Genomic DNA, 72,089 nt, shown 5'->3' on the forward strand with positions numbered 1-72,089 from the left:
CATGACACAACAGCTAGCTCCTGATTAGGAAAAAAACCTTCAGCACTGGTTAGCCAATCATCTGAAAAACAGGGACGAATTTTTATGCGAGTTGAATTTCAGCTGATCTGCTTCTCTGAAATAAGGGTTTCCTCTCAAGCAAAATAATTCAGAAGACTCTGCAAAACTGCAAAAAATTCCAAAGTCTTTCTGAACATACTATGTTTTTGCTTTTGATTTTTTTTAATCAGTAAGCTGGCAAATTCCATTTAATATTTTCAAAATTATCATAAATGTAAAACATTCCTTTTGCTGAACTATGTATGGCTGTTGATTATTTGGAGCGTTGGTTCACCCTCAAATACTACATTAGATTCTTTTGTGGATACTGCTGCATGAAAATCATATAACAGTGTACAACTACTCTAAGTCACGTTTGTATGGGATAAATAAAATTAAATGTTTTTTTGACCAGATACCTGTCTCAGTGATATTCATCAATTCAATAACAGGGCTAATATTTCCCCTATTTGCAAGAAAGACTGAAATTCACAGAAATAAAACAAAACAAAACCAAAGCAACAACAACAAAACAACAAAAAACCCACACACATTAAAAATGTGACATTTTGTATTTTTGTTAATATATTCAACATTGAATTACCACAGCTAAAGTGTCTTGAAAAACACAAAGGAATTTTTTAATGCAAATCTATACTGCAAAAACACACCCATGATTAAACACTGAAGATCTCCATTTGTTCCCACTTGAAGAGAACACAGAAAATTAACGGGAATGCTAAGATCACATCTAGCAAGCAAAAAACCCCAGGCCCACAAATAGACGGTTTCTGCTATTAAAAGCCAAACTCTGTTGTGTTACAATTGACATAATTTTTACATTGTTTCAACTATGTAAGGGCTGGGGAAGTGACATTCCATTAATTCACAACCTGTGTCTCATATAAAAAGTTACAAAGGAGTTTCTCCACAATGCACTGCAAATTGTGTCACTAATACTCATCTAGAGGCAAAGCTTATTTCCCATTTGGAGAGCAATTCAGAACTTCTGCTGCCTCAGATCTAGACCCCTCCGTACTAAGGAAGGACAATAGTGTCAAAATGTGTAAATGTCATTATGTGGCCACATCTCTTGCTAGTAGCTGAGGTAAAAAGGCATGTAGTAAAATCACTTGTAAAATCACAAAATTCTTACTTACCAGTGTGATTAAGGATTGGGGTGAGGAGTGTGTGGGGCAAGATGGAAGAAGTAGGACCAAATGATTTACCAAGCTGAACAAACTTTCTTATTCAAATCACAAGAAACCTTCAGTCCCACCCTTTTGTGAAGAAAAGCCTCACTTTATCCAAACTGCAACAGAGTAGGGCTTTAGTTTTTAGTTAAAGAGTGCTAACCTGGTGAAAATTTTATTGGATTTTAACCTATATGAAAATGATCCCTGTTGCCTTTTATCTGAATGTTTATGTCTGAAAGCAGCAACAGCAAAGAACTCTACTATATTTTTTGAAGGAAGTATCTATAACCAAAATGGTAATAGAAGAACACATAGGAGTACATTTTAGTTCTCCTTTACTATTTAGAGGCTACCTAAACAGTTCAGTCTTTGGAACAAATTTCCATAGTAAATATATAAATGCTTTGTATTTCAGGAGAGCAAATTTAAGCCGCAAAAGTTTGTCAAAATAGTTCATCAAGCATGCTGACAAAAATTTACTTATTTCTGCATTTATGAGTGTCCTTAGACAAACAATTTAAGGTAAGCAAAATCAAAAAAAAAAGAGGTGGCACAGAAGGGTGGATAGCCAGTGAGACAAGAAGCATGAACCTTAGTAAGTTATCAAAAGATATTGAAGACACACCTTATTCCAGCCCTACTCTCTCCTAAAAAAAACAATGATGATGACAGAGTATTTGGAATAAATTAGTAGATTGCTATAAAGCAACAGAGAAAATTTAAGTTTAAAGTGCTATCTCTTCATATTGTTCTGAGCAGGGTCTGACACCACTGCTTTTGGATGTGTAGAACAGAAAAGACAAACTCCTCCTTTGTCCTTTTTCCTTTGTGCCCCAAATAAGATTCAGTGTGAAAGCAGAGGAGATAGGATGGTTCTACTGAAAACAAAAAAAAAATATGCACATGCAAGCTGTCTATTCATTGAAAACTTGGGATAGAGATGTCCTGCTGCTGAGGAGGATGTCCTCAATTCATAGGGGAAAAATTATACAACAGGTTTTTCATTTGTACTAGATAAACACTGTCAGAAATTGAGCACAGAACAGATGAGTTTCTAGGTACCACTGAAGTGAGTACACTACAATAAATACAGCAGTTCCTGGCCCTCTAGCTCAAAGTATATTATATACATATATATGTAAAATAAATATACATATAATAAGAATGCAGTCAGTTTAAAACACACATTGACTATCTGAATTTAAACTTTTACTTAGAGGTAGGTGGTGTGAATTCATGTGAGCAAACTTCATTTGCTTATGACTTTTCTCCTTCCTTTGCTAAACCTTCCTCTCTGTGTCTCACAGGCAGTCTGGTATTTCACAGAACTACTTATCTGACCTCGGCCACCTTCCTCTCTTTTTAAAATTTTAGTTTCTTTAGTGGTGTATTCACTTTCACAGCCTGTTTTTTTTACCTGGTGTCTTCCAGCATCAAAATGCAATCTACTCTCCAGCATGTCAATAATAGAATCAGAGACTGCTGCAGCTATGCACACAGGAATCTTGTTTCAGACAATACATTGGTAATTATGGGAAAGACATTTATTAGTTTTTCCATTCAATTGTGTAACAGCAGGAATGAAAAGTATTATGCTAATTACTTTTTTATTCCTGTCAAAACAGGGATATAAAGATTTGGGATAAGTATTTGCATTTTTCCTACAAATTTATTTTAAAATGTTTGCATTTTCATTTTAATTTAGAAGCAATATTTGATAAGCACAACACTGTCAAACTGTTAAAGGATACTTACAGCTGAGAACACATTTACTTTCTAGCAAAATTTTTTTGCTGCTGCTTAACGTATTTATTAATTCTTGTTCAGAAAAATATTATTCTTAAGATTGCTTGAGATGAGGGGTTCATATATTTTGTTGGAAACAAATTTCTGAGGCTATGGCTAATAACAGAAGTACATACAATTTTCAGGCAATAAGTAGTCATGTACTATAGGCTTATGGTTTTTAATGCTGCATTTCTCAATGAGTTGTAATAAAAGTATATTTTTTTTTCAAATACAAAAATCTATAGAAACTCTAAAATACTTATACAGATATATTTAAAACCACAACTCTGTTTGAAAAGCTTTTGTATTACACCTTATCAAAAATAACTTTAGAACTAGACTAATACTCTTTTAAATATCTGAAGAGTAACTATGGTGCTGTTAGAACTTTTCTATGCTTGCCAGTGCAGGCATCTGTCACATGAATTTCCCCTTGCTACCCAACAAATGGCCTGAACTTAATTCAGGAGGGAACATCCAAGCTGTCAAGCCACACAGAAGCTATTTATGATCACCAAGAAAATAAACAGACATATGCAGAAGGGTTTACATATTTTCCCAGTGAAAGCAGAGTAATGTCAAAAGCTTAAATATTAAAGAAATTTTTGCTCTTTGCATGTAACCATAGTAAGGAACATTTCACCATCTTTCAGTGAAAACAGTAACATGGTTAGAAAAAAAAATTCACTTCCTCATATTTATAGTAATCCATAGATAGATTCTGACACTAGCAGAGGTGATTTTTGACTAGATTCGAGTCAGAAGCAAATTATAATTTTTAGGGCTATCTAGCAAAAAACATATTAAAGCACAGTCATCACCTCTGGCAACTCAGGGAAGTTTGCAGTTCAGTTTTTTTATGTGTCAGAAGGATATCATAATAAAAATAACATAATACAATTTACCAGATTTATCAAGTAGCTTCTATCGCAAAGCAATTACAGAAAAATATGCAGGACTCTAAGCAAAGAAGGAAACCAGGAAAAAAAACAAAACAAAACCCAACAAACAAAAAAAGCCCAACAAAACCCACAAAACCACGAAAAACCCAAACCAACCAAGCAACCAAAATCAACAAAAAACACCCACCAAAAAACCCACAAAATCCCATAAAACAATAAACAAAATCCGCCCACCTCCCCCCAACCCCAAAAAACCAAAGAAACAAAAAAAACCACATGGAAAATAGAAGACAATCATAACAATAAAATGCAAGATTTAAGATTTCAATTTGTTAAGTGAGAATCCAAATCTATGAAGCCTACACAAGTAAAAGTGTAGAGACTTGTTTAAAGCTCCAAATTAGAATCTAAAATTTGAGCCCATACTAAGGAGCATCTCTATAAACAAACTATCCTGTGTCTGTAATACATAATCATGGGTTATTTCAGGTTTGGAAGGTGCCTATTTTGAAATAATAGTTTGAATACTCTAATAATTCTTGCAAATAATGGATAACAATTTCTATTATTAAATTTTTCTCTTCCAATTTCAGTGAATTCCCCATTTGACTCACTTTGATAAACAACTAAGTAGTAACCCACCGCTGATTTAAAAATTAGTTTTCTGTATTTCTGTGTCCTTTGTGTAAACAAAAGATAGGACCAACTAATGCTATGCGCTTTTCTAAGCATTCATAAGAGGTAAAATTCATTTTAAAATGTAATGAATTTCTCTTTTGATGTACAACATTTTGGGAACTGAAAAACACTATTTCTCTAAGAATTTAAAGTATTAATCAGCCATAAGACAAGGAAACTGTACAGGTTAAGGGCACCCTGTTGAATGCTACAGAAATCATCATTCCAGAGAAGGAATTAAATGAAGCAATTGTAGAAGCCATCATTATTAAGGAAATGGACAAATACTGATCATGTGTTTGCATTTACTACAAGAAGAGTAACACTGCTTAAGATTGACTAATGGAGTTAGTATTGTGAACCTGCTTTCTTATGAAGTATTTCTCACCTCTTTAAATGCTCAGACTTGACGATAAGAAATTTTCATATGCTGGATGCAAAATTATATAACCACCAGAAATACCTGGACACAATTTGATGATCTGAAAAAGCATTAGGCACTCTTTTGTCTTTCAGTATAGGGAAACCTTATTGAAAGCATTAGGTACTCTTTTGTCTTTCAGTATAGGGAAACCTTGTTGATCTGCAAAAATAAGGTCTTCTTGTTCTATGAAAGCATGCTGGCACGTTGTGAGATCTTTTGTATTTTTATACAACTGATTGTATTGCAGACAGAGAAGATAGTAAGTAATTACAAAATTCTGTAACAAGTTTCTAATAAATAATATTATGGCAAATAAAATTAAGTTTTGAAATGACATCCTAAAAGTCTGCTTCCAGATTAATGCAAGTAGAAAAAAAGAAAAGGAATTAAGTCAGTCACTGGTCAATTTAAAACCAACTGTAACTTTCCAGGAAAAAAAAAGTTCCAATAAAAATTTCTTCAATCAAGCAAAAACTGTCAAATCAACAAATAAAACCAGGAAACAAAAAGAAGCACTTCAAAATAATTGTGCATTACTACTTGTTATTGTGTTCTACAATGAACATTTGAGCTCAGAAAAATAAATATTTAGATAGAGATGACAAACAAAAAAAACCCCAACATTGAAATAAAAGCAATACTAGCTTTAGTGTTGGGAGAAATGACAGAATGACGACTATAAAATAAAGGATAAAAATCAACCCTATTTATCCCTTCAGGCCAAGAACACACTGACACTTTGATTATATATGTAGTGCTAACAGTATTTAATTGCAATGCTTATAACCACCAACCTTTCCCAATTATATTATTCTTAATTTGTGATACTCACAGCTAAGGAGCAAAAGATGACAATTAAGAGTAAGTTCTACCATATATTAGGTTCTGAGATGATACCAATCTGTTAATCCTATCCAGGGTTAAAAAAAAAAGAAAAAGAACACACACACAAAAAAAAGAGGTGTGGTGGACAGAAATATCTGAGAATTTAATTTCTCTAGTGAAATTCTCGCTGTCTTTATGTTAATGGAGGAATTAGACCTAACTTCACTTACTTCTATTACACTAATCAATGAAGTGTAGCGTGGTCAGCAGTGGTAACACTCTCCTATTGTGACTGTTCCCTCTGTGTAACAATGATAAATTCAAGTGTCTGTTTCTCTAGAAAAGCAAAACAACCCTTCCCTGTGTTCCAAATAAAATGCCAAAAAAAACCCCTCCAAATCAAAAATCCCCTTGAAATGTTTCAACTCATATCAACTACTATGAACTAGAACTACTATCACAGAAATGTGTATCTGAGGTTAACTGCTTCCTGGTAAATCTGGCAGTTTGACACACTAACCTGAATGTAAATTACACAATACCTTGAAGCATCTGATGCTGGAAATATTTGTCAGAACCATGGATATGATTAAATATTTCATTTGATCTATAGATTAGTACAACCATTAAAATACATTAAGTAAAATATATTTACTTGCTTTGAGAACTGCTGGTTGGGAAAGAACTTTGGGATGTATACATTCTGATTGAAAATGATAGGCCACCTTCAACATCAATGTAATGGCAAAAGGCACCAGTCTTTTTTAAAAAAGTTGAACTTTTTTAATGCTTTGAGGACTGTAGAAAGATGGAGGGCTAAGCAAATTCTGCTAAGGTTAGAGAAGCACCTATACCTGTTCTGGCTACAAAGAGGTATTATGACCTTCTTAACTTTATTAGAAGTGAATTATGAGTGCACTATCCTTTTTGATTAAAGATGACAATCTTATCAACAACCATAGAGCACTGGCAGAAAGGATTAACCAGTCAGTTCCAAGCAGTATCCCTTGCAATGAACTGGAAGAGTTCTTCACACTCTTCTAGTTAATTAAAGGCTTAGAGCTGGACTTCTCAAAGACTCATCTTCATAGTCACTTCAGGAAGTGCATAATATTTAGCAGAAGTGTGAAAGAAGCTTCAGGTGGCTGTATGGGAAATGTGAAATACAAGAAAGTTCATGGGAAAGCCACTACTTCTGCTCGAATTCCAGCCAAGTGGACCTTTCATAAGAAAAAAGAGAGTCATTTTGATGTTGTTCTTTTACACACCATATGTCTTTGAGAGGGTACTGGCAGTTCCTTCAGTCTTTCAGGTTCTCATGAAAAGATTTTTCTTGTAAGGTCGTGTCCTCATTATAACATCTAATTTTTGGACAATTGTTTCCAGAGAAGTGTAAAGTTTAAGAATACAGGCAAGTTAACTTTCTTCACTACATGAAAGTCAGAATTCTCTTTAGGCAAAAAGCTTCAGATGGATCCTACCACTTGTCCTTATGGAAAACTGTGCAAAGGAATTAACTGCAAGACCTTGAATCTCAGCTATCCTTGTTGCAGAGGAGAGATCATAAAGACTGTTTTCACAGATAAATGCAGAAGACAGCATTCAAAAGATTCAAAAGGCTGTCACATAAGAAGATAAAGGACATGAATTGTTCGTTTCTGACAATAGGCCAACTATTAGTAGCCTAGCATGATTTGCAGGGATTTCTGATGTGAAAACTGAGTGATGGAAGATCCTGCAGAGTGAGAGTTGCAAAGCATTTTCCCTTGTGGGAGCTAGGGGGTTACTGAACTTCAGTTTCAGCATTTATATTCATAGAATCATCAAATGCTTTGGTTTGGAAAGGACCTTTAAAGGTCATCTATTCTACCCATCCTGCTACCTCATTTTTAACTAGCTCACCTTGCTCAGAGCCCTGTCCAGCCTGACCTCTGTGCAGCCATCTCTTTGGGCAACATGTTCCAGTGTTTCACTACCCTCATTGTGAAACAATCCCTTCCTTGTATATCATCTAAATCTACCCTTTCAGTCTAAAACCATCACCCCTTGTCCTAGCGCAAAAGGTCTTGCTAAAAAGATTGTCCCTATCCTTCTTACAGGCCCCCTTTAAGTACTGAAAGACCATAAAAAGGTCTACCTAGAGCCTTTTTGGCCTTGAGGCTGGGCAACCTTAACACTCAGCCTTTCTTCACAGGAGAAGTGCTTCTGCCCTCTGAGCATCTTTGCCATTCTTCTCCAGATCTGCTCTAGCAGGTTCAAATCTTTCTTGTGTTGAGGATTCCAGAGCTGGACACAATATTCCAGATGGCATTTCACCAGAGCAGAGTGGGGAAATCACCTCTCTCAACCTGCTAGCCGTATTTCTTTAGGTGTAATCCAGGATATGGTTGGCCTTCTGCGCTGCAAGCACACATTCCTGGCTCCTGTCTAGCTTTTTATCCACCAGTACCCCCAACTCCTTCTCTGCAAGGCTGCTCTCAATCCCTTCATCCCCTAGCCTCTACTGATACCAGGGATTGCCCCAGCCCGGGAGCAGGACCTTGCACTTGGCCATGATGAACCTCACAAGGTTCACATTGGGCCACACGGTACAATAATCTCGAAATTCAGTGGAGATTGTATTTGTACTGCAGTGTATGTTGTGAGAAGTCTCTGAGAGAGAGAGCTAGAAGTAGTATGTCCAGATATTGGACTGCATAGCTGTGGGGTACAGTACACAAAGTCTGTTTGTCAGATATATTAGGCTTCCACAGGTGGTGCAATTTTAATAGGAAAACTGAAAACCTGAAGAACACCTGAAAAAGGGAATATAATGGTGTTTGCTGTAAGAGACTAGAAGGTAAAGTTCTCCAGTGTACTTTTATACATTTTTTTAAATTGAAGCCAGGGTTTGCAGTACTGATAGTGTAGATGCCAGCAGACACATGCCACTAACCCTTAGTTACTGAACACAGGGACTCTTGATTGCTTTGTCTGAGCAGAATTTATATCAGAAGAGCTATAGTCCATAAATACAACTATTAAAGGAAAACGATTCTTGGAGGAAACATAACAGAAGACTTTCAGATAGAGAATTTGCTGAACTCAGACCTGCTAGGCATTAAATAGGTGTTTAACATTAAAGAAGAGATTTTTTTAATGCAGAATAGCATGTTCTGAGGAAGTATCTTCTCAGCAAAATTACCATCAACTATTTACCTAAAGTGTCCTAAAGACTAGCGTACTTTAAAGCAGGACAAAATTCATGGTGGCTCCTGAAAACGGATAGCTTGAGCTCTGAAAAAAATAGTAACTTTTCTTTCTATAATTAGCAAACTCATTTCCAATGTGGAATTGTAATGAATAGAATTGAAATGGAAAACTACTTTATAAAAACATCGATTTGTTTATAGCCCCTGAAATAAATAGATAATTTACTTCTTCCTGTAGCAGGAGCTAACTGTAGAAAATGAAAGAAAAAGCATGTATTTTCACCTGCCTTAGTCTATCTATTCTTTCAGATACAGCCCCACAAGTAGCTGGGCTTTACAAAATAACCCACAGAGGGCCTATGAGATATCAATATTTCTATCTTCAGATTAATGGTCTTACCCATAAAGGATAAAGAAGTAGACAGTATCCATTAACAACTGAGATGATTCCAAGGAAAGCTTATGGAAGACTCATTACTTCTTTTCTGTTCCTGCAAGAATTGGTAGATTTTCTGTATTTGAGACCTGAGCTCCACGAGTTTCTCAGCACTGACAGTCTGCTCTCCTGTAAGATGCACAGTCAGAGGGAAAAATATAGGGAAGGAGTCCCTCAACTCTACTTCTACATCAGATTTGGTCATGTGATTTAACAGCGGATGAACAATTAACATCCTCATAAGCACCTAAGGAGTCTGAAAGAGGATGCTAGGCTACTCAGTTAATCAGCACTGCTCAATTTTTAGACCATGCATACCGACATTAAAATTATAAATATGCATGCATGCATGGGGAATGTAAGTTGCACACAGTGGGACTGTCTTCTGAAATTTCCACTGGGGGAATTTCGTGGTCTCAGAAGAACGATAAGGATGTACTGCTACTAAAGGAAGTGGTGCTGTGCTACTTCTTTTAAAGTGCCAGTAACTTAACTGAGGAGTTTTTGTGGCTTTTGAAATGGCTTAGATGCCAACATCTCTTCCATGTCCTGTTCTAAAGACGGCATGACAGAATTAAGAGAATGGGACAAGAGACACCATTAGTTTCTCTGATTCCTTCAAAGAAACTGGAGCAGGTTTGGCGGGCAAGGTTTCAAAGAGTCAAGCAGCATCAAAGGGATGTGTATGAAGCTAGGAACTCAGTTTGGTTTAAAAGCACACATAGGAAAAGAAATGTGCAAGACTCAGAGAGGAAAGCAAGTAGTTAATGCAGAATCTTGAATGTGCTACAAAGAAACAGTGGACTGCAGCAGACTTCAAGAACATCAAGAAGAAAAGCTCTGATCTGGCCGAGTACTGAAAGGAATTAGGATGAAACTGGAGTTCTGTTCACTATGTGGACAGTGTGCAAAGTGGCATGACTTCGAAGTGTTCCCTGATGTATGCAGCCTATATAAAACCTGCATGATTCAAATAGGATATTGCTAGCTGGAGTCCCAGTATAAGCAAACAAAAAGACTGTAAAATTATAGGTAATTTGTCATCATGGTTGTTTTTTTCAACAGAGCTATTTCTACTGTTTAACTAATAGCATTTTTAAAAACATCCTTCCAAATGTCTGATATTCTTCAAGATTTCTTCTATTTCCTACACATACAATAACAGTTTGTCATAATAAAACTTAGCAAATCATGATTGTAAGTTAAATTGTAAAGACTGAACAGATTTTCTTCACAACATTATGCATTATTATCTGTGTGGTTTTGGAAGTGATGACTTTTTAAGACCACATTTCAAAACAAATAAAAACTGCTGAGAAATGAGCTAACCTTTTCAAAATTAACTAAAACAATGCTCCTCTTGAATAGCCTGAAATACATAAATAAATAAATAAGGACTATGTACAGCATTTAAACTACAGATATTGAAGTGCTATAACTGGTTTGTGGTGTAGTATATAAACAGATTGTAGGAAGGCAAGTGTTTGTAATGACTTATATGTTCTTAATTACAGTTTCATAAAATAACTTTTGAAATCTATACAAAAGTAAATGATGTACTACATTCAGAAGTACTAATAAAGTTCCTGCAGAGAAATAAAAGATTATTCTAAATTTAAGGCACACATGGGACTGGGCTTAAACAGATGTGTGTTGCAATATGCATCTGGTATTTTGGAGCAAAAACTGATGAGCAGAGTTGAGAAAAACATGATGAAGTTAACACAAAACACAAGACCAATGACAACAGCACAACAAGGAATTCATTATATCCTTTCTTTTGCCTCAAGCTGAGTGCTGAAAGTGCTGATTACAAAACAGAATACCAACCCATGTATATGTTAGCAAGAAAAGGGAGTATGTATCGTTTGTCTTTTTCAGTAAAACTTATCCTTATTAATACATAGTGAAAGCACAGTGAAGCTAAGTGACTTCCTCAAGGTCACAAGCAACTTTGCAAGAAAAAAAACGCAAGCAAGATAGCACTACTTCAAAGGAAAGTGGTAAACAACATGATACAGAGCACTGCAGAGCCTTAGTGTCAAATAATTCTATTTACCACTAAAATATGAATTAATAAGGGATTAAAAGAGGTACTTTACTTTTATTTGAAATTATATTAAAGTCACATTTAAAGAGATTTAAGTAGTTTAGAAGGTACAAATTCAGAGCTGTTCTTTGATTAGAGTTATGTAGAAAGTATTAGAAAATTAGAGAAAAATAGTAAATGAAATGCAGAAACATTACAATTAGCACTGAAAGATATGGAATGTCTCTGAAAAATAAAAATAAAAAAATAGTTTAAAAGAAATGTGATATACAAATTGTGCTTACAGCTACCTGAAAAATGAGTATTTTTGGTCTGGTGGACATTAGTATCTTGTGAAAGTAATTATTCTACTATATTTGGACTTTATACCTATTTAGGCACCATTACTAAGAGATGCAAAGTTTGTAGCAGGGTGATTCCACTTTTTTCATTGTTAAACCTTTTTAGATTCTATTGTCATTGACTATCTGAACTGCAGTAATGGGAAAATCACTGAATTCCTTGCTATTTAAAAAACTCCTGTACTGCATAGCAGAAGTACAGTAATAAAGCATATATACTTACTGACCTTAATTTAACAGAATTCAGCATGGTGCATGTGTATTAGTTCCTACAGCACAAAGCAAAACCCAACTTCTTGGTTGTGATGGTTTGAAACTGTCTTTTTAATTTTTCCTTGCAAAGTTCAGAACAGAGAAAGTGAAAGAATGTAAATAAGTCACTATTGGGTGTAAGAAAGCAAAATAACGATTGTTCTAAACACTTCCATTGGATAGATAGAAATGTTTAAGAACTATTACCCAAAACAAAGTAGGCATTCGGCACATTCTGCGTTCGGCAGTGGGGGCAGTTGCTGGGCTGTCTGGCTGCTGTTTCTTCTTCTCTTCTGGCTGAAGATAACACACTGACCTTGGCAGCTAAGTTAACAACTTTCTGCTTAACTAACTGTGCTTCTCTGTCCAGGGGGGTCTGGGGGGGAAGCTCCTGGGAGAGGGAGGCCCCTTTGGGAGGGTCCCCTTGGGGGGAAGCAAAGGGAGATCGGTTGTGCTTTTTCTGTTGATTGTATATATTTGTGAATGTTGTGAATTTTGTATATTTGTACATATTCATTGCATTTCATTGTAGATTTTAGACTCTGCTTGTAAATACAGCTTTTCATTTGCTTCCAGACTGGGCTAGCCTGGTTATTGTTGGTGGGGGGGGAATTTCAGCTCACACCGACACACTTTTTATTTTTGGCGCTCCAACTCGGGGCTCGATTGCTTGTTTGATTTATTTCTGCTCAGATTAGGAAGCAAAATGAAGCTGTTTTGGATTTTGAGTAATTTTATTTCCTCTGTTATCAGTGTGATTGTTTACAGATGGGCTGTTTCCTGCATGATAGACAAGATTGTGAGATATGTGGCATATAAGTCATTTCTTTGGGTTAAGAACAAGTTACTGAATGTTGGTGAATTCTGTTATGGTCTTATTGGGCTAAGAAGCTATGGTAACTCAACTATGGATCTGCTAGCAGACACATATGAGTTTGTTACTCCTCTTACAACTACAGAGGGTCTTTGTGACCAGTGGTACCCTAGATATCTTGTACTAGCCTTAATTTAAATTTGTTGCTTCTTGGAATAATCATATGGCTACTGATAGCACTGTGTCAAGAAAGACATAAGGCTACTTGCTCTTCCAACTCTGCTGTGAATGTGAAAACCAAGCCAGTAAATTTGGTGGCCACTGTAACCAGAAAACGTAAAGGAGCTGCAGGACGAGATGCAGATGCTGCAGGAGATGGTGCAGATGGAGATGAGGGTCCTTCTACTCAGGGTCCCTCTGTTAAGAAAGATCCTTCTGATGAGGAAGAGAGGGTTAGCCTTAAAACTCTGGTAGACCTCTTGAGACCCCACATGGATGATGGAAATGTAGGTCAGGATGTAGACCCTAGTAGATTAGCAACTGCTGGCAGTGCCTCTGAACTCAAAGAAATTCAACGGAGGATTAAAATAGGATTATGGGGACAGCGACCTCAGGATGATGATGATGATGATGATGAGGATGACATACAGTCAGCTAATGCACCCAGACAGGAAATTAGACATGTGAGGAAGGATTACATCAGAGGAGATAATGAGCCAGTCCTGTCTTGGCTAGCCAGGTGTTTTGATATGGGAGCCCCAGCATTGGTGGTAGGTGACAAGTCGGCCTCTCAGTTGGGGATGCTCTCAAAGGATACAGGCATAGACAGGCACCTAGGCAAGTGCATTGGTAAAGTTTCTCTGTGGGCACGCCTCCTACTGGCAGTCTCGCTGAGGTACCCCAGCAGAGATGATTTACCATGGAACCCTAAGCCTTGGACCACAATAGCTGAGGGAATCAAGCGTCTGAGAGAGTTTGCTGTGAGAGAAGTAATGTATGGAGATCATAAGACTCTGAATCCTGATGAAATTCCTGTTGGAACAGGCCTTGCCAAAAAGCTCATTAAGCTTGCTCCTCCTAATTATGCTACTATTCTGGCAAGCAGGATTGTGGCAAGAAATTATGGTGGAGCACCTCCTACTGTTGGCCATTTCACTGACCAAATGAGGCAATTGGAGGATAGTCTTGCACGTACTTCTTTGGTTTCAGCCATTGAAACTCTGTCTGGAGAGATAAAGAATTGCATGAAAGAGCTGAAGGAGGAACTTAAAACCTCCATATCCAACTTGATGAAGGGGGATGATTCTGATTCCTCTTCCTCCAGATGGATACAAGTTTCAGCTGTTAGGAACAGACGTGCTCCAAGAAGGCCATTCCAAAATAGGTCAAACCAAAACAGACAGCAGAGGCAATCACGTGGCAGTATCTGGATAACTCTGCGTGATCAGTTTGGTGAGAACATGAACAGATGGGATGGTCAACCAACTTCTGATCTTTTCAAGAGGTTACGGGAGCTGCAGAGGGGCAGATCCCGAGGTAGCAATACCAGGAGGGTAGCTGTCGCTTCCTCAGTTTCCCAGAACAACTCTGATAGCTCCAACAGTGATCCTAATTCTGGTGCTGGACATTGTGCCGGCTGTACATGTGGAGGTAATCCCCACCATTAGGGGTGCCCTGCCTTCCGCCAGGGGGAGGTAAGGGATAATGGAGATAACAGAATCTATTGGGATGTGTACATCCAGTGGCCTGGCACTTCAAAATTTCAGAAGTACAGGGCCTTGGTTGACACAGGAGCTCAGTGCACCATAATACCATCAAATTATCAAGGGGGAGAATCTATAACTATTCAGGGAGTCACTGGTGGATCTCAAGAGTTGTTTAAGATAGAGGTTGATATAAGTTTAACTGGGAAGCAGTGGAAGAAACATACTATTGTAACAGGTCCTAATGCACCTTGTATTTTGGGAATTGACTTTCTGAGAGAAGGGCGTTTTAAAGACCCTAAGGGTTACAAATGGGCTTTTGGAATAGCAACTGTAGAAATTGATGGAGGAAAATTGAAGTTGTCCATTAGACCTGAGCTTTCAGATGAATCTGCAGTTGTGGGACAACATGAGATAGAGGATGTAAAGCTGCCGGTTGCTTCTCAAACTGTGCATCACAGACAATACAGAACCAACCGTGACTCTTTGGTGCCCATTCAAAACTTGATTCGTCAGTTGGAGAGTCAGAAGGTCATCAGCAAAACTCATTCACCTTTCAACAGTCCAATCTGGCCTGTGAGAAAGCAGAATGGAGAGTGGCGTCTGACAGTTGATTTCCGTGCCTTGAATGAAGTAACTCCACCCATGAGTGCAGCTGTGCCAGACATGATGGAACTCCAATATGAGCTGGAATCCAAGCAGGCCAAATGGTATGCTACCATAGACATTGCTAATGCTTTCTTCTCTATTCCCATAGCAGAGGAATGCAGGCCTCAGTTTGCTTTCACCTGGAGAGGCATTCAGTACACATTCAATCGTTTGCCCCAGGGGTGGATTCACAGTTCAACCATCTGCCATGCAGTGATCCATGATGCTTTGGAGAAAGGTGGAGCTCCAGAACACATTCAGTTCATCGATGACATCATCGTCTGGGGTGAGACTGCTGAAGAAGTCTTCGAGAAAGGTAACAAAATCCTTGACATTCTCTTGCAAGCTGGTTTCGCTATCAAGCGAGACAAGGTGAAAGGACCTGCCAGAGAAATCCAGTTTCTGGGAGTGCGGTGGCAAGATGGTCGCCGTCACATCCCAATGGATGTGATAAACAGAGTCTCCACCATGGCAAATCCCATCAACAAGAAAGAAACTCTGCGTTTCTTAGGCATAGTGGGATTTTGGAGACTGCACATTCCTGGATACAGTCAGATTGTGAAACCTCTATATGATGTGACTCGAAAGAGAAACAGTTTCCAATGGGGTCCTGAGCAACAAGCAGCCTTTGACCAGATCAAGCGAGAGGTAGTCCAAGCGATGGGTCTGGGACCTGTCCGAACTGGTCCAGACATTAAGAACATTCTGTACACGGCCGCGAGTGACAATGGTCCAACCTGGTGCTTATGGCAAAGAGCTCCAGGGGAGACACGAGGACGTCCTCTTGGTTTCTGGGGTCGTGGCTACAGAGGCTCAGAGGCAAACTACACTCCAACAGAGAAAGAGATTTTAGCTGCTTATGAAGGAGTGAAAGCTGCTTCTGAAGTGATCGGAACTGAGTCACAACTTCTTCTAGCTCCTAGATTGCCAGTTCTGAATTGGATGTTCAAAGGCAAAGGTTCTTCACCACATCATGCAACGGATGCTACCTGGTCTAAGTGGATGGCTCTGATAACACAGCGAGCTCGAATGGGAAATCTCGAAAGGCCTGGTTTGGTGGAGGTGATCACAAACTGGCCAGAAGGCACAAGCTGTGCAAAACCTCCAGAGGAGAGAGTAACTCGCGCTGAGGAAGCTCCTCCTTACAGTGATCTGTCTGATGATGAAAAGAGATATGCTTTGTTCACAGACGGTTCCTGTCGTCTGGTTGGGAACAAGCGGAGATGGAAATCTGCAGTGTGGAGCCCAACGCGCAGAGTTGCAGAAGCGAGAGATGGAGAAGGAGAATCCAGTCAATTTGCAGAGGTAAAAGCTGTCCAGCTAGCTCTTAACATAGCTGAACGTGAGAGATGGCCAAAGCTTTATCTCTACACCGACTCGTGGATGGTAGCCAATGCCTTGTGGGGTTGGCTGAAAGACTGGAAGAAGAATGGCTGGCAGAGGAAAGGAAAGCCAATCTGGGCTGCAAATCTGTGGCAAGACATTGCTGCTCGCATTGAGAGAATCCCAGTGAAAGTGAGACACATCGATGCTCACATTCCTAAGAGCAAAGCTACAGAGGAACAACAACACAACCATCAGGCAGATCTAGCTGCAAGAGTTTCCCAGGTGGACACAAACTCTGATCCTGATCCTGATCTTGACTGGAAACACCGAGGTGAGCTGTTCTTAGCTCGGTGGGCCCATGACTCATCAGGACATCAAGGCAGAGATGCAACCTACCGATGGGCTCATGACAGATCCATTGACATTTCCCTGGATGCTATCACACAAGTCATCCATGACTGTGACATTTGTGCTGCTATTAAGCAGGCAAAGCGGATCAAGCCCTTGTGGTACGGTGACCGATGGTCTAAGTACAAGTATGGTGAAGCCTGGCAGATTGACTACATCACTCTACCTCGTTCTCCATCTGGTAAGCAGTATGTGCTGACTATGGTAGAGGCAAGCACTGGATGGCTGGAAACTTATCCAGTTCCTCATGCAACTGCACGTAACACCATTCTTGGTCTGGAAAGACAAATCCTGTGGAGACATGGAACTCCAGAGAGGATTGAGTCGGACAACGGAACTCATTTCAAGAACAATCTTGTAAAAAACTGGGCCAAAGAGCACGGCATCGAGTGGATATTCCACATTCCCTACTATGCACCAGCTGCAGGGAAGATCGAACGCTACAACGGTTTGCTGAAAACCACTCTCAAAGCCATGGGGGGTGGATCTTTGAAAAACTGGGAGAAACATTTAGCACAAGCAACCTGGTTGGTGAATAGTAGAGGTTCAGTGAATCGAGCTGGACCTGCCCAATCAGATTTGTTGCGAAAGGAAGAAGGTGATAGAGTTCCTGTTATCAGAGAAAAGAATCTGTTAGGCAAAACTGTTTGGGTATTTTCTCCTTCAGGAGAGGCCAAACCTGTCCGAGGGGTGGTTTCTGCTGAAGGTCCTGGTCACACCTATTGGGTGATGCAAGAAAATGGTGAAATTCAGTGTATTCCACAAAGAAATCTAACTTTGGCTGAGAGAGGTTAAATTCAGAGTGTTGCGCAGATACAGCATCGCGCCCAAGAGGAGAGTTCATGAGATCTACGGTGCACGAACCCTGAGAGCCCTGAGTCACCTGAGAGTCCCTGTTCCTTTCTTCGCTCCATCTGCGAGGAAACAAACTGTTTGCTGTTTTTCCTGTGATTTGACTCTTTTGAATCATCTACATCTGAGATAGCCAGAATGGACTATGGTCTTTATTCACCTATTGTTGTAGATATTATTTTAGATTAGATAAATGATAGTAGCAGCCAATGGAATTGTTTAGAAGGGGTGGACTGTGATGGTTTGAAACTGTCTTTTTAATTTTTCCTTGCAAAGTTCATAACAGAGAAAGTGAAAGAATGTAAATAAGTCACTATTGGGTGTAAGAAAGCAAAATAACGATTGTTCTAAACACTTCCATTGGATAGATAGAAATGTTTAAGAACTATTACCCAAAACAAAGTAGGCACTCTGCACATTCTGCGTTCGGCAGTGGGGGCAGTTGCTGGGCTGTCTGGCTGCTGTTTCTTCTTCTCTTCTGGCTGAAGATAACACACTGACCTTGGCAGCTAAGTTAACAACTTTCTGCTTAACTAACTGTGCTTCTCTGTCCAGGGGGGTCTGGGGGGGAAGCTCCTGGGAGAGGGAGGCCCCTTTGGGAGGGTCCCCTTGGGGGGAAGCAAAGGGAGATCGGTTGTGCTTTTTCTGTTGATTGTATATATTTGTGAATGTTGTGAATTTTGTATATTTGTACATATTTATTGCATTTCATTGTAGATTTTAGACTCTGCTTGTAAATACAGCTTTTCATTTGCTTCCAGACTGGGCTAGCCTGGTTATTGTTGGTGGGGGGGGAATTTCAGCTCACACCGACACATTGGTTCTTCAAACAATGTTTGTTATAATTCTGCAGCAGCTCCATTAAAAGTCTATTTGCAAGCCCCTTCTGTGTCAGTATACAATCTAAACCCTAACAGCAGTAACTGTAGAAATACTCCTCCTCATTGACATCACAGACTTTATCTCCTTAATAGTCTTTAGTGCCCTGAAGTCAGGAGACAACGGAACCACTTAGTGTCCAGCCCACTTTTATCTTATGTAATTAACTACAGGGTTTGGGGCACACAGCATTTTTCCCACCTGAGGCAGAAAACTTTAAGTAGGATGGACTTAAATGGCTGAGTTTAACTTAAATATCATAATCAGAAGATTTGAAAGAAGTTGGTATTACTACTACAGAAAGATACATTGGCAAGGGATGGACATGGTTCCTCTATGACAGCAACAAACATGGATGTGGCACTTGAAGCCATGGTTTAGTTAGTCATGACGTGCTGGGTGATAGGTTGGACTTGATAATCTCTGAGGTCTTTTCCAACCTTGTTGATTCTATGAAACAGACCAGTGGCTCTGCTTGTGGAAATCTGTAAGGAAGTAGAAATACATATGATGTCTCAGGATTAACCAAATATTCACATCTATGATTTTTAGCATGTCATATATTAATGAATTATAGTTCCCATTCTTGTGATATGAAAATTATGTTTGGACCCATCACAGAATCACCTGGTGGGAAAACACCTTAAGATCATCAAGTCCAACTATAACCTAACATCTCCTTGTAGACAACTGTTAGACCATGTTCCTGAGCTCCTCATCCATATATCTCTTAAACATCTCCAGGGATCCATCCAGATAATCAGACAAGTGCTTCTTTTGTGAAAGAATGCTTTTTCCTTTGGTAATGGCTAAGTAAATTACACCTTTCTATGTAAGTTTAATGCGGTTAATATTGTTTGTTCGTTTTACTCATACAGTTTCCAAGGAAAGACAGCCTGAACTGTGACTTATAGTCCATTGGTAAAAGACAGTGTATAAACTCCATAAACAGTTTTTAGTGGGGTTTTTTTTGTTTGTTTTTGGTTTTCAGTGAACATTCATATGAGAAGAGTTATTTTTTTCTATAACATTGCAGAAGTATTTAGGTAGAAAAGTGAGTTCTTCTCCACACTCATTAATTACTGAAAGTACATGAAGCTTGGACCTTCTGCACACAGATCAGAAAAAAAGAAGTACTTCCCTTTCCCGTTCACTTTTGCAGGTAGATTGGCTAAATTAAATAATTCAAAACCACGTAACTGTGGACAATAACACAAATTTGATTTCCTATTTGTTTTAAAACTCAAACATTCATTAGGATGGCACTAGTACAATATCAACCTTTTATTTCTAATTAGAAGGTTGTATTATCCCTGTTGTCTTTAGTACAAGGCACAGTGGGTAAATTTCATTTTCATTGAAAAAAAGAGTTGCATGAAGAACTGCTATTCTAAGGGCTAAAAGAACTGCTTATTCACAGTTGTTATTAGTATTTCTGTCTTACATGCCCATTTGAAAAAAAAAACAACTCTGCATGAAAGGCTCACAAATTAGAGACAGAGAACAGCTACATTTCAAACATTTTCTCTTTGATCCCTCTGGTAAATCAGGAAGAGTTTGCTGCTATCTCAAGAAAATGAGGGTACCTCCTTCTTTTAATATTCCAGGGACCACTTTTTGGGGAAGATATGGATCTAAAATGTGAACAATATATGTGTCCCAACTGGACAAAAGAATAATCTTCATTCCACTACATAAAGAAATTACATTCATCCAAGGATATTCTGCTGCCTAAATATTGGAGAAACCTCTTGTAACCATTCTCTTCACATTTCTGCTGGCCAAGCAACAAGAACAGTAAAAATGGGTATTAAGTGAAATTTTATTTTTCTGGAAACTGAATGATTTAGGTAATTATATATACTTACTGCACTTTATAGCACAATATTCCTAAAATCACTCATGGAACATAAATCACATATAGCATAAAGAAAACTGAGTCTTGCAAAGACCATATAATTTACAATGGAAATAATCAATTGTGAAAGCCTGAATTACTTCTCTTCATTCATAAGGACAGAGCCCTAATTATTCTTTCTTTTCCAAACCAAAGGTCAGTTGAGATTTTGATCAGTTTAGAATCACCCTTTAGATGCAGATTCTTTGGATTTCACACTCTAGAACCTTTAGTATCACCAAATATGATTTAGATGTACTTAAAGGGTTTGGGATTTTTTACCCTTAATAATAAAAAACCCTGTGATTCTATACACAAGATTATGGTCAAACTATAAATGCGACAACGATACAGTTACTGTGTGCTTCACCTCTCCCTCCCTGCTCTTTATCCAGTAATACAGTACAAAATCAAAGAAGATCATTTTGTATCTGAAAGCAGCAGCAATGTCCAGCTGAGTCAAAAGAAAGCTCCACTGGGCTGGTTGGCGGGTGGAGAAAGACTGCATGTAGGTTGTCTCCACACTGAGTCAAATTTTGTTCTGGCACAAAAGAGTTGAAAAATCCAAAGACGTTTTATCTTTCCTTTGTTCACCCTGAGAGCCTACAGTTTTCTGCTAAATACACTACAGTCTGTTCCTTGCTATAAATAATATAAATGCTTTAAAAAAATAATTAAATTAGGCTAGAAGACCACAAGAGAGCAGAAGAAAAAGAATAAACTATAGTATTTGGAAAAGTTTGAAAATAACTTACTGAGTTATTTGTGCTTACATCCCTGTTGCAAAATAAATAATTTATAGATGCAAATACAGAAGGATGTATCATTTAGTTTTCAGTCATGGAGTAACTTTTTAACAGCAAGTGGAAAGCATCACCTGGTAACTAGGTAAAAGGAGGACAAATGAATAAACACGCATAGAAAAGTATCATTATAAGGGTGACTTAAAGCACACCTCAAATTATTTCTGCTGCAAATTACTTTGGAACATAAATTAATGCACCTTATCACACAAAATGTACTGGTTATTTTATTATTTGAAAGTGCATATGTCTTCTAAAAAGTAATTTCCTAAATCTTTATTGTGTACTGGGACAGATCACTGCTTCAGAAAATCCAGTCCATCAGAAGCACAGAATTGCCTTCTTCTTATTTCTGTCAGGGTCAGAAACTGTCAGTGCTTTTGAAATGAAGTAAGTAAAGCCAAAAGAAAAAAAGTGAAGAAAGAAGAATAAGCAGGGAAGGCAGAGAAATCAAGACACATTTTTCTAAACAGCATGGCAAGCTATCTTCTGAGTTATAAGATACAATATATTATATATGCCCAATGGAAATGTCTATGCACTTATATACTCTGAATATTGATCATTATTCTCTCCTCTCTTCCTCAGGTGTACAAGTATCAGACCTAAGCTCTACAGCAAAGCTGTTGCAGTTTGAATATAGTCTGAATATAGCTGAGTATAGTCACACCTGAAGATCTGAATGTCAGGGATAAACATTAGTTTTCAGTGTTTGGCCTAATTTTACCCTGTTTTGAACTCTGTCAGACACTTTAACATCTGCATTGAGTTCTAAAAAATTACTAAAATATTATTATCTTATAAAACAGAGAAATTGCATTTTCAAATTACACTACCTTACAAATAACATATGAGAATTTTCCAGCTATGCTTTAGATAATATTATCTGCTTATTCACAGTTGTTAAGAATACTGAGGAACTGTAATTTTGTCATCAAGGAAAGTTCACACATTTTGAAAGGTGATCATTGTATAAATTATGCGTCACAAGCATCACTAAGTGACTGCTGTGAATTTTAGTAGCAATTGAACATGGCTCTGCTGTCCCAAAGGGTAAAAATACAATGTGCAAGTCCTCACACACAGTGAATACCATTAGCACATAAGGCCGTTTTGCCAGGTGCAAGTGAAGTGCCAGAGTATTCCGAGATCGGAGAAAATTGAGTATCTCTAACCCCAGCTAATAGCAACTGAAATTTCTGTATGGCCTGTGACAGCTAAGGATAGATTAAGCCCCACTCCTATGGACTGACATTTCCTGAGGGGCTGCAGTGGCATGGACTGCAGCTCAGGAAACATTAGGATTTCTTTAGCTTATGTTAGGTAACCGGCAGAGGTCTGTAGGCCATGTTGAAGAAGGATGTACCCCAACATGTACCTCATTGTTTTGAAAAGTATTCCTATAAAAGAAAATAATGCTTTTTTTAACCACACTGTGAGACTGTGAAATACCATTTAAGTAGAAGAGGTTGAAAGTATGATCTATAACATTTAATGAATGTTTCTAAAGACAATTTCTCTGGATAATTCAAAAATATCATGGCAACTTAGTCAAAATCCTGCTGGAATACTAGAAAATGAGTTTGTCAGTAGATAACAAAGTACTTTCAAAATATAATAATGTTATTATTCATAGAATGGTTTGGGTTGGAAGGGACTTCAAAGATCATCCAATTCTAAACCCCCTATTGGCAGGGATATCGTCCAGTACATTAGGTTGTTCAAACCACATCCAACTTGGCCTTGAATATTTCTAAGGATGGGACAGCCACAGTCTCTCTGGGCAACCTGTTCTAGCCTCTCACCACCTCCACAATACAATTTTTTCTAATATCTTTCAGTTTAAAACCATTACCCCTTGTCCTATCCCTGCATGCCCTTGTGAAAAGTCCCTCTCCACCTTTCTTGGAGGTCCCCTTTAAGTATTGGAAGGCTGCTCTAAGATCTCCCTGGAGCCTTGTCTTCTCCTGAACAATTTCAACTCTCTCAGTCTGTGCTCATAGGGGAGGTGCTCTAGCCCCCTGATCGTCTTCATGGCCCTCCACTGGACCTGCTCAGGCAAGGTCTTTCTTACAGGGTTGTGGGGGGGGCAGGTTGGGAAGAGCTGAACAAGTGTGGTCTCACAAGCCTGGACGAGAATGGGAGAATCACCTCCCTCGACCTTTTGGCTGCACTTCTCTTGATGTGGCCCAGCCTGTGACTAGCTTTCTGGTCTGCAAGCACACATTTGATGACTCATACTTGGACCAAGTCCTTCTATACAGGGCTGCTCTCAATCCATGCATTGCCCAGTCTGTATTTGTACTTCACAGAACACAGAAAACTCATGTTTGGAAAAGTTCTCAAAGATCATTCCCTTCAACCCTTGACCCTCAACTTGGGATTGTCATTATATTTTATTGTAATATAATAACTATTATATTATTATATTTGGTGTGTTCCCTTTCAGGGAAAAGAAAATGGCTTGATTTCAGAAGTATTTCGACCAGTTTTATGACTCCATATATATTATGAAATATTTAACCCAATATTTAATCTAAGTTTTTTCATTAGGTTGAAGCATAGTGGAAAATATCCTTTTATAGCTTCTGGAAACATAAGTTCTGCAACGTTTCTGAAAGAATACCTTAGTTTATGATTCCATAGCTGAAGAGAAGAGCAAGACAGGGATGTGATTTGCGTGTTCCAACATGGGGAGTTTTAATCTTCTAATTCATTACACAAAATGTTTTTTTCAAACCACTATTTATGTCAGTTATGTACACTATTCAAAGTGTTTTTAATCTATTTCTCAAATGTTTTTAAGCATATACATACCTATTCTTTGAAATGACATTAGTTTATATATATAGTGTTTAAACTGTAATGGTAAGTAATCATACCGAAAAATTGTGTGTGGCTACACACTTCCCCAAAGATGCCATTAAAATTATGAGGAAGCACTGTAAAATATTGAAGACAACTTCACAATAGCTATCAGAATAGGCCGGCATAGCTGAAATGTTACAGCATTTAGTTAGTTTATTACAAAGTTAAAAGAAAAATCCTTCAAGTCCAATCAACCGTGAGAGAAGGTACTCTTAACACAGGCCTTGCTGTTGAAAGTACACTGTGCTTGAATGGTTGCCTTTTACTTGCTCCATTTTTCAGCTTCAAATTAGTAAGCAGAAGCAAATGACAGACCAAACATGAATTGCACCAAAATAAAATGTGATACATAAGCAAGCACAGAATAGCTGCCTTGCAGCAGTATGGTATGCCAATGAGGGACATCAGGGGCTCGAGTTTCGGCTCAGAGAGACTTTCCACAAATGACACTGGCCCACCTGCTGTATGTAATTTTACAGCAATTCCGCAAGCATTTGAATACAATGGAATGCTCATCATCTCATGCAAAATGCATGTCAGAAGTCTCTCTAGTTAAATTGCATATTACCATGAGTAGGAATAAGGTAGGTGGTTTTTTTCCACAGTTTGCATAAAAATAAAACAGATAAAAATCTTTCACTTAAGTTACTTGTTTATTTTGTAAGATTTCTGAACATTAGAGCATAAAATGGAAATATGGGAAAATGAAGTCTGTAAGTAGCTTTTTTTCAGCCCATGCAATCTTATTCAGGTTTCAGATTATCAGGTTATTGTATATGCCACAATAAAACATGACAAAGAAAGTTTAAGGAAAACCTTATAAACGCGTAACCAAAACCATCCCTGTTTTACCCTGTGCACATCAAGGGAACATCATATCAGGGACGTGTAGGGCCAAAAATTATTGAACTTAAGACAAGGTGCATTCCTAGAAGATGAAGCCACAACTAAGAGATTGTCTTCCTCTTATGGTCAGGTTTTACAGTATGTAGTCTATTTAATAAATCTTAAAACTTTCTCATATCAGATAAATTGAAAGTGAGGACAGTAATACTGTTAAAAGCATTGGAAATTACCAAAAATTGAATCTTAAGTCATAGTGGAAATCTGCAGAAGGTATAATAAAAGAAATTCCTTCTATTTCCCCAAATACACACTAGGTGAACACAGACGTTCATAATTCAGGAAAACATGCTTCCACTATGGTGTCATGAATGGAGGGGAAACCAACTTTCACTAAACAAGTATTACTACCATATGAAAACTACTTGAGAGAAAAGCTTACAATTTATGAGGAAGGAGTATGTATCCTATAAGAGAAATATATTAAAAAAAAAAATCTCAGTGTTGTTTCACTGATTCTTTCAGAGCCAAGTGCAGATTTCTGTCAGATGCAGAGCAGCAGAGTGTACAACCCTGAGCCATAAGCAGCTACTACTGCTGTAAACTGAAATCAAAGCAGGTGCTCTGGTTTACAACATTTGAGAACAAAAAGATAGTGTCACAAGATTAAAAGTTCTCCCTTTCTATATTACCACTGTATATATAATTATAGCTGCATATCACACAGTGATTGCTTAATGGGTGAAAATATTTTCATACCATTCCTGATAGAGGAAAGAATCTCCTCTCAGTTTTGAAGTGCAAACATATCAATGCTGAATTTTCTGTTTGGGAAGTAGCAGGGATCCCAGACAGTTCTTTCCACACTGCACCCTCCTCATTCCTATAATACCAAAAGCAACCTACTAGGAAAACTACTGTTGAACTTTACTGTTACCTTCTATAGTCTATTCCTATGCTCTATTTTTAAAAAATAGTAATGAGAAAATCACCATCTAACTCTCTGTGAGAAACAGACACTAATATTTCTTTCAGACAGTTTTAGACTCATCCCTTTAGCTGTGTGGAACAGATTTTTTTTTATTTTCTCATACACGATTTTACTTTACAGTACAGACTTCACCACTTTGGTATTTAAAAACAACAGAACATAATTGGATTACTGAGAATTTGGAAGTGCTTTCACATCACACACTTTACATGCAGTTTTAATAACCATTTGTTATTACTCTTCTGTAATTCGGAAATCCATATCATTGTTCATATTGCAAAAATTCACAGCTAATCACATTATAGTACCAAAGGAACAATTATAGTATGTGAATGTGTATAAAGATTAATATACATATCCTAATAAATCTCAGCTGACCCATTAATGGGCCCAAAGGAGGCCTCATATCCTCAGTATATAAATGGCACATTTCTTTCCCCCTCCACTCCTTTCCTCATTTCGTTTTATATGTACAAACTGCCATAAAAAGGAAAATTAAGCCATACAAATACACTCTCAAACATCAAGAGGCTAATCAAAAGCACAAACTATTTTCTTTTCTTATTATACTACAAGAATCATGCTAATATTTGACATGCATGTACAATGAGTTTATTTATTATTTATTTTACTTGTCCTTTTGAGAATAATGATTCCAAAGTGGTGGACAGATGTCCATACCACATGTGCTCTGCAATGAATAGCTGCTACAAGTGAGTTAAGGGAGGAAATGTCAGTTTTAATTGTAAATTATATTGGCTTTTTCTTGGTTTAGGGCACACCTTTAGTTGTGAAAGAAAAAAGACACAAATGATCCTTTTTGTTATGTAAGATATGCTTTACAATATTGCTATACAGTGACAACTCCTTGTCCTCCTGTCACATCCTGTCCCTCAGACCATGCTGCAGAAAAGCAATTTTCTGCCTCAAAAGCACTCTATTTTTTAAAAGTTTGTCTCTGGGCAATTTTCAGGTCTACTAGAGCTTCGCAACTGTATACAGATGAGAAAGATCCAAAATAGGGCAATTTATTTGATTCCTCCTCTTCAAAACATTTAGCTGAGATTGCATATCCAACAGAGAAACCCCAACAAGAATATTCAGAGCTGACCTGCAGTGACACACATCTCTTTTTTCACTAAAATTTGCATTAAACATCTTCTCCAGACTCCTCAGATAGTCTAGATTTGACTTTTGTTTAATATGACCTTTAACATAAATATTTCCCAGGACATTAACAGCTAATTTTTTTTTAAAGGAGATCGTAAGAACTAGTTAGTTAAATAAAACACACAGGGTTTTTCACAGGAAGAATAGTTTCTTCAGATTAAAAAAAAAAAAAAAAAGAAAAGATGTGCATTCATTTGAATCTAGTTTCTCCCTTGTTAGAGAGTAAAGAACCATTTGGATGGGAAAATATATCTTCCCAGTGTTCATCTCCTGGTAACTTAGCATTTATCAATGCCTGAAGCTAGTTTGACCTCAGTATTCTCCTGGCACAGTTCTGCCCTAACACAGTAAAGGGGTCTTGCAACAGAGCAAAGGCCTTGCCTTTATAACCATCCACACCTGGAAAATTACTTTACCTGCATGAAAGTCTTTAAGGAATAAGGATAGCTTCAGGATTTGGACCTAAGTTTGCTATGAATGTAATGTTCACTAATGTACCATATGAGTTAAAAAAGCCTTTATAACACTGTTGAAACTGTTCAAGAATCTAGGTGAATTTTCAAATCTGAAAACAAATAAACCATAGGCCCCATAGGGTCTAAAACCATGTTTCAATTTGGTATATTCGATTTTAAAATTTCTGAATGAGACTGATATCTCGTTTAGCCCTAAAGACCTACATTCATCACTCTTATTTCTCTATTGTCTTTTTCAATTGAATGCTGTCCCTGAAATCCCATGTAACAAGAGTACATACAACTTTGACTGGGATGTTTGAATAGCAGTGAGACAGCTACTTAGTTACCTGAAAGTACTGGTGCATGAATAGCCAGTCCTTCTTGAATACTGTCACTCAAAAGATTATTGACATCTCTTCAGAACCCTCTCATTTACTTCTTTCACATACTTAAGCTTAGATTGCCCCATAGTTTAAAATAGGAAGTAGTATCACTATTTATATTGTAATGTTTTCTTGTATTCAAACAAATCATATTATGAAAATTATGTTTCATTTTGAAAAGCGATAAATTTCATTCACGATTTTCATGTGTATATATTTTTTCCATTTCTGTTTGCAGTGTGCTAAAATTAATTTTATGACACATTGAATGGACTGTGTATGTGTTATACATTTACCAGCATTTTTGTGATTTTCATATGAATTTTTTTATTCCTCAGAATCATCTATGAATTTGAGTTCTGAACATTTTGCATGAACAATTCCTGACAGTTAATTAGACTCGTGCATGAGTTGTTGGGATGATTTAGCTAAATAATCACAGTAAAATCTCAACATCAGGAATTCTCTTTTACAGATTTTCAAAGTTACAAACCTTGGGCAGAGGGGAATAATTTTATTGTCTATTTGAACAAACAAAAGATCAGATCAGAGACTGAGTCACAAATGTAGTTCACAAAAATTTGATTTTTAAATAAGAAAACATTTGTGGAAAATTGTCTTAAAGAGTTGTCTCTTACTTGCAATGGCAGGGTGAGGATACCAGTTACTTCTTAGGTCTTTTGGAATGTCTACACATTTTAGTGCTGCCTAACGCTAAAATTCCTCTCTCTGTTCTATTTCTCTCCACTCAGTAATTTTTCAGCTGGGTGATTGTCAAGTGTTAAGTCAGAAAAAAGGAGAGTCTTAGAGATAACTAAGATCCTATGGTTTTCAGGGAGGGAAATCCAAATTAATATCCTCAGAGCCAGGAAGGGGGATGGAATTCAGGCATTCTGAAAGGAGATATATGGGCACTCAGCATTCATGGAACAGCAGACTAAGCACAGCTCTTTTGCCTCTCAGCCAGAGTGTAATAGAAGACACAAGGAATAGGGAAATTGCTGTTGCAGTTGATACTGGTGATCTTATGATACAAATAAAACAAGATTTCCAAAGGAAAGCTGGCTTTACTAGCTATAGCTCTTGAGGAGTTGTGTTTCTGCTAGTTGGCTGTTTGTGTCACTTTTTTATTTAAAACCCAAGAGTGTTCATCAGAATCATCAGATTCCTAAGAGTTTAGGTATAAGAAAATTAAATAAAACTGAAGAAAAAATCCTTAGAAATATAAAGTAATATGTATATTCATGTATTGCAAAGTCCTTTACTTAGAGAAGTGCACATTTAAGACTAATGATAGTTTATACTTCTGGAAGCTAATGTATTGTGCACAACCAAGCTGCAAAGAAGTGTTCTCATAAAGACTTTGTATGTAGTTCAGAGCTATGAGCTTCAAAGGAGTAAACCTGCCTTTAAAGCTCTCTGTGTTAAAGATTACACTGAATTTTTCCATAAACTCCTAAAAAATAGTTCACAGAATCACAGAATGTTAGGGGCTGGAAGGGACCTCGAAAGATCACTTAGTCCAACCCCCCAGCCAGAGCAGGATCACCTATACCAGGTCACACAGGAACTCATCCAAGTGGGTCTTGAGTATCTCCAGAGATGGAGACTCCACAACCCTCCTGGGCAACCCATTCCTGTGTCACCCTCAGAGTCAAGTAATTCTTCCTCCTGTTTCCATGGAACTTTCTATGCCTCAAATTCCACCCATTGTCCCTTGTCCTGTCACTGGGCATTGCTGAGAAGAGCCTGGCTCCATCCTCTTACACTCACCCTTTACATATTTAAAAACATGAGTGAGGTCACCCCTTAATCTCCTCTTCTCCAAGCTGAAGAGCCCCAGTTCCCTCAGCCTCCTAAGGAAGATGTTCCACTCCCTTAATCATTTCCGTGACTCTGCGCTGGACTCTTTCAAGCAGTTCCCTGTCCTTCTTGAACTGAGGGGCCCAGAACTGGACACAATATTCCAGATGTGGCCTCAGCAGGGCAGAGCAGAGAGGGAGGAGAACCTCTCTTGACCTACCAACCACAGCCCTTCTAATACAACCCAAGATATCATTGGCCTTCTTGGCCACATGAACACATTGCTGGCCCATGGTCAACCTTCCATCCACCTGGACTCCCTGATCCCTAGCCCCTTCACTGCTCTCCAGCAGGTCAGTCCCCAACCTATACTGATGCATGGGGTTCTTCTTTCCCAGGTGCAACACTTTACACTTGTGCTTGTTGAACTTCATTAAATTTCTCCCTGCCCAGCCCTCCAGCCTGTCCAAGTCCCACTGAATGGCAGCACAACCCTCTGGTGTGTCAGCCACTCCACCCTGTTTTGTGTCATCAGCAAACTTGCTGACAGTGCACTCAGTGCCCTCATCCAGGTCGTTGATGAATATATTGAACAGCACTGGTCCCAGTACTGACCCCTGAGGGACTCCACTAGATACCAGCCTCCAACTACGCTCTGTCCCACTGACCACAACTCTCTGACTTCTTCCCTTTGATCAGTTCTCCATCCGCCTCACTACCTGATCATCCAGACCACGCTGCCTCAGCTTAGCTGCAAGGATGCTGTGGAAGACAGTGTCAAATGCTTTACTGAAATCAAGATAAACCACATCCATTGCTGTATCCACCTGCTTATGTTCTCATAAAAGGCTATCACGTTGGTCAGACATGGTTTCCCCTTGGTAAAACAATGTTGACTGCTCCTAATGACCCTCTTGTCCTTGATACGCCTAAGGACAGTGCCGAGGATAAATTTCCCCAGCACCTTGCCAGGGATGGAGGTGAGGATGACTGGTCTATAGTTATCTGTGTCCTCCTTCTTACCCTTTTTGAAGTCTGGAGTGATATTTGACCTCCTCCAGTCCCCAGGCACCTCTCCTGTCTGACATGACTTACCAAAGATGATGGAGAGAGGTCTGGTAACGATCTCTGCCAGCTCCCTCAGCACCCTTGGGTGCATCCCATCAGGACCCATGGATTTATGGATGCCCAGATGACTTCACTGTTCTCTAACCCAGTCCTCATCTACTAAGGAAAATTTCCCCTTTCTCCTGTCTTTCTCTGGGGCCTCAGGCTCCTGAGGACAGCCTCATGCAGTATAGTCGGAGACAAAGAAAGCATTTAGCAACTCTGCCTTCTCTGTGTCCTCTGTCACCAAGGCACCCACCTCATTCAGCAGTGGGCCCACACTGCCTCTGGTCTTAGCTTTTCTTGCAATGTATTTGAATAAGCCTCCTTCACAAGGCTGAATTCCAAGGAGGCCTCTGCCTTCCTAGTAGCCGCCCTACATCCTCTGACAACTGTCTTACATTCCTGCCATGTGGCCAGCCCCTCCCCTCCTTCCATGATCTATGGACTCTTCTTTTTTAAAGTTGATGCTTTAAAAAAGAAAACAACAACCAAACAAACCAAAGCAACCAAACAAGAAAGCCCAACAAAATAATCAGAGATGGATTAATCCCACTCTGACACAATAGATTAAAACCAAGAATGTCTTCATTCCCATTAACTATCTATATTCAACTTTTAATGTATCTACATATCGATTTAATTATTTCCATTTTCTTGAATTAAGTCCCTTTAATCTTTGTAAAATATCAAACATGATCAACATATCAAATACATTTAAGATGAAAAGGAAGTAACAGATTATTTACTCTAGAACTGCTTGCAGGTCACAGTAAAGTACATGGTTGTATCAAACAGAAATTAATATAGGAAAACAAACTATCACATACTATTGCCATGCTTTGTCACATCTTTCTAATGCTGGATGTAGCCAAAAGTAAAAAAAAAAAAAAAATCACCATTTTTTGAGCTACCAACCAGAAATCAACTGAGAAACTATAACAATTATATTTGCTCCTCTCTGGTCCTATCCATTTTAAAGGAAAACAACTACGTGTACAAATAACATAGTATGATCAAAGAGCAAGTTACTCCACATAGCCACTGTAAAGCTACGCAACATCCTCTAAAGGTAAAAAACGAGTTGACAGACAAGTTTAGCATGCAAACACAGTTAAAGGCATTTCTCAAAAGATGAATACTTTGAAACTTATGTTTTATATAGTGTGCAACCTTACCATTATACATCACTGAATTAAATATTGTAGTAAGTGATTATGACTAGAATGCTAGATGAAAAGATGTAGAAGATGTATTCAATCAATAAGTTACAATGATCCCGGGCTATGACAAAAACTTCGTTCAGTTCTAAGAGATTCATACAAATGCTTAAACCCAAGCCTAATACTGATTTACCTGTATACCCAAATGCTAACCCCCAAATTAGTAAGGCTAATAGCTGATGCAGAAAGAAAGAACACTGATAGAGCATAGCCATTTATGCAGTTCTACTAAATTTTTGCATCCTTCCTTCCCTTCTCCACTCTGTCTCATGATTACTAGTACATTAACGAAATGAGTGACAACCTTAACACATAGCTCAAAAACTTTAAATTACACCACTGCTCTTTCTTTAAACAAGAGATATATATACTACATATAACAGCCTTTCTTTTTATTTTAATGAAAAGGTTTTGTTTTGTTAGGCTGGTGCCATGGTAAGTGTTCCTGGTTTTATTTCTTTTGAAGCTTCTCTGATCCTTTACATTGAAATACTTCAAGTACACATATAGTCAAGAAAAAAAAATCAAATATTACTTATCATATAGTCACAAATGATACATCACAGTTGTCTGACTGTAGTTTGAATAGGAGATAATTGCAATAACGTAGTTAATAGTAATTGGCAGTCAGCAAAGTGACTTTTATGGCAAAGTCTTTAGACTTATAAATCTGAAATAATTTCCAGTTTTAGATCCTGCACATATTTACAGCTTCCAAAGTGTTCCAAGACAAGTAACATATTTTTTGTATCTGAGTTTGTACTTTGTAATGTTCTGTGGTATTATACTGTAAATATTTCTATGCCATGGGTAGCTGTTTCCCCATCTACACATCTGTTTTAAGCACTGAAAATCTCTTTAGGCATACTGGATGCCTCAAGCAGGACAAGTCAGCTCAGATAGCCTCAACCAACCTGAAAACTTTTTCATTACTGAACTATGTAATTCAGACAGCCTTATGGAACTATTACACTTATTACATCATTCCTGCACTGCCCTGTGGGTATCAGAATTTCTGCAGTACTCTGATTTTACCACAGGCATGCTCTCTAAACCAGAAGGGTCCCAGAATGCAGTCTCTAGCTATTGTCATTAATTCCTACACTTGGAAAAGTTTCATCTTGACAGATTTGGGGCATTATGATAAATGTGATACCATTCCAGACCATGTAGCCAAGAAAAAGTAAGAGAGAAGATTCTTCTTTGCTTTGAGGAAGTATTTCTCTCTCTAAAATACAATTTTGAAAGAATATTTCATGTAGTTTGAATAGTTCTATAAGTAAGTGCAAACCAATAAGTGTGGTTACATATTCCACGTTAATACTAGAAAGTAAAAACCTAACACCTGCATATGTGAAGATTTTTATACTTTGGGGGGCGGGGGGTGGTGGGAAAAAAAGGGAAACCCCTCAGGTCAACACAGCTTTTTGAAAGAAGTTTCTTTGCACCAACGAACTGCTTTCCCCACGCGGTCACTCACCAATATTTATGAGGGAAGGTCACTTTGAATGCCACCAGTAGATGACAAAACAGGAGGGAAGGAGGGTTTTTCTGTCTTCACTGAGCTGGCTGATTCTGCCAAAGTGATAGTCGACATTGACATTACACAAGGGAAAGGCTGTCGTACTCTCACAGTCCCAGCTCTGCTGCAGAAAGAAAACAAAACAAAACAAAACCAGAAAGAAAAACATATGTGGATACTTTTCAAATAAAAGTAATGCCAAAACATTAAAACTCTGATCTCTGGAAAATAAATAACACTTTAATCTTGGCTTTGAAACTGTTATCTCAAATCTACTTCAAAAATAAGATTTAAAAAGACCCTTAAGAAACTGAATATCATTCTGTAAAATTAATAATCACTTTGAGGTTTTAGTGGAAGGAAATAGCCACAAACATCTTATGTACTCAGCTGGCGGTAGAAGGCAGAGAGAAATGACAATTCTGTTAAAAGTAAGGAAAAGATGAGATTTGAAGTGCAGATTATATGCAGAAAAAATGGTAAGGAGCAACAGGAAATTTTATAGGTGAATGTGGCCTATGGAAAACTTAAGGGGAAGATGAGGGATTTCTGTCTGTCTGTGCGTCTGTCTAATTAATTAATTTTCCTAGCATCTGTGTGAATTATTACCTACATGCCTGAAATGTCCTAAAAGAAAAAACTGTGATGAATAAATAAACAGCTTGAGAAATCTTCAATAGGGTCCTTTACCTTGCAGGGAATATTATCATTGGCTTTTGATACAATTTCTGCTGCAGGGAAAGACTTTCAAAGCTCAGAATGCTGAAGTATTGCCAGGCACTCAAAGACCCCCTGCTGTGCGCGTCAAACTAAGAAATCTCTCTGAACTTGTCGAATTAAAAGTCATCTCTCTCTCTCTGCAACCCCTGCATGAGCTGGGAAGCTCTGTCCTCATTTTTTTTTTAGGCCTTCCATGATAAACAAATGGAGCCTGAAGCATCTTTATTCTTTTCAGGCACATAATTAAAATTCCTTAAAAAATGTAATTGATGGCAATGAATTTCAAAAGGAGGTTCTAGTTAACAATGAGGCTAGAACAGTTTCAGTAAGCCGTATTGCTTTACCTTTCAATTTTGTTTCAAAGGTGAAGCAAAACAGCTTGTTAAGAACCTGGGGAAGAGTATTTTTTTTTAATTTATTTTGTTTGTACATCAAGAGGTTGCTCCAAACTTAAACATCTCAGCAGGACTTATGCTTTCTGGAATGTCATAAGACTTAATTACTGAAACAGCAAAGAGAAGTGTACTATTAAAATATGAACAAAGCAGGAAATATTCTTGGTTTCTCAAAATCATTATTTATAAATTTCCTAAAAACCTAAAGAATATATTTATTGAAAAATTTGTATTTTCTTGGCACTCATTCTTTTCATTCATCAAAACTACTGTAAATATTGACAAACTTGCCATTTTTTAAAAACCTGCTAATACATAGAATGATAATTTTCTGTGATCACTATTGCTGTAAAACTTTGCAATCGTTACACCTAAGAGGTATTTTTGATGTTGCCAAGAAAAGTGCAAGTGCTGACATAACGAATAATTTCAAATCGATATAAAAGGAATTAAAAAGTATCTCTCTGAATTTGAATGCCAGGGATTACTGCAAATATTAATTAAAAAACAGTACAAGACAAAACAATATTTTGGGAAAAAAAGTCATTTTTAAGGCAACTTTATCGAGAGGTCAAAATCTAAACCAAATGTCTAGGGTGACTTTCAGTATCCCTCTCTATTGAAAGGAAAAAAATTGTTTTCACCTGTATTTTCCATGCTTTGTTTTTAAAACAGTACTCTTGGTGATAAATGATCATATGAAATGTATTTTTTTTAGGACATTTTTCCCTAGAGAGACCAGAGACTGAGATGTTTTAAGGAAAGTTATTTATGATTCTTCTAGCATTATAAAAAGAAAAAGGTAGCAAGGCAGCACTACTCCCACAGCTTCTGAGTAGTAGTCAGCTTCTGATAGCTAATACAGCTGCTTTTCATCCTTAGTGGCAGGAAAGCAGTGTGTATTTTGCATGGGTCAACAACTGTTCTGATGGGTAGAGAGGTAGAAAGAAGATCCAGTTCCCCTGAAAAAAGTCTAAGTATATCTAAGAAGAGCAGACTAAGGCTTTGACTATGTTATCAACCAACTGCTTTGCAAGTCAGATATAATTTCTTTTCTAGGTTTTGTTTTGTTCGTTTTTTAAGTACAGCATAGCCCACTACAGAATCACAGAAGGCTGGGGGTTGGAAGGGACCTAGAAAGATCACCTAGTCCAACCTCCCTGCCAGAGCAGGATCATCTAGAGCAGGTCACACAGGAACACATCCAGGTGGGTTTTTAGTATCTCCAGAGATGGAGAGTCCACAACTTCTCTGGGCAGCCTTTTCCAGTGATTTGTCACCCTCACAGTGAAAAAGTTTTTCCTTATGTTCACATGGAACCTCCAATGTTTCAGCTTGCACCCATTTGTCCTACCATTGGACATCACTGAGAAGAGCCTGGCTTGGTCCTCTTGACACTTGCCCTTCACATATAAATATCAACGAGGTCCCCCTTAGCCTCCTCTTCCCCAAGCCAAAGAGACTCCCTCAGCCTTTCCTCATAAGGAAGACATTCCATTTCCTTAATCATCTTTGTGGCTCTGTGCTGGACTCCTTCAAGCAGTTCCCTGAGGTCCTTCTTGAACTAAAGGGCCCAGACCTGGACACAGTATTCCAGGTGTGGCCTCACCAGGATACCATTGGCCTTCCTGGCCACAAGGGTACATTGCTGGCTCATTCCAGCAGTCATGATGAACAGGCTGTAGAGAGAACAGTGAACGAAGGTTGGCCCTCTATTTTCTGCAGTTGTCTTGCAATACCTTAGTGAGCTTTAAATGCTCAGACTCCCATATGCCTTCATCTCACAACCAGAACATGCAATTTTACTTTTATATTATACACATACAATTTTCACAGATTGCACAGGGCCCACCCATTATGCTCTAATCTGGACAAAATTCATCACAAGATCAAATCTTAGATCCAGCAAGACACAACATGTGCACAAGTGTCATGAAGTAAACAAAAACATGCACACAATCAACAAAAAATGTCAATCAGAAAAAAGGAAGAAAAAGGAAAATTACTATTTTAAAACTTAATTTCTTCTATAAAATTGAGTTAATGAAAACACTGTGATTATAAAAACGTAGCTCATCTTTCACCGTAACTTGTTCTGTAGAATGTGAAGGACATTAGACAAAAAAAAAAACAACCCTGCAACAAAGTGTCTTTATCTGCTATTTAAAGCAAAAAATAGTGTGGCCCAGCATGAGTATTTAGTATCTGTTTGTGGAATGAGTAAAGATTTCTGTAAGTTCACTGAGTACTCACTGTAAAGTTTAGGGAAGATCACTAGCTTAGAAAAAAAAACCACTACTGAAGTATGAGTCACATCTATGAACAAAATTGATCAAAGTATACTTGGTTGCCAGAGCGTCTTCAGTCTATTCCACTGCAGTACACATATTACTTGATTGAAAGGTATGTGGATATAAGGTACCCAGGTCTCTGCCTACTGTCACTGGGCCTGAAATTCTCATTTCTTATGTCTGACTTCCTTAATTTCTTTTTTCCTAAGGACCAGCAGCTGAAGTAATTTTTGTAACATGTGGGAACATGTTTACAATGGAATAAACTCATATTCATTTCCTTCTCTCCAAGCTAGAATTATTTTAAGAGCTGTGATAAATTCAAAACTATCCAGAGTTTATTTCCACTCATATACTGATACCATGACAGAAATATCATACAATCATATCACAGATTCTTTCATATATCGAGGATCTCAGACACCTTTTTTAGTGAAGAGAAAAGATAACTCTTTTGATATCATTTACACATAAGAGATTAATGCAAGCAATTTATTCCTTCAAAAGACATTTCCTGATTTTAAACTTACTTACAAGACTTATATATTACATATCATAAAAAGAATACCTATCTTGGGGACAAAATTAGGATACTTACAGCAAAATGCTTCAAGGTAACAGTTTTAATCCAGTTTAATGCCCTGATAATTTGATATGAGGTACTGCTATTTCAGTTGATGGCAGAAGAGGGAGTAAGTGAATGTAATCCCAAATTATGAGTTCAACGAGAAGTATAAAACCAAGGCTCTCTCTCTTTTCTAAAATAGCTTAGTAACAATTTCCTAAAATACTAATTTCTATATATAGTACAGAGTTAACACACATCAGAATTTTATATTTTTGGAGACTGGACTGCTCCTCCTTATAATTCTTGTGCCATGATTATTTAGATTCTTACATATTCATGTCTTTTTCACTGTACTGCTAGATCATATAGTCTGTGATCACAACAAAAACATAACTTTTTACAACAGATTTAAAACAGAGACTAAACCAGAACCATGGCGGGGACAGAGGGAGAAACTCCTTAGCAAAGTCTCCTAATAAATTACAAGCCGTATAGATTCAGTTAAAAATACTAAAACTATAAGCTTAACCTTATAAACAGGTTCAATCTCCCACAACAGCACTAATTTTAGTGTTCCATGTGATGTAGTTATCACGAAGTAACTCAAATTTTCAAGAATTATTTTGCATTGCTTTTTCTTTTCCACACGGATATAGGCAATAACACTCTCTCCTCAAAAATATTAAATATTAGAAATTATCTGAAGTATTAAAAAAATTAACTTTCCATATATTTTGAATAATATGTTAGCATATGGTAACGAAGAAAACAGATAATCAATAAAATAGACTCTGGTTTAATTATTGTGCACTTAACCCATTTATTAGGCCAAATGTCCTGGAAATAAGTTTAGAGTAGGAAAGGGAAAAAAAACCCAACAACTTCTTTTCTGGCAGTTCTGCCAGTATATGAAATTAAAACACTGAAAGCAATTATTAATGATACAAAGTAAAAGTTTGAGTGAAATCTTTCTGATGATTTTTTTAGAGAATCCATTAAACCAGCATACTGTCATGAGTACATATTATAGAGTGCAGACAGTGTGATGCTTTTTTTTTCCTCCAAAAGCAAAGAAAAGAATTGATAACACTTGGCAGAAAAATGTAAACCTATATCAAAGTAACTAATTCCCATAATCTCCTGATGTATTTGGTCCTTTTTTTGGGTTCCTATTAACACCCTTATACTATCACTTGTGCAGGCACTCCATGGCCCTTAATTCCTTCTACTTCTACATTTCTTTGCTCCGTATTTTGCTAAAATCCATGTATTCTGTATTATTAAGTATCATTCTTTGCTGTTCCTAAAAGCTAACAGATAACAGTTCCTTAAAGAACTTTGAGAATAGCTCAGAGGTCTGTTTAAGCAAAAACACTTCAGTCATGTGAATGGTACTCTGGATATGAAAGCAGTGTAATCTGATAGATAAATCTCTACTTCATTTCTCAGAGAGAAGGCAAGAAAATGTACTCTGCTAAAAAGTACTTTTCAGGGTTAAATAATATTTGATGACATAATTATTTATTACATTTTAAATTCTGGCTAATCTAGTGAGACAGAATATCTTCAAGAAGGGTGAAGGGTGAGAATGGGGTGAGAATGAACCCACTCCATTTTACCTGCAGAATTTTCAAGAGTTTATATGCACAAGGTTCAATTAACTCAAGCAGGCATCTTGCAGTGAAACTGAAATCTACCCTTTTTGATATAAATGTTCTTATATGGCAAAAATCAATGCAAAAGAGTCTCACAAACTAAATCTCTACACTGATATTCATTCTCATATTCACAATATGGCACAATAGGAAAGGAACTCAGAGAGAAGAAATATACAGATATACCAAATATATTAATTTTTATATTTGCTGTCTTTAAAATACATTAATAACCAGTGCTGCTCCTAAAGTAAGGTCATGATTGTGGTACCCTTTTTTTTTAACTCGACATATTCTGTTATTTTTGAAGTCAAAATTCTTTGAAACAAACTGCACTGGCAGCTTTCCCTTTACGCAGTTCAGAGTATGCCACTGATAGCACAGAGTGTATCTGTCAAATTCAGTGCTGAAGAACAGAACAGGAAACTGACATAGCTATGACAGGCAAACACTTTATACCAGGAAAGAACTTCTACCTTGTTGATTACTGCATACTGTTAGAATGTTGTGTTACATGTTCACAATAAAAAAAATGAATTTTGAAATTATCTTTGGAGACAGAATTAAATCTGGAGGAAATTCAGAGAAAATGAAATACCCCTTTAAATGATCACATCTTATATGGTGATGCTAGTATTTATACGCAAAGATATGTTAGCATAATGAATTGTTGTCTGTGGTGAATTGAAGCATATATTTTACATTTGATTTCAGAATCACGTGAAGCTCTTGTTTTCAGTTAATAAATAAAATAGCTTACACTGTGCTTTTAGTGATACGGTATTTTTAAAGCAGGTCAGTGTAATTTCTAATTTTACAGAGGAAGCTGAATCCTAGTTCATAAACCCAGTATTTTCACATGTTACGTCCAGTTACTACACTCTCATTTTTTTAAATCTTAGGGTCATTAATTTAAGAAAATGACAGATGTTTAGAAATTTCTCATAAAACCATATTAACCTCAGATAATCAACAAAGAGAACTTTTGTATGCTCTAACATTGAAGTTGCTGTATAGTGCATCAATGGCACTTAAATAATTCCTTTTTTTTAAGGATGGAAATGGAATATATTAGATCTTCTAAACTCATCTACTAGGTGCACAGGTTGTAAGTTCCTAATATTACATCTACTAAAATCAGGGTTCTTAACATTTGTATCTTTATCTTTCTGAATATTTCTTTTATCTCAAACCAACATCTTGACAATCCATTCTTCACCTCTTAATGTACAATTTTTGAGTTAAAGAGAACTTCTTAAAATCAACAACTTAAAATCAGTTTTAAGTTGTACCACAAATTAAACAAAAAGTGCAGGTATCTTCATATCTAGTAATCAAAACTGCTTAATTCCATTATACTGTTTCAGGGCTTGGAAATATAGAACAGGTATTACTGTAAATAAACTGCTTAGATGCAATGAATGGTAGACTGCCTGAAGTATATGAGTGGGTTAGTTACAAGTATAAGTTGAAATCGACCACAGCACACGGTAAATACAGCTTGGCCTACAGTTTTTACCAACATGTAAGAATTTTGTCTGCAATAAACCCACAATAAATGGGTTTGGAAGAGTTTATGCTTCACTTAAGCGTGCACTTGCCATTTCATCCAAAAATTTACTTAAATGACTTTCAATGTACCAATTAGGGTGTTTTGTCCCCATGTATTTTTGAATGCAGCAATATCATTTCTAGGGAATGAAAATAAGATTCAAGACAACAATATTAAACTGTTCTTCAAATAATGGTATTTTCTTGTCATTGTTTTTACTATTTTATTTTTGAGTAGTATTTCCATGCAATAGCTTGCTCAGGTTCACAAATGGTAGAGATAATCACTGCCATCATTTTGGCACTCTTTTTGTTTTCATTTCAGTTTGACATTTTGTTTCAGGTATGCATATATTCAATTTTATGGCAGTAAGTATAGCTTATTGATACATTATGAGCATGTAATATTCTCATTATAACCCACATTGTGCTCTGCATGATAACTGGGGGAAAAAAAAATCATAGAGAGTGAGGGTTTTAGTCAAAACTGTCCTTGTACGGGTTGGAAAGAGTTCTGTCACCTCTGATGAATGAAAGCATAGAGTGGGCATTTGACAGAACCTTTTGGACTCAGTGTGAAGTGCTCCTAGGCAGCAGCAAGTGTAGGGATCACCTCAGCACCTCAGCTCATCTTCCTGGTATGCACTCCTATGGTTTGAATCTTGGCTTGTGTCAAATTCAAAAACCTTTTTATACAAAACCTGAAATAACTTTCTAAATAAAGCATATTAAATCTAAGTACAATTTATTAAACATTCATTTTCATTAATCACTTATTTTTGTTTTCACTGAACTCAATAGATGTAAGTAGCGATCATAAACCAAAAACATTTCTAAGCTTCTTCTGTGAATAATAATTCATTAGTACGTACCTTCATAAATGTAACATATTAAGAAATACAATTTTATCTACAGTATTAAGATAAAACTACAGAATAATCAAAACTTTTGCAAATATTGAAGCAAGATATAAAGACAGGGTAAAAGGAAAAGAGTTTTCCAGACTGTGTGACACCAATCTGATAGCTTTGATGTAGGTTAATCGGTTTGTTGAAGAAGCAGGAATACGATATATTTTATTTATCCGGATTTTGTTAAAGCATTTCATATTGGCTTCACGGGAAGTTAAGATGAAGATGAGAGTGTGGAGAAGAATTATGATATAGAGAAGAATCTGGCTAGAGTCTGAAGGAAGATTTCTCTTGGAGCTCTTTAAATAAGGTGGATCTTACGTAATACTTCAGTAAGTGAGGTAAAATGCAGTCTACCAGTGAAGGCTGCTGATACGATTTCATTATTTTCAACATACAAAATGAGAGGAAGATCTTGCAGAAACAACTTTTTAACTGTCATTAGCAGTACACACACACAAATGAAATGAAAGCAAACTTTAAAACATAAAATTCAGTTTTGCACCTAGAGTGCATGCATTAATTACTGGGCTTATGAACTAGCAAAGGCTGAATATGTTTGAATTTTTAGCCTTCCTATATGAAATCTGAAAAATAGTATGATTACTATCCATAGTGGCCAACAAAAGCTGTGGGAGAAAGTTTAAACCTAAGATATGAGAAGAAATGCACATAATTTGCAGTAACCATCAAAATTCAGTTGTTCTGGAATGTTAATTCATCCTGAATACTAGTAACAAATCTTGACCAGTGAGATCCATTTGCAGTGTCAGTTCCTGGGACAGGAGAAACTGATTGTTTTGTGACCATTTTTAGATTTAAGCTGTTCAGTTTTCTTAGGAAAGGAGAAGACAGCAGAAAGAATGTACTTAATGATACTCTAAAAAGACTTATTTTCAAAGGCACCGTTCATACATTTTTAGCATGATTTTTACTTACACTATTAGGCATGGTGTTTGCTTCTACATAAAGGGTTAAATCCATTTTCAAGAGGCTGATTTAGATCAGGATAACACATGAACAAATCTCACTAGCAATTTCTGTGAAGATACCTCAATACAGAAATCTGGACTATTTTACTTATTCCCAAATGACTGCAGTAATCTTGTCAAACTCTATCCTTTGCTCATTTTCCCTCTTCACCTCATCATACAAAATTTTTTAAATCAGATAAAGACAGGAAAACTCTTCTACTGTGAACTACCTACTATCATTATGAGTCTCTCTAATACGCTGTCCTGTTTTCCCCACTCTAGTTCTAACTGTGGGAACTAGAATAAAAATTCAAAATTTTCATTTGAGGAGTAATTTAAAACCAAATTTTCAATCTTGACAGATTTCTGAGGTTGTTTTCAGCAGGAATGAATTCTCTCTCCAGTTTACATGCTAGCTAGGTGTAGCAGTCAGGATAATGCTCTCCCAAAGTTCCTTATCCTATTTCATAGTACTAAGTGTTTACAGATTCATGACATAGCCCTTGTTCCAGACACTGCAATGTATCAGTGATTTAGGTGACAGAAAGTGTGCCCCCTCTGATGAGCAAGCTGGTAAACTCGTAACAACGCACAAGGAGAAGGCTGACATACTTAATTTTTTGCTTCAATCTTCAATGGCAGTTTCTCTTCCCCACACCTCTCAAGTGGATGGACCACAAGACAGGGACTGGGAAAGCAAAGTCCATCACACTGTTAAGAGAAGATCAGGTCCAAGACCACCTGAGGAACATCTGTAACAATGAGGGTGGTGAAACACAGGAACAGGTTGCCCAAAGAGATGATAGATGATGGAAGAGTTGGATGGGCCAGGTTGGATGGGCTTCTAAAACAATCAGATCTAATGGAAGATAGGCCTGCTCATTGCAGGGGGGTTGGAATAGACGAAATTTAAATGTCCTTTTCAACCAAAACTGTTCTATGATTTGTTGAACATTTTGAAGTTAGTCATCATGGCCTCAGCCACTATCACACGCTATTTACAATTTTGATGCTATGTATTCCCCCTGTAACCAAATGGATCAGACAGATTAGGTTTGCCATAACTCATCAAAATGGAAAATTCAAGTCTGGGGTCTATTCGACAGGTAGTCACATGTAGTATGGAGAAAGTTATCTGGCAATAACTACTTCATTATCTCTTCTAATATAAAGATTAAGGAATATACATGAAGCTAAGGTGTGATAGGCTTAAAACAAAGAAGGTTTATGTTCTCACAGAAATAATTAAGTTGTGAATTAATTAGACCCATTTAGGGAAAAATGGATGGCAGTGGATTTGGAAGGGAATTCAGACATCTATGTGGAAGCAGAGTATCAATATATACTTGCCCCGTTCTCATACTATTCTCTAGGTATACATAATTGATCAAACACAATATTGTGCAAGTCAGAGCTTTGATCTGATCTCTGTACTGTAAGTTTTTCATGTGTTTATGCTGTACCTCAGTTTTTCCTATAGCTAAACTGCAAAGATATATCATGGGAGACACAGTCCTACTGGTATCCTGATAGAATGCAAGAACATTTTTTTCTACTGAACATGCTGTAGCTTTATTGTAGCTGTATTTTCAGATGCAGCATTTGAAGAGTTAAACATCAGATCTGGCCTAAACTGCATGCCCAGAAGTAATTTTTTTTCACCCTTTCCAAAATCAAACCTAATCCAGTGAAAAGTTTCTGATTTGCATTTCTGATGTCTTAAGTATGTAAGCTTTATCTGATAGTCCACAAAATTTTAAAATAACCTTAGTGTGGTTATGGCTGTTTCCTTCATTTGTGTGTTATCCATGGAGAAAGGGACAAGAAAATTCTGATATGCAGTACTACTACTATAATTGATATGTCACCTATGGATACACAGAATTGAAGACTACTTAAAAGCAGGAAAATCCTATATTCCAATGTTCTAGACCCACAATATTTAGTTCAGAATATTCTGTGTCTAATAAGCAGAAATAATGTCACAAACATCCCACAGAAAATAACTATGGGGAATATACAGAGTGACAATAAACAATGTATAAATCTCATGCATACATTATTGGTACTATAAATATTGTGTGTTCACATTTCAAGTGTTGTAAAGCAAAAAATGTGTTTACTGCGTTTCTTAAATGCTACCATTTTCCTTAGCTCTTCTGAAAATTGTCACTTACACTACTTCAAATAAATTATTTTGAAGTTTCTTAAAACTACTTCTTAGCTCTGAAGATTACAGAAATATCTAAATATTTAATTAATGAAATTATTCAGTAATCATAAACAAATCAGACAAACATAGCACATCCTTAAGAATTTGCTTTTGTTAATCGGTATTTTTTATTTGGCATTAGTATTGAACTTTCTCTTCCTGGAAAATGGTATCATGGGGCACTAACTCTTCGCTTTTTTTTTGTTTTCTTGTAAGTCTTTTAAGTTTGCTTCTGATGTAAAGCTATTGAAGTCAATCACAAAATCCTGTTGGTAACCTCATTAAACCATACTATTCCTTGACTCCCAAGAAGAGCAACATAAAGAGCATATACTGTTTTACAGTGCTTCTCTGAATGAGATCTTTAGTGTGAAATAAAGCAAAGAAATATATTTCTCAAACTTGGCAAGTATTTGAAGGCACTGGTATGAATGAAAACACAAATGCACAGCACCTTAAGAGATTGTGGATCAAAACCCTCTTGGGGTTTGCCCTGAAGTTCTATGACCAGCTATCTCTTGTAGTTGATCTTTTCAAATATCGGAAGAATTTTTTCAACCATCTAAAAAAATCCTAACTTCAAAAGATCAGTAAAGACAATGTTATGTCTTCAAGTAATGAAAGAAGTCTGAAACTATTTCATCTAACAAAATGGCTCCTTTTTGGTAATATTTTTATTAAAAAAAATATGTAACACATTCCTGGTGAGAACTCTCTTGTAATCTTTGTTATGTATATGATTCATATATATAATTGCTTATACTTTTAGGGACAGTGTCACCACAATACGTTTAGATGAAACTTCTTTTTTTAGATAAAAGGGCTTTAAAGCTAATACACCATGAAAAACAATCTTATTAATCATATACTCAATAATATTAGTAATCTTATAAATGTATGCGTAGCTCTGCACAGTCTGAATAGCAGAGATCTAAATATAAAGACTGAAAGAGAACTAAATAACATTCAGAATAACTTAATTTCACATGAAAGGAGGTGTCAGGGCGATTTATGTGCTTTGTTCATACAACTCTGAGAATATATATAATAAAACACCTATTTGCAAATGTTTACATTGTCAAAGACATAATTAGACTATCCTTCCTAGGCAGCATGCAGAATAATGCATACACAGTCTCCAAGTGTTGAATGGGCATCTTAGTTCAAAATGAAAATAACACAAACATTGCTGCATCTAAACTGTCTCCTTCATATTGTAGAAATAGAGTTAATGAATTCCAGAGGGACAAAGAAACACAGAAAATTTAAAATCCGTTGACAAATACATGCTGAAAAGCAAAGAAATGGAAAAAAAGAATACTTAGGCTTATATACATTTTGGGGTTTTGCCTCAGCCTGTAACAATAAGTTTCCCAAGGTATTTGCTGTTAAGTACAAACTTTAGCTTTTACAGCACACTATATGCAAACACTCAGATTTACTGCCTCAACTACATGCACAGTATTACTTAATGTTGAACAAGTCCATTTACAATATACATAGAGATAAATCAAAACCACGTTTCGTTGGTGAATTAAAGAAAATATTATTGGCAATTAAAATCCTTTCATCCTTCTCAAAATCTAATGCTGAGAACAGAGTATTTTTCTTCATCTTTGACAAGATATCCTCCTCTGCATAGAGGTGGGTTCCTTCTTATGTTGCTATTATGTAGCTGTCTGAGATGACTTATTATTATTTTCGTCTGGCATTTTCAAGAATCAAGAATCAAGAATCAAGAAGGTTGGAAGAGACCTCAAGGATCATTGAGTCCAGCCTGTCACCCTACACCTCATGCCTATCTAAACCATGGCACCAAGTGCCACGTCCAATCCCCTCTTGAACACCTCCAGGGATGGTGACTCCACCACCTCCCTGGGCAGCACATTCCAATGGCCAACCACTCTCTCTGTGAAGAACTTTCTCCTCACCTCCAGCCTAAACCTCCCCTGGCGCAGCTTGAGACTGTGTCCTCGTGTTCTGCTGCTGGTTGCCTGGGAGAAGAGACCAACCCCCTCCTGGCTACAACCTCCCCTCAGGTAGTTGTAGACAGCAATGAGGTCTCCCCTGAGCCTCCTCTTCTCCAGGCTAAACAGTCCCAGCTCTCTCAGCCTCTCCTCATAGGGCTTGTGCTCAAGGCCTCTCCCCAGCCTCGTTGCCCTTCTCTGGACATGCTCCAGCAATTCAACATCTTTCCTAAACTGAGGGGCCCAGAACTGGACACAGTACTCAAGGTGTGGCCTAACCAGTGCTGTGTACAGGGGTACAATGACCTCCCTGCTCCTACTGGCCACACTATTCCTCATGCAGGCCAGGATGCCATTGGCTCTCTTGGCCACCTGGGCACACTGCTGGCTCATGTTCAGGCGCCTGTCAACCAGTACCCCCAGGTCCCTTTCCACCTGGCTGCTCTCCAGCCACTCTGACCCCAGCCTGTAGCTCTGCATGGGGTTGTTGTGGCCGAAGTGCAGCACCCGGCACTTGGACTTGTTGAATGCCATCATGTTGGACTCTGCCCATCTGTCCAGCCTGTCAAGGTCCCTCTGCAGAGCCCTTCTACCTTCTAACAGATCAACACCTGCTCACCTGCTCTCTTTGAAAATAAAATACTTTGTTTCACAACACTCTCACATGATTCCTGGAAGAATTATACTCACTGGCATTTTTCAGTGACTGATAGTTTAATACAACTATAGTTGTATTACTAATATTAATTAATTAATACTAATTACTAATTATTACTAATTAGCATTACTAATATTAATTAATTAATACTAAGAGTAATACAACTATAGTTGTATTACATTTACTAAATACATAACTAGATCACTATGTTTGTTTAACAACCAGCCAGTTCAACAGTGTCACAAAGTCAGGAAAAAAAGGCTCATTACAGTCTTTTGTCTGACAGTTTCCAAATAGCTACCATTCTGAACACTGGAAATATTTACTGTTAACAACCTTTACAAGCACACATTGAAGAACACAAAAACTACACTAACCCTTCTAAATACCTTAAAATCTTAAATCTAAAAGAGAGCCCCAGTATTGAAAATGTGTGAATGTGATTATTGTCAGCTCATGAAAATAACATAGGAAAGGATCCTGTGCCAGGAAATCACTAGTAAATGTTCTCATCCTTCTTTTTAGAAGGCAGAAACCAGTCAAATCCTAGCTTTGTGAACAGAAAAGTGATGTCTTTTCTACAGCTGAACGAAGTAGCTAAAAGTCAAATATGCTTTTTATAAAGTAATTTGTAGCCATAGTCCTGATATTTCATGTGAAAGGCAACGCCCCTAGTAAACGAGGTTTTCCGAGTTTCAACCTGATTCCCTCTGTCTTAACCTTTATGCTTTTGGTATCTTCATCTGTTGTAACTCAAATAAATGCATTTGTTTGTCTGCCTCTTGTATTGATACATACAGCGTCTATTTATTTATCATGAAAATTTTCATGTTTTCTACTGTTCTTTAATATGCAAACAATATCTGTGTAACATCCATAGCTACTGGACAGTTTTTCAATTTTCTTCTCTGGATGCAACAGAATCTAATTTAATGTCTTTTAGATTTTACCACTATAGCATTAGCATTACAGTAATGAATACTTCAGAAATGAAGACTTTTGGCTTTGTTATCATTTTTAGTTGTGGTTAGGAGTGTTCATGCTGAAATAATCTGAAGAGAAAAGCTATGCCTTTTTAGACATCTCACCTCCATTTTTGGGTCCATGTTACTATGTCAGCTGTCACAGTGCATTGAAAACTTTCCTGTGGAAATCAAATTTTATACTGGGTTTAACACGTATTGCTCATGTGGACACAGAAAAGTCTGAATTGAGTTGCAATTGGTCCAGTTGTCTACCTCTAAAAATGGAATTGATACATATAGAAACGTGTGTACATTAATTCTTCCCTGGTATGTCTTTCAAGATTCTGGCAATTCCTAGCACATGAATTCCAGAGCTAGAAATCAGACTAATCCTTGTTTGAATTCATCTATTGTTTTGGCCTCCCTAACACCATCTGGCAATACTACTGCAATTTAATTATGTCATAATATGTTAACCATTGATGCTATTTCTTTGGCTTGAAATTTCATTAGTTTCATCAGCTGTCTGTCCACTTTGAAAAAATGTAAACAAAATGGGCTTTTTCTTAATAAAAAAGGTGTACTCGTTTTGTGCCTGACAGAATTTACATTACTCTCATACATTACTCTGTCTTCTTTCTTTTCTAACCTTACTTACCCTTGCATGATTATGGTCATTGGTGACTTATGCTATAGAAATTTTTTAAAAATTTTCAGCAGAACTGATCTCATAGTTATACTAGAAATAAGAACAGCAATGAGAAAGGAACTCAGTCTTGCTTGTACTGGAGGTAAAAAAGCACCTGGTGACCATTTGGAGGTGTTACTCTGAATCAGACTGTTTCCTGAAAGGGGTAAAACGCAGTAACATTATCCCTGATGACCAGTACAAGATTATTCCCACTGCTATGCTGAGTATGAATGTGGTCATGGCTAAGGAACCACCCTTCATTTCTTTAATATATGTAAATCTATCTGTAAATCTATTATTTAATATACAGAGATATAATGACTGAGTAGGTTCCCAAAAGAGTCATAGAACAAGCACCACTACGGAGTGTATGAAACCATGTTTCCTTGTGTGAAATGTTATGTAACAAAAATCAAAACTATAAATGTTAAAATGTTAAGACTCACTGGTATAAAATAGCTCCCCAGATTGAAAATTAAGTCTAGAACCCAACAATCAAAGAAAAATGGAAAGGAATTTCTCAGGAAAAGAGTATTTCTGGACTTTTAGAGAAGTCTAATTTAAATATGCATATATAGCAAAAACTAACTTTTTATGACTGTTTGCATTCCTCCAGAGAACCTCTACTTAGAAGGCAGACTCTAACATGTCTCATAAAGCCATCTCTCGTCCAATCTTGTTATCTTTTGCTTTCATTTGCATACATGGTGCATAGAAGTAGAGAAATTAGAAAGTACTGTAAGAAGTATATGTATATAGAGGCTTAAATGACGCCTATCTCAATAACAAATGGCAACCTAACATGACAATTTGCAACACTAAAGTGAGTAGCAAAGACTTCCTAAATTTATGTTAAAGTGAAAACTACACTTTTTTTTTTATCTATAACTGAGTAATTGGGAGAAATCAGCAAAGTCCCTTCAAATCAATATGAAAATGTAGTGAAAAATGTCAAGTACACATTCTGAGCTCCTACTTCCACAGTACAATGTTTTTCAGAAGAACTTGATTTGCTTTTTTTTCCTTCCTACTGAAATCATACACAATCTATGGTTACAATTTAAGGATTATTACTTATGAACTTCAATTTCTAAACATCTACCAAATATTATTTTGCACAATAGGCAATTGTGACTGAAAATTGCAAAGGAGTTTCTGGCTTCTCTTGCACAATCATATACTGACATCTGCTACATTCAGGCTATCTGCATTGCTCTTTTTGAAAGAAACTGTGTTGAAATCCAATAAATTAGCTCAATATCATACCTAAGAGTGAGTATGAAAAGCTAGATGTGATTTAACTATTTACCACAGTCTTTCAGCTGATCACTATACTTTGTTTGCTTCTTGTCCATGCTACAAATGAAAAATGAATTAGTATTTTTTTGGAAGACCTTCTGTGTTGAACTCAGAAATGTCCATCTGCATACTTTATGCCACATGGCTATATTTAGCAAAATGCAACATTTTTGCTGACAGATTCTGTACCCGCAATCTTTGTCAGTGGCAACTTATTCTAATCATACTAATGGAAAAACTATATGAGACTTCTGTGAAGCAGAAGACTAACACAAAATTAAAGAAATGTGGATTGGAAAGGATCCCTGCAGGCCACTGATTAAAATCTCTTGCTTGGAGCAGAGATGTCTTGCAGACACTAGACGAGGTGACAGATGTGTCTACCCAAATCCTGAAAAACCTCAGAGGGCAGAGTCTTCCATCTGCTCCCCAGATAACCTGTTCCAAGCACTGCACTACCCTGCTACTCCCCCAACTTTCAAGCTGCCCATCAAACAGCTGTAAGCTTTTGTTAGGTTGCCCTGTAGCTTTGTTTTCATCAAACTAAAAAAATCCAGCTTCTTCAACCTCACTTCCCAAGTCATGCGCTCTGGGATCCTAACCACCTGACTTGTGGAAAGTGTGAAAAGTCTGACTTCCTTTTTTATTCATTTTGTTCTAAAAATTGCACCCTGAGCCTAAGCCTGAAGAGACTGGTAAGTTAAAGGTTTGAATGGAATGAAGTATAAACTTTTGGATGAGATTTCTTCGAAACCGTACTTGAAAACAAAGATTACTGGAAGTCTGAGGCACAATAAGCATCTTTCTGCATCAGCATTACATTCTTTAAATGGAAGCTATACCAAATCACTTCAGATAAAGAACAGTAATGTCCAGGAAGAGTCATTGTAATTGCTTTACATAATCACTCAAAGTATTAAACTCAGACATAATTCTTCAGTTCATGAACTGTCATTGACTACTGGCTTTCCTTCCTCTTGACCCTCTAATTATCTTTATCCTCTCCTGTAACTACTTCCTTAGCTCTGATTTCATCATTTTTGACAAAGTTCTCTCTCTCTTAATGCTGTAATATTTCCTCCACTTAAAATTCATTAATCTCTAAAAAAAACACCAAAAAGGCTGCAAAAATTATGAACTAATTGCCTCCTTTCCCCTAAATCTTCAGTTACAATTTCAGAACCATAGCACCTTCCACAGTAATCTAGTAGTTTTGGTTTGAGGTGGTGGCAAGTCTAAATAGTAAATTACATCAATCTTTCCGTTGTTTTGTAAATTAGAAGACAGACTTTTTCTAACACTTCTACTCCAAACCCCCAAGTTAGAGGAAGTATGCTTAAGCAGAGGTGTTCACTATTGAATGAGAATCAAACAGATTGGTTTCTTCTCAGATTAATATCAAACCAAATTGTTCAAAGTCTACATTCCCTTAGAATTTTGATATCAACACTCTTAAAGTTGGTTAAATTTGATATGCAAGCACAAAAGAAGCATGTTACCTATCTACTCATTTTGATACCTTTTAGCATGTCAAATTGCTTTTTAAAATAAACCAGTTTGAAGAAGTTGATTTTTTTTTTCACTTACAGACTGCTTTAGTACTCTACTGCTAAAATAATTTACCATATGCAGTCTGAACAGGAGGAATTCAGCTTTAATCTCACTAAACTTAGAACCATGACAGGTTTTGTGATGACCTTGAGATTGCACGTATAACTTTTTGAAAATAAAACAAGGGATTTTTTTTTTAATTGAACTGACAGAGAACAGTTTATTATGGGAAAAGAACTTATCACATAGTAGGGGCCTGCCTCCAGCTTAGGGGAAAAAAAAAATCAATTATTACCTATCATTTGTTCTTACTGGAACATACAAGAAAAATACAAGAACTATGGATAATTTTATTACACTTCGTATTTTTAAGTTTCAATTTAAGGAAATACATATTCTTTCACCCACTTAGTTCCATCAGGAATATTGCTCTCAGGAACATCCTTTTTAACCAAAAGCGTAAGAGGGCAGACAGCTCAGACCCACTATCAGTTCTGTGTTCAATTTTGTGTTTAGTAGAAAGCGCGGTTTTGGGACAGATTTTAGAGTGCTTCTGCTCATACTTTTTCTTCTTTCCTAGCTAGGTATCCCAACAGACACATATTCTTATCTCTATGATGAACATAAGGTGGATGAGAAATTCAGAGAGTACTCCGGTAAACATCAGTTCTTTCTCATATGCAATCAAAGATAGCCTGGTTTTGAAATCTGCACATACCTTCCCTCCACATACAACTCCTACCACCACATCTAGGAAAATACTCAGGCCCTTACAGCAGGAAAACACAACCATTTCCACTTCCTATAGAAACTAAAAGGCTGATGAACACCAGTATGTCACACTGAACATATGTTCTCTCTTCTGTAAGAGAGTATTAAGGTTTATCAGGCTTCCAGGCTGCATTCTAGCCAATTGTAATTAAATTGTGATCACATACCTGAGCTACCATCATACCCCAGCTCATCAGAGTAAACCATGAATTCATCAGGATCAACTTTGTGAACTCCATCCTAAAAATAAATGTTATTACATGGAAATAAATTCTACTGCTGTAGCTGTAATTATGCCTATTTGATACATGAAGAACAAGACAGGAAAGATAAGCAACGTGTAAAAGAGTCATTGACAGGTGCCATAGAATGTATGAAACTGTGAGGCTCTACAAACCACTTAAACTCTGTCATCCCCTAAACCTTTACAATCTCTTCCCTCTGTGATATAAAAACCTTTTACTTTACTGGTGTTTGTATTCTTGCACAATTTTTATCACAAGACTATCGGAGAGTCTTTCTTTCTCATTTAATAGCAGCTTCCAGATACTACTATTTATACTTGCACTTTATTTTCCATCATTTTTTCCTTCCTTTAGCCCGTATTTCTATGCTTTTCTTACTTTAACAAGTTTAAAATCTATGTGTGCAGTGCAACCAGGACATCTCTCCCCCAGAGTGATGAATTGCTGCTACAGCAAATAGGGCCTTTCAGTGTAGGGATGCTGATGGCCCCCAGGAGCAAGCCTGCACCGCTTCCTTAGAAGCTGATTGAGCACAGCTTGGGGACAGACGGGCAAGAAGCAGCAGGAAGAAACAATGTGCATTAAATATAAGAAGTGGAAGATTACAGACCACTAGGGTACATCAACCCCCATGGTGTTATGTTCATGATACTTGTAGAGACTTTCCATTGGTATGATATTATCATAATGATCTTTGTACTGTAAGAGTCACAGCAGAGTTTCAAGATTGTAGGATAATCCAGGACTAAAATAAAGAGAGAATTAGGGGGAAAAAAAAACAAAAACAAAACCCCACACAAAAAAACAAATCAAGAAGCCCCAAAACCCAACCAAAAAAAAACACCAAAAAAAAAAAAAAAGACGAAGGTTCTGAACGCTTTTACACATTTTACAGCTACAATTTCTAAATTTTGTTTCTAACCACACAGCAAAACATCTAACATAAACCAAGGATGGAAAAAAAAATGTTTTTAAAAATACCTAGCACAACACTAATAGATACCAGGTTATTGATTAGTGATATATGCCTTGGATGTAATACCCAGGAGAGGACAAAGGTGATGTCTCCCCTTACCCACTCAAGATGTCCACAGACTATTACTAAGAAAACTGGTATATGCTACTACGAATTTGGTACAAGCCTGCAATTTTTTCCTGGTAGTACATCTGCCTTTACAGAAGAGGAAAAGAAGCTTCAGCCAAAAAATACTCTCCTTTCACTTTCTTTAAAAAAAAAAATCTCTTTAATATTTAATGAAACTTAGAAAACTAGTTCCTGATGTGTACTGGAATTTTTTGGGTCTGGTTTTTACCTTCAGAAATTTATTGTTATTAATAATACTAGTTAAAAGTTATATAAAATAAAAAAATATGTCCTTCTAAAAACATTTTAAAATATTTTTTAAATCATGCAATGACATGAGCTGTAGCACAATCTGAAAGCTCTGAAAATGGAAAACAACTATGTATTTTAACACAGAAATAATTATTATTTCAATGTGATCGGCAAAGAAATTTAGTACAGCGAATTTGCTTAACAGTTTTCACAACATGATTAATTGCTAAGATATGAACATGCAAATAATTGCAGTTTTACAAGATACAGTCAGCAGAAACAGTAGTCAGTTTTGTTGTTTGGTTTGTTTTGGATTTGGTTTTTACCATAGTAATTCACATGCATTCAGAGGGTTCCAAAAATCATTACATATTTGTATTCCTCAGTAAGGCCTTTTGTTCCCTACAAACATCAATTGGTGGCATCACCTTAAAGGCACATTTTTCACTCAATAATTTCAATAGAAAATATTTGGTCTGTCTCTTCCAATCTCACAAAAAATACTTGAATTATTTGTACAAATTCAAATCAGTATTTAGAATCAGTATTTCCAGTATTAAGATGTACAACATCTTTCTTGATTATTGTTAAAAGCTCCTCAATTTTAACACCAACAGTTTTGCGGTTTCCAAACAACTGAGGAATATCTTGGCTCCTACTATAAGGTATGATCTTTCTGCCAAGACAGTATTTAGAGACACAAAACCAATTTAAAAAAATGAAGCAAAACTGCACTGTTACACTTCATCTGTTGTATAAAAGTTTTCAAGGGTATTTGTTCGAGTTGCTGGTATCAAGCAAAACCTCTCTACAGATTATGATTTTATACTTTCTGAAGTTTGTGGTCTTGTTAAACTAAATTGACATCACTTGAATAAGATGTTGCAAGAGAGTCTGCTCCTCAGGAAAATGTTTTAAGGATTAAGTTATTGAAATACATCTAACTTCAAAATCCTTGAATAACTGAAAAGCTTTCTTAACCCCCTGGACTGCATTGTTTACTTTTCATCTGCATAGTACACAAAGGTAATTTTTAAATATTATTTTCATCCACAAAATCGAAGACCTTTCTGTTTAGGAAAATGAAAGATTAAATTCTCCTAAACACCCTTGCCCCCAGATTTTTGCCTAAATCTCTGTTCATCGTACCACATGTAACAAGAACATTCACCATATCATGCTATACATCAACACATTGCTCTAAGACTTTTGGAAATACAGCTTTTCTTATCAGTGCGTCAAATTATTGTCTCCTTTTAAAAGCTCTATTAAACCTTTTATACTAGGACAACAGATTTTAAAATCTATTGAAAATAACCCTCATTACAAAGTCTGCAAAGACCTTAGGTGTGGAATTAAAAAGTACTTCTCTAGAAATTTGCAATCTGTTAACATTCTTTGGCAGAAAAAAAAAGTAGAAAAAATGCATGATCATCAAGAGATTACTGAAGATAGAACACAAGCTCTCCAGGAGAGCCACCTTGATGGTAAGGACTCTTCTCCCTAGAGGAATGGCAATTAAAAACCAAAAAAGAAAAACAAATAGGATGCACATGGGTGAATAGGTCAAAGTTAAACTGAAACATCACGGTAGCTATCTGTTCTGGAAGTCAAAACTTTACTGATGGGTTTGAAAACCTATCAGAAATTCATGGAGTAAAGCCTTCACAATACAACCTTCAGCTTGGGAAATCCCTGAGCTGTGGACTGCCACATGCCAGGAAGTTTCATTTTACGCTTGATCTGTTTTTATTTTTCCTAGGCATTTTTGACTGGCCGCTATTAGAGACAGGGTATCAGACTAGAGAGTGCATTAATCAAACATTGTTGCTCTTCTTGTGCAAAAAAAATCAAGATTTTGAGAACTGAGATTTCGATATTTTGTAGTTAAATATCTTTATTTTGCACATACTAAACGTCCATTTACATTAAAAATTACTACAGTAAAATATATACCCTCATTTCCTACTAGCTGTTGCTTTGGTAAACACCAGTATTTCATTGTATAGCTCACTGTTGCATTTCCTGTGACACCAATTGAAATCTGGTCTATTACTAGGGATCAGGAGTAGGAGGTACTGGTCATAATATAAAAAGAGAGAAGTTAATTGTCAATAATTTACTATTAGGACAAAATCCATTAAAGTCAACAGTATTGCCTTACAGTAACTGATGATAGATTTCACTTCAAAACATCAACTAGGCAAGCAAAGTTTTTCAAAACAGAACTGAAATTGCTGTTATCTTAAGGAGCTAGTTTTTCTTCCTGATTCATACTTAGCCCTTTGGTTTTCTAAGTAAACAGATCATGTTCCACATTCCTAGCAGAACACCTTTGCCATTTGGATAATATTATTGATAATATGTTTTGATAATATTTTCTTGCTTTAAATGGTATTTCTAGCAATATGTTCAGAAGTAGCATAGTGACAGAGATTAAAGTGACCATACAGGATAAGTTCATGGTGTCAAGTGAATAAGCCCAAAAGGAGAGTGGTTTTTGCAAGTGATATCTAATTAGGGGCACTAATTCAGTGATTTTTTTTTTTTTAATTTCCTAAATGTCTGTTTCAAATTTTACCAAGTAATTGCAATCTTTTACTTGGGATTCATTCAAAGATATTGATAGGCTAAATTCTTTACCTAGTTACTGATTTTGTCAATATGCAGTGGATCAAAGATTTCAAGCATAATAGGTATATCACACATCTGCGTATTTTCAGAGTTTTAATTTCTGAAGTTTTAATTATTGTGCTTTTTTTGTAAAATTAAACATATTTTCCATATGAATCCTATCTTGGTACACCCAAGTGAACAAATCTTAATAACACAATGAACATTACTGAATTAACTTCTTTTCACGTGACATTTACATGGTGGAAAAAAATGTGCTAGTTATGTATCATTAAAAATACAATTATGTATAATTAAATTATGAAGTCTGGAAGTTTAAAATTGCTAATTTTATGGATGGTTCATCATTCTATTAACACAACTAATCTAGATTTTTGTCTATAATGGAAAAAATACAACAAGCTAGATACAACTTAAAATACAACTCATAGTAAAAACCCCCCAAGTTTGACAAGGTATACACAAAACCAGATTTTATTTTTTTTTTTAATGGGACTTTCAATTTCAAGTCTAAATTATTAAAAGTTAAATGAAACTTAATTCAGTATATTGATGTAGCATTTAATGGTAGAGAAATCCATGATGAAACATAGCAACACAAGTGCAAACAGCACTGTTTCATGACGAATACCTTCCAGTTTACCATAGATGCTTTGCATTGTTATGGTGACAGAAGTGTTTCATGAGGCAAAAACAGAACTTAACATTACACTCTGTCAATTAAGGACGAAAGTATAGACGCAGTAAGTTCTCTTAAGGATTAAATGGTCAAGCTTTTAAAGTGCTTAAAATTAAAACTTAGAATTTATTGTGTTATGGTTAGGTATAAGAAGGTGGGCAGAACTAGCATGCTTATTGCAAACAGAATGCGGTAGATTACACTTCATGTCTTTTTCTTCAGTGATTAATTACATAGCTGTCAACAAAAAAACAACTGCAGTGATATTCAATATGATTTGAATTTTGAGACCTTAAAGCATGACATTTACTAAGGACCCACTTCACAAAAATAAATAATGGCACTTTATTCTCTATCAATGCTGAACTAATTTCAGATTAGTTCTGTTAGCCACCTCAGGGAATATTTCAGAGATAACAGGTAAAGGCAACACAATTAAAGGAGAAAATATCCAAGAAGTTCCTGAAAGACATTCAAGAAGTTACTGTTTCACCTTGGTCTAAGATGTGAACGAGATTTTTTCTCTTCCTATTTTTTTCCTCTTTTTGGTGTAAGGAAAATAACCGTCTGTGCATTTACCCTTTCACAAGAAACTGAAGAGTTATAAAATTTCTTTTAAAAATATTATATCAGAGAAGTTTATTAAGAGCTGAGTACTCCTGATCACATATGGTTAAAAGTTAAAAGCCCTGACTTAATTGCTCAAGTTGATGCTTATAAGTACTCAGTACATGTTCCTAAAAAACTCTCATAAGGGGATTTAATTGGCACTCATCAACCTCAGTTACTCCATGCATGAAGAGATATCCCTGTAGCATTAATTCTTCTTCCAGATGTAAGAAATCTCTTGGAGATCTATGGACAGTTTTAGAAAAATAGTGAAAACTGATTAAGACAAGCAGTTAGTAGATGCATCCCCATGAACTCCACATAGCAGTATCTTTCACTGTTCAGCCAGCAAAACTTCCAACTCTAATTCTTATGACAGCGTTACTGTAGAAAGTTCCTGACTACACTGCTGGATAGGATTAATACAGGTAACTGGAGATGCAGAGAAAAAATCTCTAACTTCAGCTTCCCTGGTTTTACAATCAGACTTCAGTCACTTCATTTAAGCTTCTGCCAAACTCTCACATCTAAGGAAGCACATAAGCCTCACTGTGTTCGTCAGACTAGTGTCAATGCCAACGGTCAATAAAAGATAGGTTTCCAGATCTAAAATACAGTAAAAGGACTCCTCATCTAGCACTCTCACAGACCAAAATCCTCTACTGTGAAACCCATAACATTTTGTGGAAAAATACGAAACTATTAGTATACAACGTGAAACAATCTTCTAAAGGCAGGAGGACTGGCAAAATGACCTTGTTTTTGCCATCTATAGTTCCGAAGATTCTTTTTAAGTTATATGCATGCAGCTACTTTGGTTTCTGCTTTATTGCTTTAGTCAGTTTACTTGAAGCAAATAGAGAAATCAAGATCCTTTATCTTCAGCTTACCAATAGGAAAGGACGAGCAAGCTGTTAGGAGACAATTTATTTTGCATGTTTAAGATAGCTTTAATTTTCTTGAGCTGAAGAAGCTCTGTACTTACTCAACTTTCTTTTATTCTGCTTAGCAAAAAGATGAACATTTACATGTGCAGTTTGAAAAACAAAACAAAACACACCCAACAAAAAATGAAAGGAAGAAGTACAAAACACAGTTTCCAAAACCAAAGTTTTCTGAAAGGAAGAAGAAAAATTATTATGCATGGTAACAGGCAGGATTCTTTCAATATACACAGGAAAACTCTTACTCAAATAAATCCTGAACAGTATCAGGAATTATTTAATTTGCTTTTCATTTAAAAGTGTTTTGGAATAAGATGTTTATGAAAACAAACATATACTAGAATATAAATATTCAAACATATATATATACATATATATATATATATATATATATATATAAAAATCTGTAATACAGTGTATGTATTCCAGAATTCACTAAAATACTTTTTGTGTTCTCAGTATTTTTTAATCCATAATTATCCTTTAAAGCACATGGTTGACAGACAATACTGTAAAATGGAAGATATACTTGTATGAAAAAATATATAATTTCTATAAAACTTCTTTCTCACAGTGCCTGAAAAAAACTCTACTACAACTCACTTTGCACCAAAGCTTAGGAACTGTATTTGAATACTACTTTAAAACCAGTTAATGCAGCACCCAGTAACTATCACATGATAGAGAACAGTCTTATGTAAAGAAGATGTATTCTGTGTAAACCTAAGCCAAAATATATTCCTTTGTCAAAAAGGCTTATAATGTGTGAGCATTGAAATGTGTCTTTTAGTGAGCTCTGACATGTGGAATCAGTAGGATCTGTGACAAATGAACGGAAACACTTCTGTAACTATTTATGGTAGCAAAAAATGCCACATAATTAACTAGGAATTCCAGCAGTATTAAGTCTTTAACAATATGCTTTTGGAAAAAAAAAAAACAAACAAAAAACCCAACCAAACAAGAAAAACCCACAAAAAAAAAACAAACAAACAAAAACACAAAACAAAACACACATTCAAATTCAACCAAATACTTTGGAAACTTGAGTATAAAACAATGGAATTATGTTTAGCATGAAAAGCTTCCCAGTAAGTTAAAAAAGAAAAAAAAACAAAAAAACAAGATCTAAGATTATAGAATCATAAAATCACAGAATTGTTTTGATTAGAAAAGACCTCTAAGATCATTGAGTCCAACCATCAGCTGAACACCACCATAGCCATTAAGCCAGATTCTGAAGTGGCATGTTTTTTGAACACATCCAGGGACAGTGATTCCACCACTTCCCTGGGCAGCATATTCCAGTGCCTGAACACTCTTTCAGTAAAAAAAAAAACATTTCCTAATATCCAACCTAAACCTCTCCTGGTTCAACTTGAAGCCAGTTCTTCTTCTATCACTTGATACTAGACCAACACCCACCTCACTATAACCTCCTTTCAGGTAGCTGTAGAGAGCAGTAAGGCTCTCCCCTGAGTCTCCTCTTCTCCACAAGAAACTGAAAACTGCCCAATATTCCAGGACAGAGAGGAACCCAAAGGACAAGTTCCACAGCAACAACAAACAAACAAACAAAAAGTAAGACAGACACTAGGAGCCTTCCCTAAAAAAATACGACTTGAAAAGACAATGTTTTTAAACTAAACAGAATCAACACTAAAAGAACCATCTTCAGCTCATTTTATGAACATTTCCTGTGCATTCACACAGGAAAAAAAAAAATGAAATAACCCAGACATGCAAGTGAACAGAACTATCCTGCTATTCTTAATTGCTACTTCATCTCACCACTTTTCAGTAAGGTGGAAGGTATTTTTCAAGCAGCAGCATGGGGTTCCATGACAGTCTCCACAGGAAGTTATTCTGTGAGATTTGGAGATTCCTTTATACTGGAATGCTGCTGTTGCTGCTGTGCTGGATTGTCACAACTGTTCAAACTCCCTTTTCAGACACCGAATTCTGAAGGTATTATCTTGTGTATATAGATAGTTATATATACATACACAGACATATATGGGAAAATAAACAGAGCCATATGGTATGGTCATGCTCACGTATTACACAAGTTTAAACATTATTTTGCTAACTACCAATTGCTCTAGTGGGATGGAAAAATTAATTATATTCCTAATTATATTTTTAATATTGTAAATCAAATTAATTAAGCTAATCTGATCCTCCTGCAGCAGTTTTCTTACTTTTTTTTTGGCCAATGTCACCTAAAATAGAATTTCCAAACTAAACAGAGACTCCATAAATTTACATTTGTATCTTTTTAAGCTGAAACACAGAAGAAATGGAAAGCACAAAAGATTAGTAGCCACTTTTGATACCTAATTTCAATGCACAGGTAATTTTACTGAACATGGAATGAGAGGGCCAGCACAAATATTTGTATTGCTATCTACAGTACAGATCTTTGTTGCAGTTCTCAAATGCTGTGGTGTAAAAAAAAAAAAAAGAAATCACACGTTACAAACCGCAATATTAATGAAATAAAGAAATCAAATGCTAAGGAAATTAATTTCCATTTAGCAATAGATTTGCAGTCCTACCAATTTACACAAAAGACCAAGTATCTGCAAAACCACTCCTTCAATACCATGAACCATGAAAAGACCCAAGTCTGAGAATGTTAATGATTCTTTACAGCTCAACAAATACAACTAGTATTTTTCCTTGTCTTGCAAACACAAAAAAAACCAAATAAACCAAGCAAACCCAGAAAATACATATAAAAATTCCCAACACTTCAGATCAGACTGAGCCCTTGGAACCTCCCTGAAGACACTGTTCTTTAATGGAAATGCCAACACCATATATAGCACTGCCAGCAGATATTGTTTTATTTTAAGATACCTTCTCTGTTCCTCTTTTCCATTTCCAAACTGAGCCCAAGAGGGCTAGGAGGAGTTTCTTGATCAGTTTTCTTGTCAATAAGCATTTTCAACTTGGTGTGGATCTTCAGACTGACAGCATCATTTTGTAGTTCCTGTGTTTTTTTATTTCTGTTTTAATTTATCACTTGGAGTAAGTGTACTAGGTGGATGCTTATCAGGTCTCCACATCCCTGGAGGGCTACAAAATACAATTTCCGTATTTATTGTTGATGGCCTAAATATAGCATACATGAAACAACAAGAATGAGTTTGTTAATATAGTGAGCAAGATGTCCATAAAACAGTGGCTCTAGGGAATGAATTAGAGGAATAAACAAAATAGATGTAGTGTATTTAGATAACTTCTAAACCTGAGTTGTCTATTGATAGAATTTGTAGAAATATTCTGTACCTGAAGGTCAGCAGAGTATCTTGCTCTAACCCTAATATCAATGTTACATATTCCTTAGTTTTATCCCTTTTTAAAGCATGATTTGGGAGATTTCTTTTTTTGTAAGCCTTATAATTAGTTAAAAAAATCTCAAGTAACTTAAACCAAACAGTAAAAATATTGTTCCTGTAGTGTTTGTCTATGAAACTTACAACTATTGAAAATGTGAAACACAGCATATTTTCCCCATGTTTGCAAACGTATTTGACAGATGGTGCTGTTCACCCTATATTTATCTTAAGCTTCTGTCTTTTGCTGAAGATGTTCAGTTAGTCATTTTTGTGCTCCAGTGTGGATTAATTTAGAATATGGAAAGAAATTTAAGCTTCAATTACAGGAACATAGCTAGGCTTATTTTTGTATTTTACTTTTGCATCGTTTTTAATTTTCAGTGAGTCAAAACTTACATGTTCTCATAAATCAGATAACTGTACACAGAACAGGGACAGAGAAATATTCTGTAAAGATTACATTAGTTCCCCACATGTCTTCATCTCAAGACTGAAAATCAAATAATCAATAAAAAGTCTTCAGCTTTATATCTTATCTCAGATCTAACTTCAGCTCCAAAGTCATGGGTGCAGAACTATTTCAGTATTAACCTGCATGGAAGAATGACATTTGCTGAGTCATGAATATTAATTTCTGTACCAGCAAATTCTTCAGAAAACTCTCATCCACATTCCATCATACATGACAGAATTTAGTTTCTAGAATTAGTCTGTATTAATAAGATAAGTAGTATCCCAGTATGTCATAGTTTTTAATTCTTCTTCCTTGAACAGAAATTCTACTCAGGAAGTGAAATCTCTAAGTGCAGGGCAGAGAATCAAGCCTAGTATAATCACTCAAAACTTCAATCCTCAAATCTAAACTGCTGAACTTCTCTTATTGAGTTCTCTTATTGAAAAATAATGCATGATGTAGTTTTGATAATTTTGACAGCTTAGGAGATTTCTACTACGATTTCTGTTAATATGGCTTTAAAAAATCATGATACAATAGAAATTGAACTAAAACCAGGCATACCTGTGGACAAATTCTCTACCCATTCCTATTTCGGTTTCTGAATAAACTTTGCCTCCTTATCTTCTTGAAACGTAAAACATTCCCAGCACACACACTTCCTTTCACTCCTTATAAGGGCAACTTAGCATGTCACTGAAAGCTCATGCAAAATCTGTCACCTTAAATTCAACGAATTATCAATGACTAACTATGCTGTTCTGTTAAAATCAAATTACTTGAGAAAATATACGCTGCTTGTCATTTCTTGCAATTTTGTTCTTCGGGAGTTTTTTATATGCTCCATTTACATTCATACTGGTCATTTCAGGATTCTAGTTCTGTTGTATCAGGATTTGATATATGGAAGAGAAACACTATTTTAAAAAATAACAGTTTGGGGACAGTTTTCTGTAATCTAATTTAGAAGACTAATTAGCTGCTATTAATTTACTATATTAAATGAATTAATTGTATTTCCAGTGCAATTCTTAATAAAAAATAGTATTTTTGCAGACAATACTTTCCTAAATTATCATTGTATCTGCAGGAGCAGTAAGAGATTGCAAAAATAACCTATAAACCTGACTTAAAATACCCCAAAATATAGAAAAAGATGGGAATTTGCATGGTGTACATCACATTTAAAATCATATACAATGAAAAGTAATGTCTTCAAAAGGCTTTTTCAATAAGCAGATTCTGTGCAGAAATTAAAACATGTTCTTTTCCTGTTCTTTCTTCCCCTTCTTTCACTCAGTGACAAACACTCTCAGCATAGGACCTATCCTCTGATTAGAAAATGGCTGTGATACCTCTGCAGGTTCCCTACAGTAGAGCCTTACTAAAGCCCATAGCTAATCCAAGAGCATTTGTCATCTCCGCAGTGTAATTGCTGTAATTCCCCTCCTCTGGTTTTTCTTTCAAATTAGACTGCAAACAATCTTTGTAAAAAAATAAGAAATTCAAAATGTTTTAACTGAGGAAAAATGACAGAGGCCTTCTGGTTTTTGTTACTGATTTTTAGTTAATGGGATTGCTCAACAATCAGGATTTACCTCTTAAAAACAAAACAAAAATATTTCTGACAAGCATTTTCAAGGTGATTTTGCTACATTTCTAGGTGACTTTTTCTTTTGAACATTATTGATCCAACACAATTAAATTGGGGAAAATCTTAGCTCTGAGATTGGATGTTTGTTTTTTTTGTAGATCTACCTTTCGAGCCAACAGATTTTCACTAGCACAGAATCTAATCCACACTTAGCATAGAATTTGCTCTATTTCCCATATTTGGGAAAGTCACAATAATATAAGGAGTAAATTTAAATTTGGCCCAAATAAACCGTTACAAATCTCAAATTCTGAGATTTTTAAATAGATTTAATTCATATTCTGACTCCTTCCAGACTCATCTCTGCCTCAAACACTACTTTCGTCTTGTTCATTTAAAGTACTTCATACATCTACTTTTCTCAAATGTAAACCCCCAAATCACTGGGGGGAATCGGTAGAATATATTTAAGTAGCCATCTTTCATGACAAATGTAGAGAATGGTTAAATGGCAGAAGAAATTCAGGATATAATTATTATGTTTCATCTAGTAGTAAATTCCACTTCTAACATAAATAGTGGGGAAACACTGAAAATGGAAGTGCCAAAAAGGAAATAATAACATTTTCTGACCTACTTTACGTAGTCCCTTTGTTTTACAAGGATATTGTATTTGATGTAGGTTTGATGATTCTTTTTCTATCAGTTATATTCAACTCTGTCATAAAAACAATGACATAATTTTGGAGAACAAGAAGTTAAATATTTCAATACAAATAGGATAAAAGATTACTTGAAATTGCACTTAGATTAACATATCTATGATGCACAAGAGCATAACACACAAACTAATTTGGATATGCTACTGCAGCATTAGCCACTAGACCTTTTGAAAAGAGATGTGTGTCCTAGAGAGAAAAAGATTAATGCATATAAGCTTATTGAAAAAGAGCCCTTTATTTCTTTAATAGGTACTTTGGATATAGAGGGAATAAAAATCTAAAAGATGAATCAAGCCACCAAAATTCTAACGTCATTTCAACCTTGTTGTGGCAGTTTAGGCTGGGTGCCCCCTGCCACTGCTACATGAGATACACCTCTGGTGTCCTGGGTGCCCACCCAATAGGGGTGGACACAGGAAATGGCATATTTCTACCCATAAATCCTGCGCCCTATAAAGCCATCTGCAGAGTCATTCTCTTCCTCTTTCTTCCCTCTCTGCTCCCATGGGAGATGTCCTCTCTTATCGGGTAATGCCGGGGGAGTATCCTCAAGGCCTCTTAGGCCTGACTAGGCCTAATGCCAGGAGGAGAATGGAGGGGGGGGGGGGGCAGTCTCAGACCTGGCCAGCCTGAGACTTGCCTAGCAGCGGAAGGGGGAAGAAAGAGCCCTGGGGGGGTTTGGGTTTACCCTCAGGTGGGAAGAAGGGAAGGATTTGGAAGCCTTTGGGAATTCTGTGAGGGGTTCTGTACGCTTTGGGATACTCTTTGTCACTATGCTTTGTAGTTTGCAGTTCTCTGTAGCTTCACCAATTGCTTTTCCATTTAAACTTTCCATCGCTCTCCAATCCGTTTGTGTGAGTCTCATTCTTTTGTCCCTTTCGGGGCAAGAGACGATCTGTCTGGCCCCAAACCAGCACACTTGTGTTAGTAGTACAATTAACATATATGTAATTTATTTTCAAGGAAGAAAAGAAGGGGAATTAATAATCTATAATCTATAGATCTGTAATTGAAAATATGTAACACTTAAATTAGCACCCAAGTTCCTTGAATAATAAGTCATTACATCATATCCATCTTAATGTGTAAGTAAAGCATTCTTCAATAAATCTGGTAATAAATAAGTTTTTCATTACATTTTTGCATTTTTATTTCAGGCTTGTTTTTACCTGCATGGGAAATAAACAGTTTTCCCATAAATTGCCTCATAATGTAATTCTTCAATATATACCTCAATCAGTCCATACAACTAAAAAATGACCTGGACATGGCAAGTCTTACTCAGACCAGCTGCGATAAGCACAACCAAGTGTATGACGAAATTGAAAACCACCTGCATTATGGCCAACCCTCCTCTCACACAGAAAACTAGCTTTTTAATATTATTTAACTTCAACAAAGTTATTCACTTCAATGTTACTTCTCTTTGGTTAAAATGAAATTAAGTTAATTAAAAGAAACCAAGAAATATGGCTAATTACAGTAATTGTTGATTTTTTTTCCAATTCTGTTAGAATTTGTACCTTCATTTCACTTTACAGAATACATGTCACTATTAATTATTTCTAACTTATAAAGTCAGTAATAATGGAGATTGAAATTATTTGTATAAGTAGCTCTGTTTTAGAATTACATATTCTATTTTAGAACCTCTTGTGAAACCAAGATTGATGATCTAACATATTTGTAACAGACTAGAAGGTGATTTTAAATTATTCTAGAGAGAATATTTATTGAGGTAATCTACATAGTTACATCAATTATTTTACCTACACTACAAATGCTCCCCAGTGCAATTTTAGGGTTACTTCCTAGACAAGTAACACTAGCTGAACCAACCAGAAAAAGCACCAACTTTTTTCAAAGTCTTAAAATATGTTTCAGCTTGAAAAGAGCCCCCAAATCTTTAAAGAAAAGAAACTTAAAACACAGAATTAGAATTTATGAAGGAGAAATAGGAACTGGAAAGATACTGATTCTGCCTGAGGTGCAAAGACCACATCAGATGCAAAGAACTAAGAAAGAAAACTGCTGGGTTTTGGATACCTCTGAAGAAAGAATTTTAACAAAGCAAAGCCTTTGCTCTGTTTCCCATAGGTTGTAGGTTTAGAAAAAAGGTGGTAAAAGAGGTAAGAATAGTTGTTCCTTATGGCAGGCAACAAGGACTTAATATGGTTATTTGACATACAACTATACTATCCAAGTTTCCAGCAGCAAATTAAATTTAGGAGTTTCTGGTAATTGTAACTCTATTAACTCAAAGTTTCTCCTTTAATCCAAGTTTTATAGAATCACAGAATAACAGAGTTTGGAAGGGACCTCTGGAGATCCTTAAGCCCAACCCCCCCCCCGATTAAAGCAGGTTCACATACAGCAGGTTGCATGGGATTGCATCCAGAGATGGAGACTCCACAAAAGGAGACTTTTGACCTCTGAAAAATTTTAAGACACTGTTCTGTCCCATCCTGATGTAGTTTGCAGATCGAAGCAAATGCTTCAGAATTCAGAAAGTTTCATTTACATTTACAGCTCCTTCCTTTGTAACAATACTACATGGTAAAACTATAAGCTATGCATGAACTATATACAGAGAGAACACGTCCACCTGTGTCACTGTGCATAGAAGATTTAGTATTGTTTAATTAGTTTAGAAAACAGCCAATACAGTTGCATCAACAGCACATACTTCACTACCGGATTTTAAATGCAGTGTTTATAGAAGTCAAAAAAATCCATAGAGGTCATTTATTTTGCAATGAAAATGTCAATTAAGACTTATACTCAGACTTCTGCCTTACATTATAAACAATACAGTAGTAACAATTTGTTTATATTTTCTATTATTGCAGTGTATGCAGATTAAGTTATAAAATCAGCTGGGAGGAAATAAGAAAAGGCCTGAGATTTGAGAGGTCAGTTGACAGGGGGATGTGAACTCTCAGACAGAAAAAGCACACCCTGCCCCCAATCCAACAATTCATTCATGGAATGAAAGACCTGAAAAAATGATTCTTCTCATTATGTCATTCTTTCAGTGAAGGAAAGCAGCTTATTTCTGGCTCTCAGCTACAGTGGAAAAAGAAAGTAGGTCTTCCTGTGTCGTCATAGTGATGGCCTTGGAAAGCTTGAGTTTTACAGCATGATATACAGCAAGGAAAAAAGAATGACAGAATCCTAGAATAACTTGAGTTAAAATGGACTTTAAATGTCCTAATTCCAACCCCCCAGCCATGGGACACCTTTTACTAGGCCAAGCTGTTGAAAGCGTCACCCAGCCTGGTCTTAGACGCTTCCAGGGATGAGGTGTCCACAGTTTCTCTGGGCAACCTGTTCCAATGGTTCACCACTCTCACAGACTTCTTCCTAAAGCCTAATCTAAACCTATCCTGCTCTAGGAACCATTACTCCTTGTTCTATCACCACATACCTGTATAAAAAGTCCTTTCCCAGTTTTCTTGTAGACCTGCTTCAGATATTGGAATACTGCTGTAATGTCTCTGTAAAACCTTCTTTTCTTCAGGCTGAACAGACCCAATTTCCTCAGCCTGTCCTCATACAAGAGGTGCTCTAGCCCTGTGATCCTCTTTGTGGCCCTCCTCTGGACCCTCTCCAACAGATCCATGTCCTTCTTGTTTTGCAGTCTCCAGAACTGGGTGCAGTACTCCAGGTGAGATCTCACAAGAGCACAGTGGCAAAACCACCTCCGTTGACCTGCTAGCCATGCACCTTTTGATGCAGCCTGGAATATGGTTAGCAATGCAGGTATCTAGCCAGAACTGATTCCTTCCCTGCAGTTCTGTTAAGCCTTAGGGTCACCAAGGCCTGAAACGTCAACGCAGTGTGGCCGAACTAGAGCAGCCGTCTGGTTCTTATGTCCAATACTAGCAAACCGCTGTAGAGCCTGACTCCTTGATCGCGTTGCCTGAGGCCTGAACCACTGTGACACCCCAATGACTTCACTGTCTCAATCAGGATGCGACATGGCCTGACGGCGTGCCCTAAAAACACTGCAACAGCGCCGCCGAAAGGCCAACATGCACACCGCATTCTGCACAGCTGTGAAGGCACTGCCCCTGCACCGCAAGGAGTGATGGGGGAACGGCAACTTCCGGGAGACCACCAGTTAGCGGCGGGCCCAAGGGCTCCATTCTGCTCCGCCCGGACAGCCAGCCCTCGGCGCGGCTACCTCAGCTCCACTACGCCCTCAGACCTGCGCTCCACATTGCCTGTCCTCCAGCTCCGCACAGTCCAATAACAAACGATTGATAAAAATTTGCTTTATTATTATGATAAGAGAATGGTAGCTTATCAACATATATTAGCTATGAACAAATGTTCGCCTTTCATTTCTTCAAAATTACTATAAAACAGTGAATATTTTACTGTTGAATTGTGGCACTTAAATACCTATTTATTCGTAATTCAGGCACTATCCAAATTATTTAAACATATAAAGTAGCACATGAGGGTTTTCGCTAAACTTAACTAAGTGATCTATGGGTTTTAAAACACGTACATCTGTGCAGGCTCACATGGAAAACTACAGGACAGGAGAAGATAGTAATAAAAAGACTTCCGCTGTGTCTTTCATTTTTGGAAACCAATCAAGTTAATTTCAGGCAAAGCCCTAGAAAAAAATACAAAAATCTTAATCTTTTAGTAATTTGATTAAATCTCTGTTAAAAACCACTCAAAAAGCTGATTATTTGCCACTGTAAAGTTGATCAAGACTGAGAGGCTGCCAGTGTAGCTGATGAAATCCAGTCTGCATAAAGAAGTGCAGGTAACTAAATCACTAGGCCATAAAATGGAAGCTGTTCAAAGTAAGAATTTAGTTTTAATTACGCTTTTTTCTAAATAGGTATCATGTTAACCCAGATAACATAGCTCTCAAAAGGGTGATATGAGACATATACATTAATTCATACTGTCTTGTCCACCCGGATGAAGTGCAGAGTTTACAATGAATGTAAACTAAATTTTGGAATGTAATAGATATATTGATCTATATGAACAGCTGCAGGATTGTCTATGCAATACAGAGTGGATGGGGTGGTAGTTTGATATAGGGTTGAGAGTAGTTAAACCTTTTTTAACTTTCACATGATTGCCCTGTCTCTCAGCTACAAACAGCTGTGCTGTGGCCAGTGCATGAAGAACTTTCCAGAAGTGCAGGTGAAGAGTGTCTGACCAGCAACATGCAGCCACCACTGGGAATTTCAGCCAGTCAGAGCTGGGTACTCTCTACCCAGCCCAGTAGTGGCTGAGGACCCTGCAGAGACTCTCTTGAGAGGTGGGAAGAGGCCTCCGAGTACAGAGCTTGATTGAAGGCTTTAAGAGTTTTATATGGGGGCTTAGTAGAGAACAAACCAATTCTTTAACTTTAAAAAACAGGAGAAATCCCCAGGTCTTGGACTACAGGGCAGTCCCTGCCATAATTCTGTGAGCAGTCAGGTACCAGGGTGCTGCGGCTGACCAAAGCCAGCACTGCTATGTAAGCTGACAGGAAACCAGACAGGTTGCCATTTGAAACTTCCTACATTTTGGCAGACGTATATAGGAACTGACATGCCTCCTTGAAGTATTTCATTTCTGATGAATAAGCATAGGCATACCAAAGAATGGCACTTCACTGGAACTTGACTTCCTTGAAGTTGGAAATGCCATGTGGAGACAGAGAAAAGCATCTGCTGATCAACAACATGTATATGAAGCACATAAAAAAGTTAGAAGTAATTGTGGACAAAATAAGAGAGAATGAAAAATGAGCTCAGAATGTCAAGAGACTATCTACTTTCAGACTATTATTCTTATATTAGAAAATCTTACTGTGCTGTTCCTCTCCCTTATATTGTTTCATTTCACAGAATCCCAAAGAGGTATTCCTGGCAAGTCTAAAGTCAGTGTCAGGTAGGCTTTTTTGAAAGACAAGAAGTGAAAGAATGCAAGGACAAAACCTGATTGGTGTTTAAATTGTATTCGCAATACTATGTCACAAGAAATGGAGAACAAAAAAGGTGAACAAGAGCCAGAAATGAGGATTTTTTTTAAAGTTCAGGTAATACAGCAGCACATACACCCTAACTGCAGTTACATAGTGTGGTTCAAAATGAAGAGTCAGTGACATGAAGTAGGACAAGTCAAGAAAAAAATGATGGGGGATGAAAAACTGAATGATCATTCAGTCAAGCACAATAAATCATGCCTCTGAAAATTTCCTTTTCTGTATCCTTCCAAATACATAGTGCAATCTGAGATCTAAATATGACCAGGAGCATAAGAAAATCTTGCATTACAGATTTATCTTGTATATTTCTTCACTCTTTTTAATCTCAGAACACCATATTTTTTGAAGGCTTGCATTTTGGATTAAACTAGTGTTACATATATACATGAACACTACACATAGAAGCATGGCTATTTATTTACAGTAATTTAATTTTCACGCATGTAATTCTAAATATAAACATTTCTTAAAATAACCAAATTCGGAACACCCAAGCTGAACCCAGTCTTCTAAACTTGGGAA

This window comes from Indicator indicator, chromosome 8 (assembly GCF_027791375.1).
Source record: "Indicator indicator isolate 239-I01 chromosome 8, UM_Iind_1.1, whole genome shotgun sequence".
Lineage (NCBI taxonomy): Eukaryota > Metazoa > Chordata > Aves > Piciformes > Indicatoridae > Indicator > Indicator indicator.